The 72,089-nt window shown below is 41.1% G+C and overlaps 1 long non-coding RNA gene across 2 annotated transcripts; it reads left to right on the forward strand.

Annotated features, from left to right (window-relative positions):
- Positions 1-5,746: 5,746 nt before the first annotated feature.
- LOC102141547 (uncharacterized) lies at positions 5,747-45,980 on the forward strand. 2 transcript variants are annotated; one of them, XR_281350.5, is made up of 4 exons: positions 5,747-5,827; positions 36,693-36,864; positions 38,781-38,832; positions 43,009-45,980. It is a non-coding gene; the product is annotated as an uncharacterized lncRNA (long non-coding RNA). The 2 variants fall into 2 exon arrangements; XR_012418420.1 differs by lacking the exon at positions 38,781-38,832.
- Positions 45,981-72,089: the final 26,109 nt, after the last annotated feature.

Below are 72,089 nucleotides of genomic sequence, written 5' to 3' on the forward strand. Positions count from 1 at the left end.
CTCTTGTTATATTTTAGCAAAGAAACTGGCAAGATTTTGCCCTTGCCCTAGAGATTTGTGAAACTTTGAACTTGAGAGAGATGATTTAGGGTATCTGGTGGAACAAATTTCTAAGCAGCAAAGCATTCAAGAGGTGACTTGGGTGCTGTTAAAGACATTCAGTTTTGTAAGGGAAGCAGAGAATAAAAGTTCAGAAAATTTGCAGTCTAACAATGCAATAGAAAATAAAATCCCATTTTCTAAGAAGAAATTCAAGCCGGCTACAGAAATTTGCATAAGTAACACGGAACTGAAAGTTAATCCCCAAGACAATGGGGAAAATGTCTCCAGGGCATGTCAGAGGACTTCATAGCAGTCCCTTCCATCACAGGCCCAGAGGCTTAGGAGGAAAAAGTGGTTTTGTGGGCCAGGCCCAGGGTCCATGTGCTGTGCGCACCCCAAGGACTTGGTGCCCTGTCTCCCAGCCACTCCAGCCATGGCTGAAAGGAGCCAACTTAGAGCTTGGGCAGTGGATTCAGAGGGTGCAAGCCTCAAGCCTTGGCAGCTTCCACATGCTATTGAGCCTGCCAGTGCACAGAAGTCAAAAATTGGGGTTTGGGAATCTCCGCCTAGATTTCAAAGGATGTATGAAAACTTCTGGGTATCCAGGCAGAAGTTTGCTGCAGGGGTGGGTTCCTCATGGAGAACCTCTGTTAGGGCAGTGTGGAGGGAAATGTGGGGTCAGAGTCCCCACACAGAGTCCCTACGAGGACACCGCCTTGTGGACCTGGAAGAAGAGGGCCACTGTCTTCTAGATCCCAGAATAGTAGATCCACTGAGTGCTTGCACTGTGTGCCTGGAAAAGCCACAGACACTCAACACCAGCCCAAGAAAGCAGCCAGGAGGGAGGCTGTACCCTGCAAAGCCACAGGGGCAGAGCTGCCCAAGACCATGGAAACCCACCTCTTGCATCAGCGTGACCTGGAGGTGAGACATGGAATTAAAGGACATCACTTTGGAGCTCTAAGATTTGACTGCCCCACTGGATTTCAGATTTGCATGGGGCATGTAGCCCCTTGTTTTGACCAATATCTCCTATTTGGAACAGCTGTATTCCCCCAGTGCCTGTACCTCCATTGTATCTAGGAAGTAACTAACTTGCTTTTGATTTTACAGGCTCATAGGCAAAGGGATTTTCCTTGTCTCAGATAAGACAATGGACTGTGGACTTTTGCATTAATGCTGAAATGAGTTAAGTCTTTGGGTGACTATTGGGAAGGCATGATTGGTTTTGAAATGCGAGGACATGAGATTTGGCAGGGGGCGGGGTGGAATGTTATGGTTTGGCTGTGTCCCCACTCAAATCTCTTGTTGAATTTTCAAGTGTTGTGGGAGGGGACTGGTGGGAGGTAATTGAATCATGGGGCAGGTCTTTCCCATGCTGTTCTTGTGGTAGTGAATAAGTCTTACAAGATCTGATGGTTTTAAAAAGGGTAGTTTCTTTTCACAAGTTTCTTCTCTTGTCTGCTGCCATGCTTTCACCTTTCATCATGACTGTGAGGCCTTCCCAGCCACGTGCAACTGTAAGTTCAATAAATCTTTTTCTTGTGTTAATTGCCCAGTCTTGGGTATGTCTTGATCAACATCATGAAAACGGACCAACACAATGTCCAGAATGGTATTGCCTAGGTTGTGGTTCAGAGTTTTTATAGTTTTGGGTCTTACGTTTAAGTCTTTAATCCATCCTAAGTTGATTTTTGTATATGGTGTAAGGAAGGGGTCCAGTTTCAATCTTCTGCATATGATTAGTTAGTTATCCCAGCACCATTTATTGAATAGGGAATACTTTCCCCAATGCTTGTTTTCATCAGCTTTGTTGAAGATCAGATAGTTGTAGGTTTGTGGTCTTATTTCTGAGTTTTCTACTCTGTTCCATTGGTCTGTGTGTCTATTTTTGTACCAGTACTATGCTGTTTGCTTACTGTAGCCCTGTAGTATAGCTTGAAGTCAAGTAGGATGATGCCTCCATCTTTGTTCTTTCTGTTTAGGATTGCGTTGGCTATTTGGGCTGTGGTTTGGTTCCATATGAATTTTAAAATAGCACTTTCTATTTCTGTGGAGAATGTCATTGGTAGTTTCATAGAAATAGCATTGAATCTATAAATTGCTTTGTACAGTATGGCTATTTTAATGATATTGATTCTTTCTATCCATGAACATGGAGTGTTTTTCCATTTGTTTGTGTCACCTCTGATTTCTTTGAGCAGAGGTTTGTACTTCTCCTTGTAGAGATCCTTCACCTCCCTAGTTAGCTGTGTTCTTAGGTATTTTATTCTTTTTGTGGCATTTGGGAATGGGATTGTGCACCTGATTTGCCTCTCGGCTTGACTGTTGTTGGTGTATATGAGGGTGAGTAACTTTTTTATGTTGATTTTGTCCTGAGACTTTGCTGAAGTTGTTTATCAGCTTGAGGCGCTTTTGGGCAGAGACTGTGGGGTCTTCTAGGTATAGAATTATGCCATCTGCAAACAGGGATAATTTGACTTCCTCTCTTCCTATTTGGATGCCCTTTATTTTTTTCTCTTGTGTGATTGCTCTGACCAGGACATACAATACTATGTTGAATAGGTGTGGTAAGAGAGGACATCCTTGTCTTGTTCTGGTTTTCAGTGGAAATGCTTCCAGCTTTTGCCCATTCAGTATGATGTTGGGTGTGGGTTTGTCATAGATTGATTTTATTATTTTGAGGTATGTTCCTTCAATGCCTAGTTTATTGAGAGTTTTTAACATGAAGGGATGTTGAATTTTATCAAAAGACTTTTCTGCACCTACTGAGATAATCATGTGGTTTTTAGTTTTAGTTATGTTTATGTGATGATCACATTAATTGATTTGTGTATGTTGAACCAACCTTGCATCTCAGGAATAAACCCTACTTGATCATGGTGGATGTGTTTTTTGATGTCTTGCAAATCTTTCATTGGGTTTATTCCAATGTAATTTTTTTTTGATGATAATGTAAATAATATAGTTATTCTTGCTGCCATTTTCAAAATTGACACTTCTGGCCTAGAAATACACTTGATATTTTTACATTAAACTTAGATCCTGTGATCTTGACAACTTAACATATTTGTTCTGAGAGTTTATCAATTCTTTTAGATTTTCTACATATACAATATGCTGTCTTCAAATAAAAAATAGTTTTACTTCTTATTTTCCAATATTTTTAACTTTTATTTATTTTTTATGCCTTAATGTATTGGCTAGGACTTACAATACAACGTCGAATCGAAGAGGAAGGGATGACAAAGAGTAGCCTGGATATTTCTTTACTGTCCTCCCAGAAGGAGGGAGGTGGTCAGCTGGAACACACCCTTTCCTGCTGTGTATGGTCTGCTTGACCACTGTTTCTACACCTCCAGGCCATTTGCTCTCCAAAACAGTACCCTATAAGAATCTCCTTATCATCCTTAATATTTCAACTTAATTAACATCTTGCCATAGATTCCTTAATTGACAACCCTATCTAAGTAGCATCCCTCTCTATCCTGGTGCAATGCACCACACCCCCTCATACATTTCTAACCATAATTATTATTTTTATTTAGTTAGTTGTTTATTATCTGCATCTCACACAAAATTTAAGCTCCCCACAAGCAAGAACTTTGCTTGTCTTCTTTACTAATGTATCTGGGGAGCCTAGCAGAGAACCTGCTGTTTAAACAAATGTCTAGCAGATGAATAAATAGGCCTTTTACAAAATACTTGTCCTGCTCAGAGGAGAAATCATAGACACTCCCTTTGCTCCATACAGAGGAAGACAACGAGGAGAGGGGACACATTGCATAGCCCTGAGCACATTGCTGCCAATCCTCAGGTATGAAAAGTGTAAATTTATGTCACACGTTTCCTCTGAAATGTCGCAGGTGTCATATGAAGAACAGGAAAAAGGATATGTAATCTGCCTCAAGATCAGAGCAGGAGAGAAGAGAACTGGTTAGGTCATTATTAGCCAGGATTCTCTAGAGGGACAGAATTAATAGGATAGATGTATATCTAAAATGAAGTTTATTAAGGAGTATTAGCTCACATGATCACAAGGTAAGGTCCAACAATAGTTCGTCCGCAAGCTGAAGAGCAAGGAAGCCAGTCCGAGTCCCAAAGCTGAAGAACTTGGAGTTGGATGTTTGAGAGGAGGAAGCATCCAGCATGGGAAAAAGGTGTAGGCTCGGAAGCTAAGCCAGTCTAGTCTTGCCACGTTCTTCTGCCTATTTTTATTCTGGCCAAGGTGGCAGCTAATTAAAGGGTCCTCATCCAGATTGAGGGTGGGTCTGCCTTTCCCAGTCCACTGACTCAAATGTTAATCTTCTTCAGCAACACCCTCACAGACACACCCAGGAAAAATACTTTGCATCCTTCAATCCAAAGATGGCGCTCAACATTAACCGTCACAGTCATGAAGGGACTTGCGGGTCAAGATATCATAGGATTTTGAATGAGGGACTCATAGAATTACATCTGGGCTTGAGAAGGTTGTGTTCAGCGGCCACGTGGACCAATTGTAGAGAGTTGAGAGTGGAAGCAGCATACCAGTAAGAAGTCAATGCCTTGGTCCACTCAGTCCATTGGTCCAGGCTGTACTAAAATATCATAGCTTGGGGGGTTATCAACAACAGAAATTTACCTCTCACAGTTCTGGGGCTTAGGAAGTCTAAGATCAGGGTATTGGAAAACTTGGAATCTAGGGAGGGTCTGCTTTCTGTTTCATAGATGGTTGCCTTCTCACTCTCGTCCTGTGGTGGAAGGGGCAAGGCAGCTTTCTGAGGTCTCTTCTCTAAGGGCACTAATCATGACCTAGTCACCCCCCAAGGGCTCCATCTCCTAACATCATTACATTGGTGATTAGGTTTTAACATACGAATTTGAGGGCACATAAACATTTAGACGATAGCAGCCAACAACAAGAGTGAAAGGCAAGGAATAGTGATAGAGTGACAGTGGATGTGGAATCAAATGGAAATCATAAGAGAATCTGTGATCAGGTTAGCATGGGGGCCAAGAGAGCAGAGTAGAGTTAAAGATGTTGCTTAGTGTTAACAATTAAAAAGAAAACAAAAGTGCAAGGCTCAACTCGTCCTAATCTAACCTGCCCTCTTGACTTCCAGCACAATCTCCAAGCACAACTTGTTGGAAAATCAGGGCTGCCTTTTTGCAACTGTCCCTTGCTTCCTCACTGTTCGAAGTTCTCACAGAAGTCTAAATGAATCCCACATAATGCAAAGCAAAAGGAATAAATAGCTTACTTAAAACTCAGACCTTTTATTTTTTTAAGATTCAGGGAGTACATGTACAGGTTTGCCATGAGTGTATTGTGTGACGCTGATGTTTGGGCTTCTAATAATTTCAGCACCCAATTAGTAAACACAGAACCTGAGAGGTAAAAATTCAGATTTTTAAAAAATAAGATGTTACTTTTCTTTCTTTCTATCATCTTAGGAAAAGAGAAAACCTCAGTGGCTTTCTTTTTTCTTCACCACATTTGGGTTTTCTTTGGGGAAAAAGCTCAGGATAAAACCAGATCTGCATTAAGCACCTGTTTCTCTGCAAAGTCACAGACAGCTCTCTGCTTTAGCAGCACTTTTTATTTTTTTTGGTTCCCTCTTCAAGAGCATTTGGATAATAAAAGAAAAGGCCATTACCCTACACACACACCCACTACCAGCTGCATTGAGAACACGAATGTGGATTCTGTCAAGTAGTTGGCAGAGGAAGCCCAGCTCCCAGCTCCAAGCAGCCACACCACAAATGGCGTCAACTTCAGGCTGTGTTTTGTGTCCTCTCTGAGGTGAGTAGTTTGTTTTCAAACCATGTAGATGATACTAGTATTCAGGTTGGTTTTTCAGTGCTGTCTGCAGGGACTGAAGTTTCAAAATGAGGCAAGAGGGACTGTCTGAGGGTAGAGGGGGCCATGCGGGATTTTCAGAATCCTGCTGCCTTGTCTGGCACCAGTGGGCACAGCAAGGCTGGAGCATGCGGTCTCCCTGCCGTGGATGCCCAAATAAAAGGATTCGGAGGGCAAAAAGTTGACTTCAAACTTTCCAACTTCATCAGCTTCCCATAGTATCTGGCAACCTCGAATCTTTTCCAGCTCATATTAAAATGACTCTGCTTCTTTAAAGAGATGTAAAAATGAAGATTGAGTGATGGAACATTACTCCTCAAAGAGGCTCAGATGAATTCCAGATGTACAGAAGAGTATAGTGGGGAATAGGGAGGAGATGTCTAGTGTCTTTCTCCCAGTTCTGCCATGGATTTGCTGTGTGATCTGGGGAAATCCATATAACCTCTCTGATTTTTTGTTTCCTTATCTATAAAATGTGGGGATATGTATAAATGATCTGTACCATCCCTTTCAGAAAAATACCAAAATAAAGACAAAACTGATTCTGTTATCTCTGCCATGCTGACATCTAGTTTCTACTTGAATGTTCCCAGTGACAAGGAACTTGCTACATTTTAAAATGACTCAGTTTGAGTGCTGGAGGTTTGTTTCTCGTATCTCTTCCTTTCTTTACTGTGTCAGTACAAAAGGAAATTCATTTCTGAAGGGACCATTTCTAGGATCAACACTAATATATTAAAGTTCTAAAAATACCATATCACTTTAGTAAGAGCTACCCAGCATTTATTTACTTGCTGCCAGATTCCTTGGAATTTTCTTAGCTTGACTCAAAATATTCATGCAAACCAAGCTAAAAAGGAAGAGAAGGCAAAGGAAAACACAGTAGTTCTCTTTTTAATTTTTAATTTTTTCTACCTGAGCAATGATAGTTTTTAAGGACAACATTTCTCACAGAACGGAAAAAAATGAGAGCTAAAATTGCTGGTTATCTTCATCCAACTCTTCTTTTGATCCAGCAGAGAAACTAAAGACAAGATAAGTGATGTGACCTACCCAAGGTCACACAGCTGAGATTAAGCCCACATTTCTGGACTCCTAATTCTCAACATATAAATCCATAGATGTTTTCCAAAGAGTGAACCACGAAACGGATTTTTTAAGCTACCAGAAGGTGGTCTTGGGGAGAAGGGGAAATGGGGAGTCAGGTTCTATGGTCAAACGTATTTGGGAAATGCTAGTTTGTTTTGTTTTGTTTTATAGCATGGATTCTCAGAAATTTAAGTATGCTATATTGTTGGGACACAGTCAGGAAAGCAGTAACCGCTGTAGATTTCTAGCAGAAAAATATTTAATGCAGGCGATTGGGAGCTTACAACTTTATTGGAAGGCCTGAAGTTGCAAAGATCAGGTAAAGCCACCATTAGATCCAAAGAGCACCACAGTTAGGAAGTTGCTGTCGCTATCACTAGTGTCTCCAGACCTGAGGTAACTAATATTCAGGGGAATGTCTTGCATGAAAACATTGCATCTAACAAATCTCAGAGGTGCTCCAGCCGCTTGCTGGAGAAACAACAGTAGATCTCTCCCTTTTGCCTTTTATTTTTCATGTAAGTGCTTCTCCATTGGCAGCATCTAGTCTGAACTCTGTTCCCTCTGGAATCTCAGTAATGCAGTTATCAGGCTTCTAGCCCCTAGAATGCAGTAGAGATCACAGAAGAGAGTGGTCTATTTTGTTTATTGTTGTTTTTGGAAATGATGTCCTCACCCAATTTGAGGTCCCCACTGGAAGCCTGTCAGTTCCCTTTCTTGAGCAACTGATTAAGCCCACACTCAAACCATTTTCCTTACTGGGCTCTCATACTGAAAACCGCTATGCACTCACCCAAATAGCCTGGGGCCAGAACTCAGACAATTAGGGACAGTCTCTATGCACTGGAGTCCACAAAATTATTCAAATTAGCCAATTCACAGGAAGCCTGTTGAAACCCTGCTTGCCATACACCAGACATAAATTTCTCTCTGCATCTCCAGTTTGCTGTTATCCTATCCCCGGGTGCAACTCCCTGTGTGGCCCTGCGTGGCAGCCTTCTCTCCTTCAGAGATGTAAGTAACTAAGAGTTCTGCCCCTCATTTAGCTGAATATCTTTGTTTTGTGCCCACCATTAAAGAATTTTTGGATTTTATAAAGCAGGGGGCGGGAATGGAACAGAGTTACTACAATCAGTCTAGTGCATCTAATAATGAGCATTGAAGCCGTCCAGTGGAGATACGGTATTTAGTGTTTCCGAAACTTCTTTAACCACATGTCTTCATTTTCAGAGGCAACACTTACTGATATATGTCAGAAAGTATCAAGGTTTCATGAAACTCATTTTGGGCATTATTGTTTAAATTATAATTTCAAGGGTTCATATACTTTGAAGGCCCTCTGACCCAGAAGGAAGCAGGACTGGTGATGTAGTGGCCTGAGCTATACTATCAGGGCATTCATGATCACCACAGGATTATAGTGTAATCCATAGTACAGTTGCCATTGTACTATGGATTATACTGTACATAAAGATTATTATTCTGCCTAGATAGTCCCAGCTGGTAGATTTGTACAGGACTTACCGAACTCATATTTCTGTAATCAAAGCCAACTTCTTCTTTGTTTCCTATCCAAATCCTAGTTGATTATCAATATCCAACTCAAGTCCTTTCTCTTCAACAGGAAATTCAATGATTAGCTCAGCTTTCTCTCATCTCTTCATTCTCTGAAATCTTGACACGCTGTCAGCACTTGTCACAAATCTGCCTGTGACATCTCTTGTACTACTTCCTTGCTCTATTTAACAGCTCTTCTCTTATCCCCAGCTGCATTGTAATCTTCTCAAAGGAAGCTTGGATGCTGCTGGGCACCTCCTTAAACGTTTAGAGCAATGCTAAGCACATAATGGGTACACAGATAATTGTGGGCCAGATAAATTAATTAATAAATAAATTAATTTGGCCACTTCAGTTTCTAATACAAGGATTTTCTGTTATTGTTTTGTGTTGTTTTAGAATTTTAGTTGAAGCGGAACCTAGCTTGCATGTGGGTATATTTGTTCATGCAGATGAGAGCAAAAGCAGAGTTCCATAAAAACTACTATTATCAAGTGGTAGAAGTGATTTTCCTTACGTAACATTTCTTAGCTATTTTGGTGTTCTTAAACCATGAAGAGCAATGTGACACTTACAAAGTCCTAAGTGACTTTCTTCCTTCCAAGAATTATTTCAGGCTTGGGTTCCCAGCAATTCAGAGGCAATTTCTATTTCTGCCATGTTCATACTTTGCATCTTTATAGCCTTTAAATTTTTTAAAATGTATATGGTCTATTTATCTTCCAACAATGATTCTTATGATCTGGGTAGAGCTAACACAATATTATTGTCCTTATTTAACCATTGAAGAAACTGAGGGGCAGAGATCCCATCTAATAGGTGGCAAAATCTGGACTTGAAACAAAATCTGCCTCCCAATTTATAGCTCTTTCTAATGTGTTCCAAAGTAAAGAGAAGTGTAAGAATGTATGTATGCGTATATGTATGTTATATATGCATGAAATGCATGTATGCATTGTTTTATTAATCAGATAAAGGAAGGAATTTAAATTTTGAAATACTCAATTTTTTCTCCTCATAAGTTTTCCAGTAGAAAGATAACCATACACGCAATTCCCAAACTGATTTTTATCCCCACATACAAAAATAATAAAATAAAAAGGTCTCTCCACTATGTCCCCAAAATCACCTCTAGAAATTTTACAGCTTGCAGGCTGCCTTGGACTACTCATTTGCCATAACAAAATACCATAGACGGAGTAACTTAAATAATAGAAATGTATTGTTTCACAGTTCTAGATGCTAGAAGAACAAGATCAAGGTGACAGCATAGTTGGTTTCTGGTGAGGCCTCTCTTTCTGGTTTATAGTTGGCTGCCTTTTTCTGTGTCCTCACGTGGTGGGAGGTAAGGGTTGAGGGAGAGAGAGCCAGCTCTCTGGTGTCTCTTCTTATAAGGACAGTAATCCTAACACAGTCACAAAGGGATTATGACCAACACACTCATGACCTCATCTAAACTTAATTATCTCCCCAGGGCCCTGTCACCAAATACCATCACACTGGGGATTAGTGTTTCAACATACAAATTTTGGGGAGACACAAGTCAGCCCATAGCATTCTAGCTCTGCCTTTTTTTTTTTTTTTTTTTTTTTGTGACAGAGTCTCACTCTGTTTCCAGACTGGAGTGCAGTAGCGTTATCTCGGCTCACTGCAACCTCCACCTACCAGGTTCAAGCGATTCTCCTGCCTCAGCCTCCTGAATAGCTGGGACTACAGACGTGCACCACCAAGCCAAGCTAATTTTTCTGTTTTTAGTAGAGATGAGGTTTCACCATGTTGAAAGGGATGGTCTCGATCTCTTGAACTCGTGATCCACCCGCCTCGGTCTCCCAAAGTGCTGGGATTACAGGTGTGAGCTACTGTGACCAGCCTTCCATTTTGACAACCCCATACCAGCATTAACTCTAAAATCTAAAGTTTAAAGTCTTATTTAAATATCACATAAATCAGATGGGGGTGAGACTCAAGATACAATTCATCCTGAGGCCAAATTCCTCTCCAGCTGTGAACCTGTGAAACCTGACAAGTTACGTGCTTTTGAAATGTGATCATGGGACAGGCATAGGATAAACTTTCACATTCAAAAAGAAAGGTAGCAGAAGTTCCCAACCAAATCCAAAACGTAGCATGTCAAATTCCATTAGATCTTAAGGCTCAAGAATAATTCTCTTTGGCTCCATGTCTCACCTTCCAGGCTCACTGGCATGTCAATGCCACCCCATAGCTCTAGGTGGGGGTCCTGTCTCCTCAGCTCTGTCCCCAAGGTTCCAGGTGGAGGGCCTCTGCCTGTTGAAATGGAGGTGGTAGCCCTGATTATCTCTAAATTGCCTTCAGGGTTATTTTCCACTCCTCTTGAAGAGTAGGGCATGTTCACGGGCAAATAACTCAAATAACTCTATGACCCTGTCCTGTCAAAGCCCCAAAGTCCTGCAGCCTTCCTTCATTACATCTCCATCCCCACGTTGGCAATGTTTCTGCATGTATCACACCATAAGCTCTTCACTAAGTAGTTGCTCAGCCACACACTCAGTATGGTTAAGCATGGCTTATGTGGCTCCTTAGAGTAAGCTTTTTCATTTTTCCAGTCCATTGCAGGCACAGAGTTATATTTTTAGAAGTGGAAGTTATATTTAGAAGTCCTGTGCCACTTGCTAATGCAGAGAAAAGAATCCTGGAAAGTTGTTTTATCCACCACCACCCCTTGTCAAAACCATTCTTCAGACTCATTCCTTTCATGGGCACCAGAATGTAAAAATAAAAATTTAATCATGTTTCCCTGCCATTGACTCTCCAGCAGCAAGACAAAGCCCAGACCTGCCATTTAAGAAACTCCCTTGTTTGTGTCTCTCCAACCTCATCTACCACTTTCAATTTCTGAACTGAATTTCATACCACATACAGTCAGTTCTCATTATTTGCTGTATTTATGTTCTATAAAGTCACTGTGAACAGTGAATTAGTAAATACTGAACCACTGTTCCTAAGGGGAGATATAAGATTAGGTTCCTAAGAGCCTCTGGTCGCATTTTTATCAACCAATTGACACATCCTTGTTTTATTTGTGTTTCTGTTTAAAAACCCCTTTTTAAATGTATGTTGTGGATTCATTAACATTGGACTCACAGCCAATGGTACTAGAACTCATGCCTGATCAAAGTCTATCTATCACATGTATTTCCCTGTAAGTCATGTCACAGCCTTTTTGCACCTGGGAATATTGGACAGCATGGCCTATGCTTGGGATCTGTTTTAAACAGCAGATTCACCAACAAAAACTACAAAACTGTGGAAAATGTGGCACTACATGGACCATGAGATGGATACTTGTTTACAGTATGAGAGCTCAAATGAGGAGACAGAGCACCATCTCTGCTGGGAACAGCCATGTCAGGTGACTAAAATTTTTGCTGCTCTGTACATGTCTTTAAATGATGGTGGAAGTGTGGCATGCATTGATTTGGGGGTTACAAATGAATTTTGGCAAATAGGTGAATTTGCAAATACAGAGTGCACTAATAATGAGGACCCACTGAGCTTGCAATCACCTGCTCTAGTTCACAGTGCTCTGCCTGTGTGTCTGTTTACATCCACATGAGGGTGAAAATGCCTGAAGGTGAGGAAGTACACTCTGTAGATCCACAAGTGGAAGGCACTTGTTAAATGTCTGCTGAAATGAACCAAACTTCACATGTGTTGTATTCTTACAGTATGCCAGCCAGGATTCCATCAAGCCAATTGAGGTATAACAGGCTCTGGTCCTTTGGACATATATGATGAAGCCCTTAAACAGTATGTGGAGTTCTCATATCAGATCTAATGACTAGAATGACTGAGAATCTCTTCTGACCAGCTTGTTCTCAGTACTCATGACTTAAGAGGGGAGTAGAGGAGCAAGTTGTTTACCTAGCATGGTACAGGACACTATGTGGGTTCCTCAGACAGTGAGAGCTTCCTCAGAGATGACTGGCCCAGCTAGTTGCCTCTAATGTTTAAAATTCTCTTGTTAGAACCTTATTTCTTTAGGTTAAGCATTTTCAGACAAGTATAAAGGAGGGAAATTAACATTTCTGAGGGTGTAGTATGTGTAAGAACTTTGCATATTTACTGTCTCTAATCCATATAACAATCCTATAGAGGAGATAGAAATATCCCCTTTAGAGGTAGCAAAGAGGCAGTAAAGTCAAGGGACATGCAGAAAGACACTATGTGGTGGTCTGGCCAACATTTGTAGCCAGGTTTGTTTCATCACTAGCTAGTTATTTTCACTACCCCATGCTACCTTTTAAAATACGTGTAAGCACAAATACTTCTCAGCAGGGGATCACACAGCCATTAACATTCACATGTTGTTTCTACCAGTTATTCAACAAATATTGGTAGAGAACTTCTAGTGTGCAAAGAAATATGCTGGGACTAGAAGAAATGCACAGTTGAATCCGGCATGGCTCCTAGATACACAGAACATGTGCATAAACATTTAGAATGTGAGTGGAAATTATACACGTCATAGAAGAAATATCAAAGAGGTCTGTCTCAGCTGGGAGAGTAAGAAAGGCTCCATGGAGAAGGGGGCCCGTGCTTGATATTGAGGGAAGAGTGATGTCAGCATGGGAACAGCACAGGCATAGGCCAAGGTGTGAGAAAGTGTGGGTTAAAAACTGATGCTCAAGGGAGCTGAATGTAAAAGTAAGTAGGGCACTGTAAGGCAAGATGAAGGAGGATCATTATAAAAATGACTTCACTGCCAGGGCCAGACCTTTGCACTGTAATCATTAGGCAGCAGAAGGGCACTCTCAGTGCCTGAGGAAGGGCATGGAGTGATTTGTGAGGTGGCAGTGTGTACTAGTTTGCCAGGGTTCTATAACTATCTATCACAGACTGGGGAGCTTAAACAACAGAATTTTATTTCTTGCAGTTCTGGAGGCCGGAAGTCCGAGATCTAGGTGGTGGGAGGCCTGCTTTCTGTCAGGCCTCTCTCCTTGGCTTGTAGACAGCCGCCTTCTCCCTGCATCTTCACATGGCCTTCTCTCTGTGTGTCTGTGTACTGATTTCCTCTCCTTACAAGGACACCCATCATTTTGTATTAAGGCCCACTGTAATGACCTCATTTTAACTTAGGTACCTCTTTAAAGACCCTATCTCTAAGTACAGTCACATTGTGATGTACTGGAAGTTAGGACTTCAGTGTATGAAATTTGGCCCATAACACAGGTATGAAGGATCATGAGAAGGAGAAAGTGGGGAGGCCGGTTAGGAGACATCACAGCAATTGCGAGCAGATGGTGATAATGGAAGAGATAAGGAGGCACACAGTGGACCTTAGTCTGATAGCTTTCCCCTCTGCAAGGAAGACAGCAGCAACAACTGGAATTAACTTGGGAAGCCTTCCTCAGCCCATAGAGACATCCCCAAAGCTATCACTTCTCACTGCCTCCTGGAAGCAGGAGGGTTGCTTCTGATTCTCAACCCACACAGGACAAAATGTCTCATTGCTCTAGTCTCAGAGTGTTTATATTACATCTTCCCATGACTAGAATCTGAATCAGGGCCAGGGCATTCCTGAGTGACAGCTCCCATGAACTAATTATTAATGTTCCTGGCACAAAGTCTGGGTGGGCATTTATTCCTGTTCCCCAAGCCTGTGATGAATGGAGCTTTGCGCAGGCTGCATAATTTCTTGATTTCTCCACAAGTCTGTGCCTTCTGCTGGCATTTTAAGGAATGTATTTTTATGGAGTTTGGAGCTATTCAGTAATTTTCCAGGAGGGCACATTGCCCAGGCCAGATGGACAGATTTTTTTTTTCTGGTTCTAGTTAGTGAATGCCTGTCTGATAAGATCTTATCCCATCCTACTTGAAAGGTGATGCACAATTTGCTTGTGAAGTGGGTGGTGAAAAACGACTCTATCGGAAGCTTCTTATGGGTGGCTGGGGAGGGCCACTCTTATGTACCTAAAGCTTCCCTGGTCTGGAAGGAAAGTCTAGTCAAGGGACTATGCAACGATACATGCAAACAATGCCAAAGAAGGGCATTTTTGTCTTAAGAGGTACCTATGTTACAACACAGGATATGATGGGACAGGATGTTATGAAGTCACTCTATCTAAGCAGAGCATTATTCAGTTACTACACTGAGATCCCAGTGTTTCTCTCTGAATTCATTTGTCTTCAGAAAGAGAAGCCTGATGCAGTGAAGTATGATAAAGAAGAATCAACTTTGACTTTCCCAAGAGAGTCACATAGACTTTCAGTTATACTGTATTGTTGGGTCACTTATATTCTATTGTATTCTGCAGTTATTGGACCAGAGCCTCCTTGCACGCTGAGTCCTCAGCAAGGTGGTGTAAACACCAAATAAGGTGGGTTGGGGACAGCATGTGTAGTTCCTGGCACAAGTGCTGGCACATGGCAGATACTCCTTGTAAGAGACACTTTGACTCTGTTGTATGGGATCCCCTTTCTTTTTATTTTTATTTTTTTTTTTTTTGACTGACCTTCTAAAGGGAACTGAGGCCAGAAAATACTTCCAGAAAACGGTACCTTTCCTCATGAAGTGGTAATGACGCCATCAATACATAGAAACAGCTGGGGTTTTTTTCTATGTCTTTTCAGTTTTTAGACAAAAACTTGAATAATAATTTTATATTGAATAATACAAATTTGAATAATACTTTTTTATCAGCTTCTAAAACTTCCACTTCCTGCTTGAGGGCACATCTGTGTCAATGGTAAGGTGCTTCCTCTCCGATTCCCTCTCCTGCTGCTTCTCCTTCTCTCCCTACAGGCGAGGAGCCCCTGACATCACTTTATTCTGTCAGGTCTTTTGCTGTATATCCTTACTCCTTCTTGCCTCTTCCACCTGCTGCTGCTACTGACATAAAACTCTAAAAGCCCAATCATTTTCTCATTCTCACTGCAGGCAAATATCTTGACTTTTACCAGAAACAACACAAAAATTTCCCAAAAAGAAGAAATTTTTCTTCCCATTTAACCTATAAGAAAATGATGTCACCTGATGGCTGAGTGACTTGTCTTAAATATAGCCCTAGAAACCATGACTTGTATTGTTTTTCAAAAAAATCTTACTGAGGTGAAGAATTTAGACAAGGAGGTTTAACCAACAACGAATCAACCCAAACAAAGAAATGTTAGCACAAACCACAAAAGGAAAAAAATAAAAAATAAATTGGACTTCATCCAAATTTAAAAGCTCTGCTCTATATGGAATATATAAAGAGGTCTCAACATTCGATAATAAAAAAATGACAGAATAAGAAATGGGCAAAATATTTGAATAGATACTTCAACAGAGAAGATATACTTCCCTGGCAGTCTCAGGAATGAAAAAAAAAAAAATAAAAAGGCAAATACACCCATGAAAAGAGAGCTAACATAATTTGTCTAAAATAACAGGGGGGACACTCACCCTAGCTTTCAGTGTTCTGGTGAGGCCGAGGAGAAACTCCCATATAGTGCTGGTATTTGACTATGCAAATACCCTGCTTCTCATCATACTTTTACCCATTAATTTTATCACCCATCAAAGATTCTTGCTTCTCAATAATTGTCACTGTGGTGTTTACTTAAAACTAGTTTTCTATTTTTATCACTTCTACGTTTTGAAGACAAATGAATTCAGAGAGAAACACTGGGTTCTCAATGTAGTAACTGAATAATGCTCTGCTTAGATAGAGTGGCTTCATAACATCCTGTCCCATCACATCCTATGTTATAACATAGGTACATCTTAAGACAAAAATGCCCTTCTTTGGCTTTGTTTGCATGGATCATTGCAGAGTCCCTTGACTCTGCTTCCCTTCCAGACCAGGGAGGTTTTAGGTACACAAGGGTGGCCCTCCCCAGCTCACTTGGGAAAGAGGTTTGGCAACATCTTCTGATGTCTACCATATACTTACCGTATGACCTAGCCTTTCTATTCGTAGCTATGTTCTCATGAGAAATGAAGACATAAGTCTACATGCAAAAAAAAAAAAAAAAAAAAAAGGGGGGGGGGTGGTTCATGAATGCTTGTGGCAGCTTTAGTTGTCATCCTCAGAACTGGAAACAAACTAATGTCCAGTGTCTGGTGAATGGAGAAACCATAGTAAATCCATAAAATGGAATATTACTCAACAATAAAAAGGACAAAAGTACTGATAGAAACAGCAATATGGATGGATTTCACAAGAATTATGGTAAGTTAAAAAAAGTCAAATTCTAAAGGCTCCGTATTTTACAATTCAAGTTATACGACATTCAGAAAAAGGCAAAACTAAACTAATAGAGAACAGATCAGGGGTTTCCAGGGCTGAAGGTGGAGGTAAGGGTGAATGACCGTAAAGAAGATAAGGAAGCTTTTTCAGGATGGTGCAAAATTTCTATATCTTAATGTGGTAATGATTACCTGACAGTATACATTCATCAACATTCATAGAACTACACACCACAAAAGTGAATTTTTCTCTGTATGAATTATACCTTAATAAATATGTTGCAATGTTCAATGTAAAAAAGAGGGTTGTGACAAATACTCTATTTTACATTCATTCATTCTTCATCTAACCCTTCCCAGGGAGGTCCTGTAAGTCAGACATTGGCAGATAGCTCAGGAATCTAGAGATAATGTGATCTTTACTCACAGTGTGGTGGGACTCGTAAAAGAAAATGTGGCTGTTTTGTGATAGCATATTCTTTGCTGTGACAGAGAGAGCACACAGAAGTGCTAAGGTTGTGGAGGAAGAAGCACAGGAAAGCTCCCTGCTAAGGATTTACAGGAGCTGAGGCCTGAAGAACAATTAGACGGTGAGGGGGAAGGCATTCTGGTGTAAGGAACAGCAGGAGAAAAAACACAGGGGCAGCAAAGAGCCAAGGGGAGTGGATCCTCTCCTCCTCCCTCAGCAGCTGCTGTGGGGGGGATCAAACGGCCAGACAGAGCTTGTCTGACCAGCACTGACCCCCTAGAAGAACAGAAGGAAGGCTGGTCCCCTGACCTGGTGCCCTCACAGCATAGACATTTAGAAAAATTCTTGCTAAATTCTGCCTCACAGTTGAATTCCAGTGATGAACATAGAAAACGTAGAAGTGATAAAAATAGAAAACTACTTTTAAGTAAACGCCACAGTGACAATTATTGAGAAGCAAGAATCTTTGATGGGTGATAAAATTAATGGGTAAAAGTATGATGAGAAGCAGGGTATTTGCATAGTCAAAAAGTATCTTTTTAAAACATTTTAGCACAGGGAAACAGGAACGACAGTGCAGGAACCTCACAAACGCCACGTTAATCAAGGGATCAAAATGAGTCATACCAGAAGTTAGACAGGTTGTTACCAGGTGCCCTCAACGTGATGCACTGAAAGGGCACAGTGGCCCTTCCGTGGTATCCCTGCCACAAATGCTAACTTAGATCAGACTGCTATAACAAATTGCCATAGATGGAGTGGCTTAAATAACAAGTATTCATTTCTCACAGTTACGGAGGGCTGCAAAGTCCAAGACCAAGGTGCCAGCCGATCTGATGTCTGGTGAGGACCTACTTCCTGGTTTGCACATGGCTGTCTTCCTGTTGTGTCCCTTCATGGTAGACAGAAGACAGATAGATGGAGGAAGCAAACTCCCATGTCTCTTTTTTTTTGAGACGGGGTTTTACTCTGTTGCCCAGGCTAGAGTGCAGTGGTGTGATCTCCGCCCACTGTAACCTCCGCCTCCCGGGCTCAAGCGATTCTCCTGCCTCAGCCTCCCAAGTAGCTGGGATTACAAGCGTGCACCACCATGCCTGGCTAGTTTTTGTATTTTTGGTAAAGACTGGGTAAAGACTGTTGGCCAGGCTGTTCTCAAACTCCTGACCTCAGGTGATCCTCCTGCCTAGGCCTCTGAAAGTGCTGGAATTACAGGCGTGAGCCACCGTGCCCAGCAATCTCTTCTTATTAGGGCACTAGTTCCATTCTTGAGACTCCACCCTCATCACCTAATTACTTCCCAAAAGGTCCGGCCTCCTAACACCATCATATTGGAAGTCAGGATTTCAACATGTGAATTTGGGGGAGACACAAACATTCAGTCCATAACAAATGCATAGCCTCACACTGATTCTGAGAGAAACATCAGACAAACCCAGATTAAAGGGTGTTCCACAAAACAACTGATTCGTATACTTCAAAAGTTCCCAGGCCATGAAATAAAAAGAAAAACTGTCACAGATTAGAAGAGACCAAGGAGGCACAATTAACTAATTACAATGTGGGATCCTGGATTAGATCCTGGACCACAATAAGGACATTAATGGGAAAACAGGCAGAATTCAAATAACATCTGTAGATTAGTGAATAGTAGTGCACTGATGTTAATTTCTTAACTTTGATAATTGTGCCAAATTACATAAGGTGTTAGCCTTAAGGAAATCTGGGTGAAGGATATTCGGGAGCTCTCTGTAGTATATTTGCAAATTTTCTATAAGTCTAAACTTAGTTTTTCAAATACTTAGAAAGTGTTATCTGAAAAGGTGCAAGCTACTGTTAGAACTTTATACACCTGTGCACAAGGACATTCCTTCTACTGCTAGCTGTTTTTATTTATTCAAGTCTTTCCTCAGACTGAACAAAGTGCAGTTAAGAGCTTCTGTAACTAGGAGCAACAAAGTTATCTCGTAGGACAGAAACATGTTCTTACCTTATCTTTTTGTCTTTAAACAGCATAGGATTATATATTTAACAAACATCTCATCCATTCCCAGTTCTCAGGGGTCTCAAATCTGAACTCTCTCCTAGCATATGAGAACTTGCGCTATTGCACAACATTCCACGTGCCATCAACAGTATGCAATTCTCACAAGTCTTAGTGCAGTCCCACATGCTGCAGAATAGAAGATGCCTGTGGTTTGCTTGAAAGTTGAAGGTTATTCTTCTCAGTCAAGGGTTTTTAACTGCAAATAAGGAACCTGCTGCTTGAGTCAGGACTCTGTACAACGGCCAATAGTCTGGTGCTACTGTCAATGCTGGCCTGCACAGGGTCAGTCTTCCATAAAAATGATAAGCCAGGATTTTTCATGTGTATCTGAGCTCTATTTAGCTCCTTCAGACACTGTGGTTCTGTTTTCTGTTTGAAGAAGTGAAGGTCAAGCAGAAAGAACACATTTTTCTTGATAACCTTTAGGTAGAAAGCTCAAGTGGGTTTTAAGATCTGATGGAACTTGAAGAGAATAGAATGCATCTCTTCTAACACCAGTTGCCAATGTAAGGGGTTGTCAGCCTTTAGGCAGAGCAGCATTCATTTGCCTTTTCTGACTGCCTCAGTTTCCTAGGGATGATGAACTCTCCTCCACTCTGTGCACCCTTGCTGGGATGGCAAACCCTATTGCTTGCACAGGCATGCCAATAGTTAACGGTGAGTTTGAAGGCTTCTTCTGCTAGACCCTTCCTTTTGCTGTCCTGGTGCATCCACGTGCATAGCTCATGTTCTGATGTTGGTAGAGAGGTTGCTTCATTCTCAGACTTTGAAACTTGAATTGAGAGATGCAAGGAGGAAAGAAACTGCTGCAGCTCAATTCCTTGAGTGTTGCGGCCCTGGGAGGCTGTGGAGATGCTCCTGTGACGAGGCACTCTAATTCCCTGGGTCTCACCTCTTTCGAACTCAGTTCTTCAACTTTCTTCATCCTGGGAGCTGGGCCACACCCTGACAATACATGTTCCTTTAAAAAGCTAGCCAGAGTTGCTATCTGTTATTTGCCACCAGACAGTTAAAGAGAGCTGGTTGAATCCTTCACAATAATGAGAAGACCCTTAAGTGGCTCCCAACTCAAAGAAAAGGATCCTCAGTACCATGAAGTTTTAGAACCTGTAGTTGTATTCTCAGATTTTTGGAAATACAAGACACAGACGTCAACCTTTTAAGCTTTTTAATCACTGAAATAGCTTCTGAGAAGGAAGAGAATCCTTGAAACATATAATTACTTACAAAGTATCTCAAACTAGAATTAACTCATTTCAAAGAATCATTTGAAAATGACTGCAATATGCACTTCTTGCCAGTTTATTTATATGTACATGATGTTTACTAATATAAGTGATCAGAGTTCATGAATTTCTCTTGACTGCAAGTATAATTTTGTATCTTGGGACTTAAAAACAATAAAGAGTTAATGAAACACAACCCTAAATGACAGAGGCTTCTGAATGGGAAGTGGCTACAAACATTTTTAAAGACCTGCCCTGTTTCTTAAAAGTTAAACACACACTGTGATATGATCCAGACAGTTCACTTCTAGGTATTTACTCAAGAAAAATGAAAGCGTATGTCCATATAATGTCTTGTACAATATATTTATAGCAGCTTGATTTGTAGTAATGTAAAGCTGGAAGCAACCCAAATGTCCATTCACAGGTGACTGAACAGATAAATTATAGTATATTCCTACAGTGGACTACCACTCAGCAATAAAAAAGGAGGCAGGTATAGGGGCCAAGGGAAAACTTCCCCTTTGCCCTCTGGAGGGTTGCTGGAACATCAACATACAGATGGCAGATTAATAGGAGGAACTGCATACAAATTTATTAACATGCATGAGGAGAACTATGGAGTATTTACCCCAGCCCCCTAAATGAGTTGAAGAAGCTTATATACCATTTTCATAAGGGAGGGAGGATATGAGGAATGCAGACAGTTCTCTTGTGGGACAGTATTAGGGAGAAAGAATGAACCAGGGAGACAGAAATTACGTGTAAACGATTCTCTTTTGAATTTGAATGAACCTGAGAGGCAAGCATTATCTTGTGGAACAAAATATATAAGATCTCAAAGAAAGTCAAGATGGTTGAGCTTTTATACCATCTTGAGGTTACAGAAAGAGAAGGGCTTGGATGGTGGCAAGCGGGTCATGGGAGTGGGAGAAGAGGAGACGTGGCTAGCAAAGGTGGTCTTGTTATGTAGATGAAACCTCGCAGGTGGCAGCCCTCAGAGAGAATAGATGGTAAAGGTTTCTTTCAGACTTTAAAGGTGTCAGCCTCTGAGTTCATCTTTCCTACATTGGACAAGGGAGGACCTCAGAGAAAGCTTGGCTGCACCAGTGCAGATTTTCTCTACAGATGCAAATCTCCCCCACAAAAGACAGCTTTTCAGGAATAGCCATCATGAAATACATCAGAGAAGCATATTCTGGGGTGTTAATGAGAAAACAAACTCTGGAAAATATTTTAAAGAGATTTATTTTGAGCCAATATGAGTGACCACAGCCCAGAGAAAACACAAATCCAAGAAACCTTGACTAAGTGGTCTTAAGGCAGTCAGGTTATAGTTTGGTTTTTTACATTTTAGGAAGAGAGGAATTGTAGGTAAAACTATAAATAAATACATGGAAAGCATTCATTGGTTTGGCCCACAAATATGGGACATCTCAAAGCTTACAAGTCATGTTAGTGGTGGCAGGTAGTCCAGTTATTGGTGGCGAATTCATACAGGTCTTCAGCAACCTCAATCCTTGTCTCTTCAGAAGAAAGAATTCGACTGAGGGGCATAAGGCAGAAAAAGAGACCAAGGCAAGTTTTAGGGCAGGAATGAACATTTATTAAAAAGTTTTACAGCAGGAATGAAAAGAAAGTAAAGCACAATTAGAAGAGGGCCACGTGGGTACCTTGGAGGAGGGCAAGTGTGGGGTTTGACCTTTTGACTTGGGGTTTTATATGTTGGCACACTTTCAGGGTCTTGTGTCCCTTCTCCCCTGATTCTTCCCTTGGAGTGGGTTGTCTGCATGTGCACTTGGGTGTTGTCTGCTTGCTAGCACTTGGGTGTTGCTAGCACTTGTTGCTAGCACTTGGGTGTTGCTAGCACTTGGGTGCACTGTGTGTTTCCCAGAGTTGTATGCATGCTTACTAGAGATGTTCTTCCCTTACCAGCTGTATTTCCTTAGAAGGTCATATACCAGTTACACTCTGCCATTTTGCCTCCTAATGTGCATGGGTGAGCCCACTCACCCAAATCCTGAGATCTTATCAGGAAGCTGCTGATCACCAGTTTCAGGGTTTTCTTTATCTACAAGGAGACTGTCTTTCCCTGGCACTGACTGTGACCAATTATTATTTTAGAGACAGTAAACAACTGCCTGACCATCACCTGATGATTGCCTGACATTCCTGGTTGGGGACAGGGGTGCTCTCCTGCCCTGCTTACGTCTGCCTACCTGCTATAACAGTCATGGGTGGATTTTAGGAAATCTTTAGTTAGCAGTTGGTTGAAAGAGTTGTGCTTTGTCTAAAGACTTGAAGTCAATACAAAGGAATGCTTATGTTAAGACAAGGGGTCCTGCTGTCATGTGATGCTATACCATAGTCAAGTTGGCTATTAAGCTACATTATTTTGGGTTAATTTTAAAAAGTTTAACAGATTTTTTGGTTTGTAGGGTGTGACTTAATCCTGGCCTTACATTGCCTTAGGTCTTTTACAACTTGGTATCTTACTGCCACAAAGAGTCCATTCTGTCAGTCTTGTGATCTCTACTGTAACATTAATGCCGGTCAGTTGTGTGTAAATTCCAAAAGAGAGGGAGTATAATGAAGTGTGTTCAACCTTCCTTTCGGTCGTGACTGGGAATTCCATTTTTAAGGTTTTTCTGGGCTCCTCTTGGCAAAGAGAGGGTCTCTTCAGCTGGTTGCAGGTGGGGCTTAGGATTTTGTGAAATATTTTGGTTTCCTTCACATGCAGGAACATGAATAAATCTCGAAATAATTATGCCGAGTGACAAAAGCCAAACAAAAGAAGAATACATACTGTATATACTCCTTTTATATATATAGCATTCTGGAAGATGCAAACTAATCTATGGTAACTACAGCTGATCAATGCTTACTGGGGAGGGGGAAAGAGATGACAAAGGGATGTGAGGAAACTTGTGGGTGACAGATTTTTTCAATATCTTGATCGTAGTGATGTTTTCACAGATATATTAATATGTCAGACTATTCAAAGTTATTCCCTTTAAATATGTACAACTTATTGTATGCCAATTATTCCTCAGTAAAGCTATTGTGAGAATCTAGGCACTCGCCTGCCAGATTTGGTGCTAGATAATCTGGCAGGAATATGCAATATACAATGCTAGCACTCAGAGAGATCTGAGCCCATCTACTTCTGGGGTGGGAAGGGGGCAATTTTTTTTTTATAAAGAGTAAATATTTCTGGCTTTGTGGGCCATATGATTTCTGTTACAATACTCATCTCTGTTGACATGGTACAGATAATATGTAAATAAGCAAGAGTGGCTGTGTCCCAATAAAACTTTATTTATGAAAACAGGAAGTGGGCTAGATTTGGTCCATGGGCTTTAGTTTGCTGACTGTAATGTAGTTGAACACATTTATTATACAGAAACTAGGAGATGAATGCTATGTGGACAACAGCAACTTGTAAAAATCAGAAGTTATATACTTCAATATTTTTTATCAACCTTTAGTTATAAAAATATAAGTTAAAACTATATTAGGACATATGCCAAAATATCACTCCATAGATTGATAATGGCAATGGTAAATGCATCTTTATGGTAGAGAATTCCATAAGCCACCACCTTAACCAATAACAGCATTTATTAGTGAGACCATCTGATTTTATATGCCTCCTGATATAATGCAAAATGAATTAGGCAGCATCATTTATGAAGAATTATTACCAACAATGTTTAATATCTTTACAATTTAATCAAGCCTTTGGATTTTCTTTCTAGCCTGTAAGACATACAAGGGAAATAGGAACAAATTAAATATCTTGAAGAAACAATGAGAGAAATCTAGAATAAGAGACATGCCACAAGATAGCTGGCTTGATCTCTTAAAGAAGTAAATGCTATGGGGAAAAAAACATGTGAGGAAGATCACGCTAGATTAAACATTTGTTGACTTCTGGTTTGAAAAAATATTTCTAGAAAGGATATTTTAGGTAGTATTTTGGTTTCAATGTGTCTCCCAAATTTCATGTGTTAGAAATTTAATCCCCAGATTCACATATTAATAGTATTTGGAAGCAGGGCCTTTGAGAGTTAATTAGGGTTAGATAAAGTCATCTGGATGGGACCCCCATGATGAGACTGGTGGCTTTATAAGAAGAGGACAAGAGATCTGAGCTGGCACACTCTTGCCCTCTCTCCATGTGATACCCTTCACCATGTCATGATATAGCAAGAAAACCCTCACCAGGTGCTAGTGCCACGCTGTCTTGGACTTCCCAGTCTCCAGAAATGTGGGCTAAATAAACTTCTTTTCTTTGTAAATGATCCAGTCTGTGATACTATGTTATAGCAACATAAAACAGACTAAGACACCTAAAAATGGAGAAATGTGACTATAGTCTAGTTATCTAATCAGGATAATATTAATATTACCTCGTTTAGATAATATTATTAAAATTATTCTGGATTTTCTTAGGTAGGATAATAATATTGTGGTTTTATAGAAGAAAACTCTTATTTTAGAAAACAAATGACAAAATATTAGAGAAAATGTTTCATGATGTCAGCTACTAAAAAAAAAAAAAATTCACACATAAAAAGAAATAGGGGCCAGGCATGGTGGTTCATGCCTGTAATCCCAACACTTTGGGAGGATGAGATGGGCAGATCATGAGGTCAGGAGATCGAGACCATCCCGGCCAACACGGTGAAAGCCAATCTCTACTAAAAATAAAAAAATTAGTCGGGCATGGTGGCAGGTGCCTATAGTCCCAGCTACTCGGGAGGCTGAGGGAGGAGAATGGCATAAACCCAGGAGGTAGAGCTTGCAGTGAGTCGAGACTGTGCCACTGCACTCCAGCCTGGGCAACAGGGTGAGACTCTGTCTCAAAAAAAAAAAAAAAAAAAAAGATGGAAATAGGTTAATAATTGCTGTGTCCAGGTGGTGGGGTTATATGTGTTCATTGTACTTCTCTTTTGACTTTCTGTATATTTAAATTTTTTTATAAGAAAAAGTTGAGAAAATTGTTTTATTTGATGATATGCCTTAGGAGGAGAATATTCTTAAATTCTCTTATTTCAACTCCCACTTATGACTGAGGACATGAGTTGTTTGGTTTTCTGTTCCTGTGTTAGTTTGTTGAGGGTGATGGCTTCTGGCTTTATCCATGACCATGCAAAAGACATGATCTTATTAATTTTTGTGGTTGCATAGTATTCCATGTACCCCATTTTCTTTATCCAGTCTATCATTAAGGGACATTTGGATTGCTTCCAGTGCTGCAATAAGCATAAGTATGCATGTGTCTTTATAGCAGAATGATTTTTATTCCTTCGGGTGTATAACCAGCAATGGGATTGCTGGGTCAAATGGTATTTCTAGTTCTAGATCCTTGAGGAATTGCCATGCCACATTGTCTTCCACAATGGTTAAACTAATTTATTTATTTTTTTTTAATTTATTTATTATTATTATACTTTAAGTTGTAGGGTACATGTGCATAACATGCAGGTTTGTTACATATGTATACTTGTGCCATGTTGGTGTGCTGCACCCATCAACTCGTCATTTACATCAGGTATAACTCCCAATGCAATCCCTCCCCCCTCCCCCCTCCCCATGATAGGCCCCTGTGTGTGATGTTCCCCTTCCTGAGTCCAAGTGATCTCATTGTTCAGTTCCCACCTATGAGTGAGAACATGCGGTGTTTGGTTTTCTGTTCTTGTGATAGTTTGCTAAGAATGATGGTTTCCAGCTGCATCCATGTCCCTACAAAGGACACAAACTCATCCTTTTTGATGGCTGCATAGTATTCCATGGTGTATATGTGCCACATTTTCTTAATCCAATCTGTCACTGATGGACATTTGGGTTGATTCCAAGTCTTTGCTATTGTGAATAGTGCTGCAATAAACATGCGTGTGCATGTGTCTTTATAGCAGCATAATTTATAATCCTTTGGGTATATACCCAGTAATGGGATGGCTGGGTCATATGGTACATCTAGTTCTAGATCCTTGAGGAATCGCCATACTGTTTTCCATAATGGTTGAACTAGTTTACAATCCCACCAACAGTTTAAAAGTGTTCCTATTTCTCCACATCCTCTCCAGCACCTGTTGTTTCCTGACTTTTTAATGATCGCCATTCTAACTGGTGTGAGATGGTATCTCATTGTGGTTTTGATTTGCATTTCTCTGACGGCCAGTGATGATGAGCATTTTTTCATGTGTCTGTTGGCTGTATGAATGTCTTCTTTTGAGAAATGTCTGTTCATATCCTTTGCCCACTTTTTGATGGGGTTGTTTGTTTTTTTCTTGTAAATTTGTTTGAGTTCTTTGTAGGTTCTGGATATTAGCCCTTTTTCAGATGAGTAGATTGCAAAAATTTTCTCCCATTCCGTAGGTTGCCTGTTCACTCTGATGGTAGTTTCTTTTGCTGTGCAGAAGCTCTTTAGTTTAATGAGATCCCATTTGTCAATTTTGGCTTTTGCTGCCGTTGCTTTTGGTGTTTTAGACATGAAGTCTTTGCCCATGCCTATGTCCTGAATGGTACTACCTAGGTTTTCCTCTAGGATTTTTATGGTATTAGGTCTAACATTTAAGTCTCTAATCCATCTTGAATTAATTTTCGTATAAGGAGTAAGGAAAGGATCCAGTTTCAGCTTTCTACTTATGGCTAGCCAATTTTCCCAGCACCATTTATTAAATAGGGAATCCTTTCCCCATTTCTTGTTTCTCTCAGGTTTGTCAAAGATCAGATGGCTGTAGATGTGTGGTGTTATTTCTGAGGACTCTGTTCTGTTCCATTGGTCTCTATCTCTGTTTTGGTACCAGTACCATGCTGTTTTGGTTACTGTAGCCTTGTAGTATAGTTTGAAGTCAGGTAGCATGATGCCTCCAGCTTTGTTCTTTTGACTTAGGATTGTCTTGGAGATGCGGGCTCTTTTTTGGTTCCATATGAACTTTAAAGCAGTTTTTTCCAATTCTGTGAAGAAACTCATTGGTAGCTTGATGGGGATGGCATTGAATCTATAAATTACCTTGGGCAGTATGGCCATTTTCACGATATTGATTCTTCCTATCCATGAGCATGGTATGTTCTTCCATTTGTTTGTGTCCTCTTTTATTTCACTGAGCAGTGGTTTGTAGTTCTCCTTGAAGAGGTCCTTTACATCCCTTGTAAGTTGGATTCCTAGGTATTTTATTCTCTTTGAAGCAATTGTGAATGGAAGTTCATTCCTGATTTGGCTCTGTTTGTCTGTTACTGATGTATAAGAATGCTTGTGATTTTTGCACATTAATTTTGTATCCTGAGACTTTGCTGAAGTTGCTTATCAGCTTAAGGAGATTTTGGGCTGAGACAATGGGGTTTTCTAAATGTACAATCATGTCATCTGCAAACAGGGACAGTTTGACTTCTTCTTTTCCTAACTGAATACCCTTGATTTCTTTCTCTTGCCTAATTGCCCTAGCCAGAACTTCCAGCACTATGTTGAATAGGAGTGGTGAGAGAGGGCATCCCTGTCTTGTGCCAGTTTTCAAAGGGAATTTTTCCAGTTTTTGCCCATTCAGTATGATATTGGCTGTGGGTTTGTCATAAATAGCTCTTATTATTTTGAGGTACGTTCCATCAATACCGAATTTATTGAGCATTTTTAGCATGAAGGGCTGTTGAATTTTGTCAAAAGCCTTTTCTGCATCTATTGAGATAATCATGTGGTTCTTGTCTTTGGTTCTGTTTATATGCTGGATTATGTTTATTGATTTGCGAATGTTGAACCAGCCTTGCATCCCAGGGATGAAGCCCACTTGATCATGGTGGATAAGCTTTTTGATGTGTTGCTGAATCCGGTTTGCCAGTATTTTATTCAGGATTTTTGCATCGATGTTCATCAGGGATATTGGTCTAAAATTCTCTTTTTTTGTTGTGTCTCTGCCAGGCTTTGGTATCAGGATGATGTTGGCCTCATAAAATGAGTTAGGGAGGATTCCCTCTTTTTCTATTGATTGGAATAGTTTCAGAAGGAATGGTGCCAACTCCTCCTTGTACCTCTGGTAGAATTCAGCTGTGAATCCATCTGGTCCTGGACTTTTTTTGGTTGGTAGGCTATTAATTATTGCCTCAATTTCAGAGCCTACTATTGGTCTATTCAGGGATTCAACTTCTTCCTGGTTTAGTCTTGGAAGAGTGTAAGTGTCCAGGAAATTATCCATTTCTTCTAGATTTTCCAGTTTATTTGCATAGAGGTGTTTATAGTATTCTCTGATGGTAGTTTGTATTTCTGTGGGGTCGGTGTTGATATCCCCTTTATCATTTTTTATTGCGTCTATTTGATTCTTTTCTCTTTTCTTCTTTATTAGTCTTGCTAGTGGTCTGTCAATTTTGTTGATCTTTTCAAAAAACCAACTCCTGGATTCATTGATTTTTTGGAGAGTTTTTTGTGTCTCTATCTCCTTCAGTTCTGCTCTGATCTTAGTTATTTCTTGCCTTCTGCTAGCTTTCGAATGTGTTTGCTCTTGCTTCTCTAGTTCTTTTAATTGCGATGTTAGAGTGTCAATTTTAGATCTTTCCTGCTTTCTCTTGTGGGCATTTAGGGCTATAAATTTCCCTCTACACACTGCTTTAAATGTGTCCCAGAGATTCTGGTATGTTGTATCTTTGTTCTCATTGGTTTCAAAGAACATCTTTATTTCTGCCTTCATTTCATTATGTACCCAGTAGTCATTCAGGAGCAGGTTGTTCAGTTTCCATGTAGTTGAGCGGTTTTGATTGAGTTTCTTAGTCCTGAGTTCTAGTTTGATTGCACTGTGGTCCGAGAGACAGTTTGTTATAATTTCTGTTCTTGTACATTTGCTGAGGAGTGCTTTACTTCCAATTACGTGGTCGATTTTGGAGTAAGTACGATGTGGTGCTGAGAAGAATGTATATTCTGTTGATTTGGGGTGGAGAGTTCTATAGATGTCTATTAGGTCTGCTTGCTGCAGAGATGAGTTCAATTCCTGGATATCCTTGTTAACTTTCTGTCTCGTTGATCTGTCTAATGTTGACAGTGGAGTGTTGAAGTCTCCCATTATTATTGTATGGGAGTCTAAGTCTCTTTGTAAGTCTCTAAGGACTTGCTTGATGAATCTGGGTGCTCCTGTATTGGGTGCATATATATTTAGGATAGTTAGCTCTTCCTGTTGAACTGATCCCTTTACCATTATGTAATGGCCTTCTTTGTCTCTTTTGATCTTTGATGGTTTAAAGTCTGTTTTATCAGAGACTAGTATTGCAACCCCCGCTTTTTTTTGTTCTCCATTTGCTTGGTAAATCTTCCTCCATCCCTTTATTTTGAGCCTATGTATGTCTCTGCGTGTGAGATGGGTCTCCTGAATACAGCAGACTGATGGGTCTTGACTCTTGATCCAGTTTGCCAGTCTGTGTCTTTTAATTGGAGCATTTAGTCCATTTACATTTAAGGTTAAGATTGTTATGTGTGAATTGATCCTGCCATTATGATATTAAATGATTATTTTGCTCGTTAGTTGATGCAGTTTCTTCCTAGCCTCGATGGTCTTTACATTTTGGCATGTTTTTGCAATGGCTGGTACCGGTTGTTCCTTTCCATGTTTAGTGCTTCCTTCAGGGTCTCTTGTAAGGCAGGCCTAGTGGTGACAAAATCTCTAAGCATTTGCTTATCTGTAAAGGATTTTATTTCTCCTTCACTTATGAAACTTAGTTTGGCTGGATATGAAATTCTGGGTTTAAAATTCTTTTCTTTAAGAATGTTGAATATTGGCCCCCACTCTCTTCTGGCTTGGAGAGTTTCTGCCGAGAGATCTGCTGTTAGTCTGATGGGCTTCCCTTTGTGGGTAACCCGACCTTTCTCTCTGGCTGCCTTTAAGACTTTTTCCTTCATTTCAACTTTGGTGAATCTGGCAATTATGTGTCTTGGAGTTGCTCTTCTCGAGGAGTATCTTTGTGGCGTTCTTTGTATTTCCTGGATTTGAATGTTGGCCTGCCCTACTAGGTTGGGGAAGTTCTCCTGGATGATATCCTGAAGAGTGTTTTCCAACTTGGTTCCATTTTCCCCCTCACTTTCAGGCACCCCAATCAGACGTAGATTTGGTCTTTTTACATAATCCCATACTTCTTGCAGGCTTTGTTCATTTCTTTTTCTTCTTTGTTCTTTTGGTTTCTCTTCTCGCTTCATTTCATTCATTTGATCCTCAATCGCAGATACTCTTTCTTCCAGTTGATCGAGTCGGTTACTGAGGCTTGTGCATTTGTCACGTATTTCTTGTGTCATGGTTTTCATCTCTTTCATTTCGTTTATGACCCTCTCTGCATTAATTACTCTAGCCATCAATTCTTCCACTTTTTTTTCAAGATTTTTAGTTTCTTTGCGCTGGGTATGTAATTCCTCCTTTAGCTCTGAGAAATTTGATGGACTGAAGCCTTCTTCTCTCATCTCGTCAAAGTCATTCTCTGTCCAGCTTTGATCCATTGCTGGCGATGAGCTGCGCTCCTTTGCCGGGGGAGATGCGCTCTTATTTTTTGAATTTCCAGCTTTTCTGCCCTGCTTTTTCCCCATCTTTGTGGTTTTATCTGCCTCTGGTCTTGATGATGGTGATGTACTGATGGGGTTTTGCTGTAGGTGTCCTTCCTGTTTGATAGTTTTCCTTCTAACAGTCAGGACCCTCAGCTGTAGGTCTGCTGGAGATTGCTTGAGGTCCACTCCAGACCCTGTTTGCCTGGGTATCAGCAGCAGAGGCTGCAGAAGATAGAATATTTCTGAACAGCGAGTGTACCTGTCTGATTCTTGCTTTGGAAGCTTCCTCTCAGGGGTGTACTCCACCCTGTGAGGTGTGGGGTGTCAGACTGCCCCTAGTGGGGGATGTCTCCCAGTTAGGCTACTCAGGGGTCAGGGACCCACTTGAGCAGGGAGTCTGTCCCTTCTCAGATCTCAACCTCTGTGTTGGGAGATCCACTGCTCTCTTCAAAGCTGTCAGATAGAGTCGTTTGCGTCTGCAGAGGTTTCGGCTGTGTTTGTTATTGCCCTGTCCCCAGAGGTGGAGTCTACAGAGACAGGCAGGTTTCCTTGAGCTGCTGTGAGCTCCACCCAGTTCGAGCTTCCCAGCAGCTTTGTTTACCTACTTAAGCCTCAGCAATGGCGGGTGCCCCTCCCCCAGCCTCGCTGCTGCCTTGCCGGTAGATCACAGACTGCTGTGCTAGCAATGAGGGAGGCTCCGTGGGTGTGGGACCCTCCTGGCCAGGTGTGGGATATGATCTCCTGGTGTGCCTGTTTGCTTAAAGCACAGTATTGGGGTGGGAGTTACCCGATTTTCCAGGTGTTGTATGTCTCAGTTCCCCTGGCTAGGAAAAGGGATTCCCTTCCCCCTTGCGCTTCCCAGGTGAGGCAATGCCTCGCACTGCTTCAGCTCTCGCTGGTCGCTGGCACTCCCCAGTGAGATGAACCCAGTACCTCAGTTGAAAATGCAGAAATCACCGGTCTTCTGTGTCGCTCATGCTGGGAGTTGGAGACTGGAGCTGTTCCTATTCGGCCATCTTGCTCCGCCCCCTCGGTTAAACTAATTTATATTCCCACCAACAGTGTAAAAACATGCCTATTTCTCCACAGCCTCACCAGCATCTATTGTTTCTTGACTTGTTAATAAACACCCTTCTGACTGGCATGAGATAGTATCTCATTGTAGCTTTGATTTGCATTTCTCTAACAATCAGCGATGTTAAGCTTTTTTCATATATTTCTTGGCTGCATAAATGTCTTCTTTTGAGAAGTGTCTGTTCATATCCTTTGCCTAGTTTTTTCTGTTCATATCCTTTGCCCAGTTTTTTTTTCCTTGTAAATTTCTTTAAGTTCTTTGTAGATTCTGCATGTTAGACCTTTGTCATATGGATAGATTGCAAAATTTTTCTCCCATTCTGTACATTGCCTGTTTATTCTGATGATAGTTTATTTTGCTGTGCAGAAACTCTTTAGTTTAATTAGATCCCATTTGTCAATTTTGGCTTTTGGTGCAATTGCTTTTGGCATTCGTGTTGTGAAGTTTTTGCCCATGCCTATGTCCTCAGTGGTATTGCCTAGGTTTTCTTCTAGGGTTTTTAAGGTTTTAGGTCTTATATTTAAGTCTTTAATCCATCTTGAGTTAATTTTTGTATAAGCTATAAAGGGGGGGGGGTCCAGTTTCAGTTTTCTGCATATGGCTAGCCAGTTTTCCGAACACCATTTATTAAATAAGGAATCCCCTCCCCATTGCTTGTTTTTGTCAGGTTTGTCAAAGATCAGATGGTTTTAGATGTGTGGCATTATTTCTGAGGCCTCTGTTCTGTTCCATTGGTCAATATACCTGTTTTGATACCAGTACCATGCTCTTTTGGTTACTGTAGACTTATAGTATAATTTGAAGTCAGGTAGCATGATGCCTCCAGTTTTGTTCTTTTTCTTAGGATTGTCTTGGCTGTATGGGCTCTTTTTTGGTTCCATATGAAATTTAAAGTAGTTTTTTCTAATTAAATGAAGAAAGTCAATGGTAGCTTGATGGAGATCGCATTGAATCTATAAATTACTTTAGGCAGTATGGCCATTTTCATGATATTGATTCTTCCTATCCATGAGCATGGAATGTTTTTTCCATTTGTTTGTGTACCCTCTTATTTCCTTTAGCAGTGGTTTGTAGTTTTCCTTGAAGAGGTCCTTCAACATCCCTTGTAAATTGTATTCCTAGGTACTTTATCCTCTTTGTAGCAATTGTGAATGGCAGTTCATTCATGATTTGGCTCTCTGTTTGTCTATGGTGTATAGGAATGCTTGTGATTTTTGCACATTAATTTTGTATCCTGAGATTTTGCTGAAGTTGCTTATCAGCTTAAGGAGATTTGGGGCTGAGACGATGGGGTTTTCTAAATATACAATCATGTCATCTGCAAACAGAAACAATTTGATTTCCTCTCTTCCTATTCGAATACGCTTTATTTCTTTCTCTTGCCTGATTGCCCTGGCCAGAACTTCCAATACTATGTCAAATAGGAGTGGTGAGAGAGGGCATCCTGCCTTGTGCCAGTTTTCAAAGGGAATGCTTCCAGCTTTTGCCCATTCAGTATGATATTGTCTGTGGGTTTGTCATAGATATACCTCTTATTATTTTGAGATACGTTCCATCAATACCTAGTTTATTTAGAGTTTTTAACATTAATGGATGTTGAATTTTATCGAAGGCCTTTTCCGCATCTATTGAAATAATCATGTAGTTTTTGTCTTTGGTTCTGTTGATATGATAGATTATGTTTATTGATTTGTGTGTGTTGAAGCAGCCTTGCATCCCAGGGATGAAGCGGACTTGATAGTGGTGGATAAGTTTTCTGATGTGCTGCTGGATTCAGTTTGCCAGTGTTATTGAGAATTTTTGCATCAATGTTCATCAGGGATATTTGCCTGAAGTTTTTTTTGTTGTTGTTGTATCACTGCCAGGTTTTGGTGTCAGGATGATGCTGGCTTCATAAAATGAGTTAGAGAGGGATCCTTCCTTTTTAATTGTTTGTAATAGCTTCAGAAGGAATGGAACCAGCTCCTCTTTGTACCTCTGGTAGAATTCAGCTGTGAATTCATCCAGTCTTGGGCTTTTTTTGGTTGGTAGACAATTGATTACTGCCTCAACTTCAGAACTTGTTATTGGTCTATTCAGGAATTTCACTTCTTCCGGGTTTAGTCTTGGGAGGGTGTATGTGTCCAGTAATTTATCCATTTCATCTAGATTTTCCAGTTTATTTACATTGAAGTGTTTATAGTATTCTCTGATGGTAGTTTGCACTTCTCTAGGCTCAGTGGTGCTATCCTCTTTATCATTTTTTTATTGTGTCTCTTTCATTCTTCTCTCTTTTCTTCATTATTAGTCTAGCTGGTGGTCTATCTATTTTGTTAATTTTTTCCAAAAACAGCTTTGGGTTTCACTTATTTTTTGGAGGGTTTTTCTGTCTCTATCTCCTTCAATTCTGCTCTGATCTTAGTTATTTCTTGTGTTCCACTAGCTTTTGGATTTGTTTACTCTTGCTTCTCTAGCTCTTTTAATTGTGATGTTAGGGTGTCGATTTGAGATCTTTCTAGCTTTCTGATGTGGACATTTAGTGCTATAGATTTCCATCTTAACATTGCTTTAGCTGTTTCCCAGAGATTCTGGTACATTGTCTCTTTGTTCTTATTGGTTTCAGAGAACTTATTGATTTCTGCCTTGATTTTGTTATTTACCCAGGAGTCATTCAGGAGCAGGTTGTTCAATTTCCAAGTAATTGTGTGGTTTTGAGTGAGTTTCTTAATCCTGTTCTAATTTGATTGCACTGCGGTCTGAAAGACTGTTATGATTTCAGTTCTTTTGCATTTGCTGAGGAATGTTTTACTTCCAATTTTGTGGTTGATTTTAGAATAAGTGCCATGTGGCACTGAGAAGAATGTATACTCTGTTGATTTGGGTGGAGAGTTCTGTAGATGTCTGTTGGGTCCACTTGATCAAGAGCTGAGTTCAAGTCCTGAATATCCTTGTTAATTTTCTGACTCATTAATCTGTCTCATATTGACAGTGGGGTGCTAACATCTTCCACTATTATTGTGTGGGAATCTAAGTCTCTTTGTAAGTCCCTAAGAACTTGTTTTATGAATCTGGGTGCTCCTGTATTGGGTGCATATATATTTAGGATAGTTAGGTCTTCTTGTTGAATTGATCCCTTTATCATTATGTAGTGCCCTTCGTCTCTTTTGATCTTTGTTGGTTTAATGTCTGTTTTGTCAGAGACTAGCATTGCAACCCCTGATTTCTTTTGCTTTCCATTTGCTTGGTAAATTTTTCTCCATCCATTTGTTTTGAATCTATGTGTGTCTTTGCATAGGAAATGGGTCTCCTGAATACATCACACCAAAGGTTCTTGACTCTTTATCTAATTTGCCAGTCTGTATCTTTTAATTGGGGCATTTAGCCCATTTTCATTTAAGGTTAGTATTGTTATGTGTAAATTTGATCCTGTCATCATGATGCTATGTAGTTATTTTGCACACTAGTTGATGCAGTTTCTTCATAGTGTCATTGGTCTTTATATTTTGGTGTGTTTCTGCAGCAGCTGGTACTGGCTTTTCCTTTCCATATTTAGTGCTTCCTTTAGGAGCTCTTGCAAGGCAGGCTTGGTGGCGATGAAATCCCTCAGCATTTGCTTTTCTGGAAAGGATATTATTTCTTCTTCGCTTATGAAGCTTAGTTTGGCTGGATATGAAATTCTGTGTTGAAAATTCTTTTCTTTAAGAATGTTGAATATTGGCCCCTACCTCTTCTGGCTTGTAGGGTTTCTACAGAGATGTCTGCTGTTATTCTAATGGTCTTCCCTTTGTCGGTGATCTGGCCTTTCTCTCCAGCTGCCCTTAACATTTTTTCCTTCATTTTGACCTTGGAGAATCTGATGATTATGTATCTCGGGGTTGATCTTCTTATGAAGTATTTTAGTGGTATTCTCTGTATTTCCTGAATTTGAATGTTGGCCTGTCTTGCTAGGTTGGAGAAGTTCTTCTGGATAATATCCTGAAGTGTGTTTTCCAGCTTGTTTCCATTCTCCCCGTCTCCTTCAGGTACTCCAATCAATTGTAGATTCAGTATTTTTATATAGTTTCGTATTTCTTGAAGGCTTCATTTGTTCCTTTTCATTTTTTTCCTCCATTCTTGTCTGCATGCCTTATTTCAGCAAGACGGTCTTCAAACTCTGATATCCTTTTTTCTGCTAGGTCAATTCGGCTATTGGTACTTGTATATGCTTCAGAAAGTTAACATGCTATGTTCTTCAGCTCCATCAGATCATTTATGTTCCTCTCTAAACTGGTTATTCTAGTTAGCAGCTCCTCTAACTTTTCATCAAGGTTCTTAGCTTCTTTGCATTGGATTAGAGCATGCTCCTTTAGCTCAGCAGAGTTTGCTATTAATCATCTTCCGAAGCCTACTTCTGTCAATTCATCCATCTCATCCTCTGTCCAGTTCTGTACCTTCCCTTGAGAGACACTGCGATCATTTGGAGGAGAAAGGAGCTCTGGCCTTTTGAGTTTTCAGCATTTTTTTCATTGATGCTTTCTCATTTTCATGAGTTTGTCTAGTTTTGATCTTTGAAACTGCTGACCCTTGGATGGGGTTTTGTGGGAACTTTTGTTGTTGTTGATGCTTTTGTTGCTTTCTGTTTGTTTTTCTTTCAATGGTCAGGTCCCTTTTCTGAAGGGCTGGTGCTGTTTGCTGGGGGTTTACTTCAGGCCCTATTCATTTGGTTCGCTCCTGTGCCTGGAGATGTCACTCAAGGAGGCTACAGAACTACAAAGGTGGATGCCTGCTCTTTCCTCTGGGATCTCTGACCTCCAGGGGCACCAACCTGATGCCGGTAAGTATAGGGTGTCTGACAACCCCTACTGGGTGGCACGGGGAACAGGACTCATTTAACAAAGCACTTTGACTGTCCCTTGGTGGAGAGGGTGTGCTTTGCTAGGGGAAACCCACTCATCTGGGCTGCCCAGATTCTTCAGAACTAGCAGGAGGAAAGACTGAGTCTTCTGGTCTGCAGAGACTGCAACCACCCGTCCCACTAGGGCTTCAGGCCCAGGGAGATCAGAGTTCTGTCCCTGAGCCTCTGGCTGCAGTTGTTGGAGTTCCTGCAGGGAGGCCCTGCCCAGTGAGAAGGGATGGGTCAGGGTCAGGCCTGGAGAGGCACTCTGGCGTCTGCCACAGCTGGTGTGCTGGGTTATAGGGGACACCTCTTAGGACCAAGCCGTTTCCAGCCTCCCTGGCCCCAGCAGAGGAAAAGTACAGCCTGGAGCTGTAGAGATGGATGACGCCCTTCCTTTGCCTAGGGAGCTTAGTGTGTCAGGCAGCTCTCCGTCCCAGTGCTGGCTGCCGCCCTTCCCCCAAGGAGCTCAAATGGCTTAGACAGCAGGCAGCTGCAGCTGTGGTGCTGGTTGTCCCTTCCCGCAGAAACTTAGCAGGCTTAAGCAGATTCTAGCTGAAAGGGTGTTAAGAATCTGCATGGCTCCAGGGTTGGGACTCCAGGCCCCAGTGGCATGGGTTCATGAGTGGCATCTTCTGATACATGGGTTGCATAGTTCCGTGGAAAAACCACGGTTTCCCTGGCTGGGTAGCATGCTCACTCACCACCTCCCTTGGCTGGGGGATTCCCCTGCCCTGTGTGGCTCTCAGGTGGGCAGCTGCACCACACTGCTCTTCCTTCCTCTGCGCAGGTAATGCCAGTAGTCTAGTCTGCTCTGATGAGAGAAGCTGGTTACCTCAGTTGCTGGTGCAAGATTCACATGCTATTACGGTTTTTTTCAATGGGAGCCTTTGATCGCCACTGCTTCTAGTCGGCCATTTTGGCCCCGCCCCCAACTAAGAGCTTTTTAACATTAAACTCTCTATCATATATTTTCAAATAGGCAATTAAAAGAAGAAAAATAATTTTTCAAAAGGAAAACAGTTGTCGCAGACCTTTAGTTAAGACGCGCATTTGAATGACCAGGGAAATTCTAAAAGACATTTATTGTGGCTTTAATATTTGATACAAGGACAGAATTCTTTTTAAAAACCCCTTATATTCCATAATTGTGGCACCTTCGTAGACTAGAAAAATAACTATAAAATCTCCAGGCGCAGAAAAAAGAATAAATTCTAGTGTTTTCAAATATCCCATGCAAGACATGATACAATGTTTGAAGAAGAAAAATGATCTCCCAGCATTTGGGAAGTAGAAAGGTGGTGGGTGGAACCAGCCACAGTCATGACTCAGGTGGCCTTGACTGCCTCTTAGAATTTCGGGATATTTGTGCTCTGTGCCTAATGACCACAGTGTCTTAGGCTGCATACCTTTTACCTGTTTTTTCACTGTGTGTCAACTAATTTTTGAGTAAGAAACAAGATAAATCTCTGTAAATTGTATCTGTTAGACCCTGACTCTAGGAAAGAAGCACCCCCTTCACAATCCCCTTCACAATCACAGTTCCTGAGCATAGCACTTATATCTGCATGAGGGCTTTCTGTAGCCCTGAGAGTCCAAGTGTGGGGCTCCCTGGGAATGCTGGAGAGCTAATGCTCCCTAGGAACAGCTTCTAACCAATAACTGGCAGGAGTCAGTAGGTTAATACCCCAGATCGTTTGTCACTTGGTTGGACAGCTCTCAGGCATGTTCTATACTGTCTCCCAGAGGTCACCAGCAGAACTGATTCCTGGTTGCCCACAGCAATAATCTACTGAATACAAACTCTTCCCTGGCCTCCTTCTCTTTCCTGTCTCATTCCTCCCCTCTCTTACCAGTGCTGCCTGGGATCACCTGCTAAATAAGCTACTTGAATTCCCTTTTATGTAGGTAAGTATTGTTTTTGGAGATCAACCCGAGATAAGACTTGCAGGCTCCAGAACTCCTGATAACATAGGCACCTACATGGGCCAAATACACAGCCCTTTCATATGATGCAGGTACCACCAGGTTAAATTTGGATTAAAGTGATGTATTAGTCCATTCTCACACACTATAAAGATACTACCCAAGACTGGGTAATTTATAAAGGAAAGAGGTTTAGTTGACTCAATTTACATGGCTGGGGAGGCCTCAGGAAACCCACAATCATGGTGCAAGGGGGAACAAGGACCTTCCCCACATGGCAGCAGGAGAGAGAGAAAAACGAAGGAGGAATTTCCAAACACTTATTAAACCATCAGATCTCATGAGAACTCACTCACTATCATGAGAACAGCATGGGAGAATCTGTCCCCCATGCCCAATCCAATCACCTCCCTTCCTTGACACATGGGGAGTACAGGTCTCTTCCTAGACATGTGGGAATTACAATTCAAGATGAAATTTGGGTGGGGACACAGAGCCAAATCATATCAAGTGAAAATCCACATTTAGCCTCTATTAACAGGAGTGAGCCTATTATCCCAGCACTTTGGGAGGCCAGGGCTGAAGGATCACCTAAGTCTAGGAGTTTGAGGCCAACCTGGCCAACATAGTGAGACTGTATCTACAAAAAATAATGAAGAAGAAGAAGAAGAAGAAGAAGAAGAAGAAGAAGAAGAAGAAGAAGAAGAAGAAGAAGAAGAAGAAGAAGAAGAAGGAGGAGGAGGAGGAGGAGGAGGAGGAGGAGGAGGAGGAGGAGGAGGAGAATAATAATTATTAGCTGGGTGTGGTGGTGTGGACCTGTAGTCCCACCTGCTTTGGAGGATCACTTGAGCCTAGGAGTTCAAGGCTGTAATGAGCTACATTTGTGCCACTGTACTCCAGGCTGGGTGAGAGAGGAAGACCCTCTCTCTATTAAAAAGAAAATAACAAAAGACTAGTTTGGTTCTGTTCCTACCTAATCACTGTTTTCTTGTTGAGCTTTCTTACCTTCATCTGAATTAACATGTGCTTTACTGATGTCTTTCAATTAAATTGTTTTTTTTTTTTCTGTAACTTTGAATTTAGGGTGACTATTTACTGTTCATAGAGGATTTTTTTAGATATAAACTGCACAGGAATTTATGGTGAGTAAAGTAAAATATAGCCTGAACCCCCATGCCCTGGGCCTTTCATATGTGCATATTCACATAGCAAGTAGCAAGAGTAAGCACAGAGCAATCAAACACCATAGCAAGCACAAAACCAATGGCTGACTTAGAAAGAACCCTTGGATTTTTATGCTCTGGGTTTCACTCAATTCACAGTGATGTTTTTTAGCCCTTAGTGATATAACCAAATTAACACATGCCTACAGTGTCCATTAGAAACCACTGGTGGGACCAAGGCAAGAGAGAAGGAAGGAAGGAAGGAAGGAAGGAAGGAAGGAAGGAAGGAAGGAAGGAAGGAAGGAAGGAAGGAAGGAAGGAAGGAAGGAAGTCAGGAAGGCAGGGAGGGAGGGAAGGAGGGAGGGAAGGAGGAAGGGAGGGAGGGAAGGAGGGAGGGAAGGAGGGACGGAAGGAGGGAGGGAGGGAGGGAAAGGGAAGGGAAAGAGGAAAAATCCAAAGAATGCAAAGAAAAGCAAGTCTTGGGAAGTAAATAAGTTGCATGTATTCACTTACAGAATCCTTGCTACATCTGTATAAAATTATTATTATTATCATCCTATTTTATAGATGAGGAAACCAAGGCACAAAAAAGTTTTTTTTAAATGGTCCAAGCTGTAAGACCTAATAAGAAGCAAAGCCTGGATTTGGACCAAAGCAGCCTGACTACAAAGCTACATTGTGCACACCCTGAAGGTGGAAAAGAGCAGTTTCCAAGTCTATGTTAAGCTAAGCCCAGAAATCTTAGTTACTTAGTCACCCCTTTATGTGGGTCAAGGTCAGGTAAAATTTTCTTTCTACTTTCATGAAGAAAGTTTGGAAAGGAAATTAAGGGTGCCAGTGTCAGAAAACTAGGGGTAAACTGTTACTTTGGTTATCATGGAGAGTTAAGAAATTCTAAATTACATGAAGTCACCAAGTCCTGAAAATATTCAAGCAGTCCTAGGAAGGATACTCAGTGCGATGGAGAGCTAAGGACTCCTCCTAACAGCCATGGAGAGGCCATGATGGAAGCAGATTCTCCAGCCCCTGTTAAACCTTCCAATGATTACACCCCCAGGTGACAGTTTGACTGCAACCTCCTGAGACCATGAGCCAGAACTGTGCATTTAAGCCACTCCCAAATTTCTGATTCACGGAGACTGTGAGGCAATAAATATTTATTGTTTTAAGCCACTAACAGTGTGGTAATCTCCTGTGCAGCATTAGTTAACTAATATAGATTTTGGTGCTGAGAGTGGAGTTTGAACCTGTGTTAATTTACTATTGTTGGCATAGCAAAGTACCGCAGAGTAGGTGGTTTAAAGAAAGATTTATTTTCTCACAATTCTGGAGACTAGGAACCTGAGATCAAGGTGTCAGCAGATCGGTTTCCTCTGAAGCCTCCCTCCTTGGCTTGCAGATGGCCGCCCACCCCCTGTGCCTTCCCAAGATCTGCCTTCTGTGTGTCTGTATCATAATCTCCTCTTGTTGTAAGGTCACCAGTCATATTGAATTAGTGTTGTCAAATGCCAGGGGTTTGGCCTAGGTCCGGTTGCTCACCACAACGAAAGTCGATCACTGAGAAAATAAGCGTTGCCAAGGAAGAAAGGCTTTATTGCAGGTGACATCAGCCAGGAGGTGGGGGACAAGTCTCAAATCTGTTTCTCCAACCAATTAAAGTTAAGGGTTTATAGAGGAGTCGGTCAACAGACAGCAGGTGCTCAGACAAGTGACCTGGCGTCTTACTGTCTGGATGCAGTGATCTAGGAAGTTTCAGCTTTTTGATACTATCTGGGATGAAAATTGGATTGGTTTCTCTAGGGCCCACCCTAATTACTTCATCTTAACTTAGTAATCTTTTTAAAGACTGATTCTCCAAGTACAATCATATTCTGAAGTACACAGAGTCAGGATTTCAACATGTGAATTCTGGAGGAACAAAATCTAACCCCTAACAGAACCCATTCCATCTCTGCCACTTACTAAATGTCAGGTTTTAAGAAGTTTTGTGATTTTCTCTATAAAATGTAAATGATAGTACCCAACTCGGAGGACTGTTTTGAACATTTATATTTAAGTCACTCAATACTGCGTCTCGCACATAATAGGTGAGCTATAAGTATTTGCTGACACTGACACTCAACGAAACAGCACTCTGTCAACCCATTTTAAAGCATCTGATTGTCAAGCCCACTGCAAACCTTGTTAAACCAATCTCTTCCTTTTAAACCAGACTAGTGAAATTTTACTGTGCATTTTTCCATGTGTTTAATTGCACAGAGGAAGCATTAATGGAAATAAACCTTAGAGGTAGAAAATAATTAGAAAATTTTTGCCAAGAAAAAAATGTTGTTGCTTTAATTTAAACTTTAATTTAGCTCTCTGGAAAGGGCTTTTGCTTTCTCTTATTTGAATTTTATTTTAATAATTCACAGGCAGTGCTGTTGACATGCTCTCATGACCAACGTCAAATTTAATTTATTTTCACCAGCCCAAAGCGCAGATGCCTGCTATTATCATGGCTGCTGCTGTGCTCAACTGGTTCTTGCAATAGATGAACATAGAAATAAATTGTCTGCAGAGGGTTTTCTGTGCCATGTTTTATACCCTACTGTGACTCAAGAGATGATAACTTTTATAAAAATTTTGTACAATTTATATAGTTAATTAAAATAGAACTGAGCTGGGCACAGGGGCTTGCACCTGTAATCCCAGCACTATGGGAGGCGGAGGCAGGAGAATCACTTGAGCCCTGGAGTTCAAGACCAGCCTGGGCAACATAGTGAGATCCATCTGTACAAAAAATTTAAAAATATTAACTGGGTGTGGTGGCATACACCTGTAGTCCCAGCTATTTGGGAGCTGAAGTGGGAATATTGCTTGAGCCCAGGAGTTTGAGGCTGCAGTGACCCATGATTGTGCCACAGCACTCCAGCCTGGGTGACAGAGTGAGACTTGATCTCAAAATAAAAATAAAAAAAAAAAAAAACTAGATGCTTATCTCTCTCACTTCTAGGTTCCTGACTTCTTAGGTGTGACCACAATTGAAGTGACCTGACCCGAGTGTCCATCTCTTCCACAAGGAATCCATATGAAGAAGTAACTGCTCTCAGGAACAACGTTTATAAGGAAGACTGACACACACACACACATAAAAAGCTTGCTAATTATTTTTTAAAGGATTACAACACAAGTCTCGTGGTATTTTTTTCTTACACATTCTGTACCATATAAAATGAAGGGAGAGAAAGTGCCCAGTGTGGAGTTCTGTGGTTTCTCCTGCATCCCACTAGGCTACCTGGGAGCATCACAGAGAGCATAATCTTGAGTTAGCAGAAATGGGGAGAACTAGGCAAATTTAGTGTTGTGGAGAGGAAATAATGTAAAGAGCTCCCATCTTCCTTCACTTGAGAGCATGGGGCTGGGTTGTGGGACAATGTGAGGGAAGACGGAAGAGTAGTAAAAGCTTGGAGCAGCTGCTTTGCAAAATGGAATGATAGGGAGCATTGAGGACAAGAGAAATGATTGCTGAGCAGCGTGGTGGCCCTGGTGAGGTTGGAGGCTTATTTTTAGAAGGCTGCCAAGCAGTTGAGGACGGGAGATTTTCCTCGACAACTTGGTGTAGAATTGGGCCCACATTAAAGGAGACAGGGCAGAAGCAGAGAGCACAGTGAGGGAGCAAGAATGGCCAGAGTTGAAGATCCTGGTTGCAGAGCCTTGACCCTCCCTCCTGTGTGGCACTTGGTGAAGTCAGGGATGGTTTTAGTAGAGAACATGTGCTAACTTTTCTCATCCCCCAGGTGTGAGAACCGTTATGCCATGAACAACAGCATCACACATTGGCTGAGCCAAGCCTTCCTGACTGGGCATCAGTGGTTTTCTAAGCTAGTATCACTGCTACTTTGCCTCATGCATACAAATCTAAGTTCAAAACCTATCTTTCTTGTTCAGTGACTCCATTTTTAGCTACTTGATCCACATACTTGAGAGCTTGAGGAATGGAGAATCTTGAGGTCAAAGAAGGCTAAAGCAACCATGTGGAGCAGGCATCCTCCACCTCCTCTTTTCTCCACCAATCACAATAACATGCTAGGATAAAGAAAGAAAGAAACTAGAAAGTGGTCTAATACAACCTTGAGTGAGGTACTCTTTGAGCCTCAGTTTTCTTTCCTACAGAATACAAACTTTAGTTAATAGCAATCGTCTATTCCTAGAGAGGGTGATTATTCAATGGCATATCAAGCACTTGGCACTATTGCAGCACACTTAGTTGGTGCTCAATAAATGGTTGCTATGTATTAGGTAATGACCAGACAATGTGCGCTATATACCATTTTGTGCAATTTATGTTGTCTTTGCCTGTGTTCTGCAAAAGCAGATTCTGAGACAACAGCTTATCAATATAGCTGAAAACTCCTGTATTAGGGAGTACAATTCCAGGGAAGCAGAAGTGAGGGAAAAGAGTAGGGCAGAGAAGACAACAGAGCAAGTATGAGTTAGGGCACTGTAGAGATAGCTGCTGCTTCATAATAAAACTAACTGTAATATTTCATGGATCCTGCTTCTGAAAGGCCTTAAGGGCTACTGAGTCTCAAGACAGTCTGTTGGCAGGGTGGCAATGGAAGAGGAGGAGAATTTATCCACTAGCTTTCATCTCCCACTGATCAAAAGTCTACCCCATCAGGCATTAACTTTTCTGCACCTTGCCATGCACCCCTGTGAGTGTCAGGCAGGTCTTGATGTATCTTAAGCCTCAGTGGCAAGATGGAAGACAGCCCTGAATTGAAGACAAGGGGATCAAGCTGTGGGCTTGAGACAAGGCACTGCCAGGCAGCTCCTGCACAATGTCTGCTGTGGCCCTGCAGTGATGAGAATCTACCTAAAGTTGGTCTCCAGAGTGAAAGCCAGGAAGCAAGAGTCCTGGAGACAGGTGAGCCTGGGATGATCTGAAGAGAAGCTAAAAGTTCCTTTCACACCTGGGCTTTGAGAACCTCTTTTGAATATATTGAATTATATATTTCCACTTAAATATCTGGGAAATGAAGATATAGCTCCAACCTTCGGGAGTTCCTAACATTCAAGCTTTCTTTTACTTAGCAGGTGACCTAAAGTGTATCAAAAAGCTATTGGTAAAAAAAAAATCAAGATTTAAGTACTAGAGGGATATTTAACAAATCAAATATTTTGTAAGAAAAAATCTCTGTACTATGAATAATTGCCCTTTAACCATTCTATTGTGATATGTTGGATTTTCTACTGAGAAAATGCTCTTGCACAATATCTTTCTTTTTTAGACTACTTTGATTCAGTTGGCTATTAGATTCTGTTGCATTGGGAATTCTTAGCATTTTCTGCTTGAAATCTGAAGCCTATTTGTTACACAATATGTCTGACTCACATATCCAGCCTCAAACTACTTGAGAGAAGAGGAAGTTCCTTATATGGTTGTACTCCTCCACGGCATCCCTAGAGGATAACAAACTCTCAATATTTGTTGAGTAGGAAACAGCCTAAATGCCAGGCATTAGATGAATGTTAAATAAATGATGGGGCAACCATACAATGGAATTTCACATAGCACAGTTCTAAAAAAATAAGAAGTTTTTTCTAATACAGTTATAAGAAGAAGGAAGACAGTTATTTTAGGTAAAATAAACACATTGCAGAAAAATATGTATAAAAATCCTATTTTGATTGCATGTTTATACACACATGTAGGTGGATATGCATATTTAGAAATCTAGAAGGTAAGATTACACAATAAACTGACAAAGGCTATTATCTCCAGGGATGAGATTGGTAGAAGGGGAAAGAATTTTCTCCTTTCACTTGTACTGTTTGTGTTTTTTACAACAAATATTTGTTACTTGTGTAATCTAAAAATGAACAAGTAAAAGAAATAATGCCTTGAATTAATCATGTGTATTTGATGATGCAGTAGAAAAACAGGCAACTGGATACAAATAAATACTTAGTTTTGACACTGAATTAGTTCAGGTACCATCTCTCATTTCATTCTGCATGGAAAAATTGCTACTTCCATTTTTTTTTAAATCCCTATGAGAGCCATTGGAACCTCTGCATTCTCAACTTCCCCCAAAATAACAGTGTTCTTGGCTGACTTGCTTGGCTATATATCATTGTATTTACAGCATCATCCTTTCTTTCGCCGAGAGTTCTGTTTACAATTCTAATGAAGAGATAAAAACCTTGTAACCAATATAGGTCACTCAGCTATGCATAACCGGGCTGGTTGTCTTTGCTTTTTTTAATTCTCAGATTTTCACTTCCTAAATCTGCTCTAAATGGTAATATTTTTGTGCACTGCAAACATGTAATAATATAGTATTCAGATGCTCTTGCATAAATGGTCTCTACATCCTAATCAATCCCACATAGCAAAGTATGATAAATACATGTTTAAAGTCCTTAGAAGTGGATAAGGTATTTCAGGCTGTGTTCATTTCTCGAATCTTTTTGTGACTTCTCTCATGATGCTTAGAGAATTACCCAAAAAGGAGAGAACCCAGCTTTTCCCAGGAAGGGCACAGAAATGGGATAAAACATAGCTGGTTCCTGGATTTGCATTACCAACCTTGTCACTCGGACCCTCCGACGTTTCCTAAGCACCACCAAAGAACCATCTTTGGATCTCATATCACCATTCTTCATTCCCCCTTATTTATCACTCCTTTTCACCTCACAATCTTCATTCCCAAACCACCAATTACATATAAAGAGTAAATGTGTTCGAATGTCAGAACATTTATCTTAGGTATCAGAGAATCCTTTGGAAAAATTTAGGAAATTCATGACATCAAGGAAGGCTACATGGGTCCTGTAGAAAGAAGAGAAGGATTAAAGACAGCCCTCTGCTAGCAAAATGCCAAAGAGCCTAAGATCTGATTTAGGAGGAACATTTTGGTATACTAAACACGACCGAACAACACACAGCCCATAAAAAATCCCAAGCAATAAAAGCCGACAACAATTTGAAGGAACCAATATTTATTACCATAGAACCACTATGTCCTCAGACTTTTGACACTCACAACTTTGCTTTTCTAAAGGAAACAATAATGCAAAGAGTGTGGTCATAACCAATGAGCAGACTAACCCTTTAGTTAGAGAAGACCTATAAACCTACATGGAAAAAAATTGTTATTTTTTGCCATCTTCTGAATGAGATTTAACATTTATTTTGATAATTAATTTGGCAACAAATGGCAATTATCTTATTAGAATCCATGACTTTGGAGCCAGTACAGATATTTTTATATCACATCACAGTTGTTGCAGGGGTCTTGAAACACTGTTCACATTTACCACTATTCAAAATTATGGTAGTTGATTGATTTGCCACTAGACCTCATTAATTAATATGTAAATAAGAAATCAACATATTACAATGCCATAAATTTTATATTTTGATACTTGTATTTTAGTATAATTGGCTTCCTTTGCAATTCTGCATGTTTTACTTTTACTGTAAAAATACGATTCTGAAAAGGGATCGACAGACTTCAATGGACTTCAGAGGCATGAGAAAACCAGTTAAGACCAGAAAAACCAGCCAACTAAGTTTGGCCAAAATTGTTCACCCATGCCACAGTAATCTTAATACTGTTGTTTTGAGCCATTAACTTTGGGGGTGTTTGATTAAATCACAAAAAATAACTGATACATGTCGCTACTACTATTTATTTAATATTTTTTCTCTAAATCAACTTTTTCCTTTAAATAAATCATTGCTTAAACAGTCTTTATTGCACCACAGCAAATAGAAAAACATTTTTATTTGACTCAGATAGAAGCAAACTAAAAACAAATACGAGGAAAACATTAAGCATTGCTACTAAATTTTGGCTAGATAGATAAATGTTGTCTGGGAAGGCTCTTTATTAAATAAAAAAAGAGATGACTAAGTGCTGGAGAGTGACAAAGATACATTGCCTCCCAAGGGAGACCTTCACCTTGATAAAGAAGGACCAAGAAAGAAGTGTGTGATTCAACTTTATTTCATCTCCTGCTCCTTTTCCTCTTATAAGCAGGAATCTCAGTGGGTGGTCTTGGCCCACATTTTGGAAAGCATTGATGTCATCAGACTTGCAGAAAAATGGTATCTTTATGTAGATGTATTAATTCATCCTCACACTGCTATAAAGAACTGCCTGAGTCTGGGTAATTTATAAAGAAAAGAGGTTTAATTGACGTACAGTTTCTCATGGCTGGGGAGGCCTCAGAAAACTTACAATCATGGTGGGAGGAGAAGCTGGCATGTCTTACGTGGCAACAGGCAAGAAAGAGTGTGTGAAGGAGGAACTGTCAAACACATATAAAACCATCAGGTCTCCTGAGAACTCACTCACTATGATGAGAACAGCACGGGGGAAACCGCTCCCATGATCCAATTACCTCCTACCAAGTCCTTCCCTCAACACGTGGGGATTACAGGGATTACAATTCAAGATGAGATTTTGGTGGGGACACAGAGCCAGACCATATCAGTAGATGAGTGCTTTATATCATAATATGAAAATGAAATGGCATATATCTGAGAATGCTTGGGCCACACTGTAGACATTCACCCAGACTATGACTGTGAGGGCTCTGGAATACTGCAAACTGACAAGTTTGATAACATGGATAGGAACACTGAGGCCCAATGAGATTAGACATTGACCAGGGCCATTCAGGGAATCAGAGGCAAAGCCTCAGGTGTAAAAAAATAATTTTGAATAATTTCACTCCTGTCACCAGAGGACAGAGAACATAGCTTTCAAAATTATATAGACATTCAGATCTCATGTGTTAAATTAGGGAGCTGGTATAAAAGACCCAGAATCCACCCCACCCTAAGTTCTACCTTTCTATGAACCCGTGAGTTTCAATGCTGTAGCACAAATAACCCAAATAATTCACTAAGGAATAATAAAGGAAGAGGGTAAGGAATTAAAGAACATTGACTTACACATGGAGAAAATTATTTGGTTTTCACTCTTCCATCCCTCTGCTTTGGTCAAGGTGAAGTGTTTTGCATTAAGCCCAGCACATATAACAATAAATGCCATCTATGGTTAATATTGAAAATGATAATATTAAATAGCAGAGCAGGTTAAGAACTTGGACTCAGAATGTGAATTTTGTTCCCCCGCCCATCCTAAATTTCCTAGCCTGACAGCTGAATTTACTTCTCTTTGCCTCAATTTCTTCAACTGTAAAATGTGCATTAAAAAGTATTTGCATCAAAGGAAGATTAAAGGCGGTAATACATGAAAGTATTTAGAATGCTGTCTAGTACCTAGTAAATATACTGCACAGCAATAACAAGATTGCATAAGTAATCAACAAACTTTAACCCACGATGATAATAATAATGATAATTACATAAATCAATGTATCAACAGCAAACCATTGTTTAGAAAGAGACTTTGAGTAAACTTCTCCCTCTAAAACAAATTCTCACTATTCTTTTATCTGTCAAACATGGAACCATGACATTGTCTTTTGGATTCATATTATGATTAATTCCAGAAACATATGTCCAGAGAATACATGGTTTTTGCTACTGCTCATCATTTTTACTTTGTGACAACATTTTAATCCATGATGATGGATATGATCCACCAGTGCAGATAAAATGTATATGAGAATTTTGAGAGTGTGAAAATATTTAAGATTTTCCTCACCCTCACCACACTTCTCTCCCTGTTACTCAGCTCCTTTTCCCTTCTATATCCCTATGATAATCTGCAATGTATCTATGTTCTAGCTCCAAGAGCAACCCTGGCATTTGAATAATATTCATGCATGCCATGCTATTTTGGTAAAATTCATTTTCCAAAAACAGCATTATAAGAAAGTGAGGCCAAAAAGAACTCACTGTTCTCTCTCACACTGGCACACTGAGGTGTCTGCTTAACCTGCCTGTGGGCTCAGGTATTTCAAACCATGGTACATTTTTTTCTCTTTTGCTCTAAATGGCATCACAACGTTAGCCTGTTGCCAAGTCGGACTTAAATTAAACTAAGGTATGCAAAAAGATGATACTGTTTCTCTAGTTCCTAGTGTGACATTAGGTAGGTTAATGGGTTGCTATGGTGATCATTTTTAGCAACAAAAATGAATAATGGTAAAGAGAACATGTTTTAGAGTCAGATTTTTTTAAAGTTCAAAATCACATTATGTCACTTGTTATATGTTTGGCTGACTGAGCAATTTACTTGGCCTTTCCTGGTACATGTTCTCATGGGTAAAATGATCCAAATAATACCTATCTTGGGAAATTATTATCCTAATTAGTTCTCAGAATAACTCTGTAGTGTAGGTATCACTAGGACCATTTTATAGACAAGTCATATACTTTGCCCAAAGTCACAAGGCTAGTTAATGGCACAGCTGAGAGACCCAAATCATGATTTCTGGGGGCTAACTAGGTTCAGCTAGGTGGTTTTCACATAAGGGTACTCATGCAGCTGCAGTCAGATGTTAATCGAGCTAAAGTCATCTCAAAGGCTTCCTTACACACATGCCTGATTTTGATGCTGGCTCTTGGCTGGGACTTCAGTCTGGCACTATCAGCCAAAGTAGCCACATGTGATCTCATCATGTGGCCTGGGCCTCCTCATAGCATAGTGGCAAGTTTCCAAACCTCACAAGCAAAGCAGCATCACTTTCTGTTCATTGAAAGGAAGTCACTAAAGCTGGTCTATATTCAAACACCTTGTATTCAACATGACAGTAGATTAATAGCTTCAAAGTGCTGATGGAAAATATGTGAATCCTAGAATTATATATGTAGCTAAACTGATATCAAATCGTAGTTTTCTTTTTTAAACAGATCCAATTTAGGATGTTTAAAATTGCTCATGTAATTTTTTCAGTAAAACATCAGTATTTCTTAGTTTATTGTTTTTTTGTTGTTGTTGTTAGCAGGTTTTGTGACTTAGCATGAAATATGTTTTATCAACACAGGAAGGTAGAAAATAAAGAACAACAAAGAGAATAGAGGTATAAAATAATAAAGATAAAAGCAGAAAGCAGTAAGATACAAAGCATAACAAAAATGCAACATAGTTAAGATAACTAAATATGTATATTTTGAAGACTACTCAAACACTATGAACCTTTGGCAAGTATGAGCCTAGAAATGACACAAGGGGCAACTAGAAGACAACTCTGAAAGGCAGGAAGGCAAAGGAGTCTGATTAGGAGCTCCAGAACTGGGGGAAGAACACTGACGCAAGACATCTTAGGACCATCCCCACAACAGCAGAAGGCAACCCAACTTAGCAACAGAAGGAGATTGAGGTGGTCTCATTCCTCCCCCAGGACACCTTGGAGCACTGTTGACAACACCAGATGAGCCTGAGAGCATGTGCGAGGGTGATTGACAGGGAGCCCTGCTAAAGGTAAGTGGGTAAATGAAGTGCTGCCTTTCCCCACTGAACCTGAGACTTATTTCCCTTACTGGGAGACATCAAGATGGCTGGGCAGCCCAGGAAAGAGAGACACCACTGTAACAAGCACTTGACCCAGGATACCTATTTGTCCTCATGGGCCTGACACTCTCTTTCCCCACCTAGAGACACTGGGCAGCCAGTCGCCACCAGTGAGAAGATTCAAAACCAACACCCAGCTCAGGAAGCACGCATCATCATCAATGTCAACAGATACTTTATTGCCCCATTTACAGCATAGGTGACCTGGCCTAGGGAATCTCCTTCACCCCATCAAGTGGCACTACTAGGGATTACTAGTGTCGCCTTTTGGGAAGCCCCCAAATTACCAAACCACACAGACCAAAATAACACCATACAGTGTCTGAAAATTAAATTGTCATTGAAACCAACCGCCCATAAAGGTAAACCAGGACCTGCACACCAAACCTAAACAGAGTGTCTGCACACATTCAGACTGCTTGCTGTGGTTTGGATATGGTTTGTTTGGCCTTGCCAAGTCTCCTCTTGAAATCTGGTCCCCAATGTTGGAAGTAGGGCCTGGTGGCAGGTGTTTGGTTCCTGAAGACAGATCCTTTAGGAATGACTTGGTGCCATTCTTATGGTAATCAGTGAGTTCTTTCTCTATTAACTCTGAGGGAACTGATTGTGATTGTTAAAAGAGCCTGACACCTCCTCCCCCTTCTGGTGCTTCCTTCCTCTTGACAAAAAGAAAAAAAAAAAAAAAGTCAAGATAGATTTCTTAAAATGGGTTTGAACAGCCCAAAGGAAAACAATAAAAAACAAAGAAAGGAATGAAAAAGAGGTGAAACAAATGGAAAACAGGAAAACGCATAATAAAATTGTTATGGGATCTTTGGGGTGTCGATTTTCTAGCCAGAAACCTCTGTGGCCAGCAGCGCCTTTGCCCAAGTTCTTGTCCTGCATCCAGGAAGAATAAGGTACACAGACAAGTGAAGGGTAAACACGACAAGCATGAGCTTCACTAAGTGTTACGACAGCTCGGAGGACCCGCAGTGGGTAGTGGGTAGCTCTTCTCCATAGCCAGGTTGTCCTATGGAGTGTTCAGCTCTCAGCAGACAGGAGGCCCTGGAGAGGATTGCTTCTCTCTGCAACTGGTAGTTCCCATGTCTCTGCAGGTCTCTGAAGCTCTCAGCAGAGAGGGTAACTCCTTTCTGTAGCTGGTTGTCCAGAGGTCTCTTCATCCTCTCCATCCTCTACCCTGCTGTGCCTGAGCCTGGGGCTTTTATGAACCCCAGAAGGGAGAAAGTGTGTGCTGATTGGTACATGGGCAGCCATGGGTATGGCTGGAAGAGGCACCACAGTCCCCACTCCCATCTGCAGGCCTGGGAGCCCAGCCCTCAGCCTTCAGGCCTGAAGGTGAGGCCTTACTGGGACCCACCCCCTTCTGCCCAGGAGCCTGTCTGTCTCCCACAGCCATCCATGGTGCCCAGGCTGCTGGCACCAAAGGGCATGTGCAGGACAGCACCCAACCACCCTTGGCTTCCCCTCCTGCGCTTCTAAGCACCCAAAGTCCAGAGGGGGCTGAGGTGGCAGGGGGTTGGCATGTCAATACCGCCCCAAGCCTGAGCATGCCTGGCCAAGCCGTGACAGCACCTGAGCTTGGCCTTAACCCTGCTCAGAGATCAGAGCAGGTGCCAGGAGCCAGGAGAAGCCAGGCAGTGGGAGCAGGCACCTCCATGTCTGCAGTGGTGTGGGGTGCCTTCCCAGGCCCCTCAAGCATGCAGAAATGCCTAGGTCTGCAGCCCTGGTCTGGGCAGCTGCAGCCGTACCCCAGGAGGCAGGGCTCCTGCCTGCTCTGTGGAGCTGGAGGCCCAAATCCGTAGCCATGACTTGGGGGGCAGCAATGCCTCCCAGGAGGGTGGGGACCCTGCCTCCTCCCAACTCCCAAGAGTAGAGGGGTGCTGGGTTGCAGCCACAGCTTGGGTAGTTGCAGTTATACCTGGGGAGCTCTTGCCCCACCAACTTGGAAGGGGCAGGGCTCCCGTTTTTCCCTGGCTCTCACTGCTTCCGTGGAGCACTGCACCCCTGGCCATGCCCCCTCACAGCCTGGGATGGGGGCCCAAGTCCTCACTGGGCCTCGGCCAGCATCTGGGGACAGGGGCGATGTTGCCACGAGCTCCTCCTGTGGCCCTGAAGCTCAGGGGTGCCTCCTAGAATGGCAGAAGTGGGTGGGAGCAGACAAAATGGCAGACTTAAGTCCTAACATTTCAATAACCACACAAAGGTTCTCTACCTAGTAGTGGATCTGGTTTGATGAGGCAGACACTCACACAAGTCAGGCAAAGTGGATTGGATTTATTAGTCACAGATAGGCAGCAAGGGTCAACTGGAGCCTAGGATCCACTACAAGCAGGTCCTCCATGGCCCAGGAAAGCTGCCCAGGGCAGATGGAGTCTTGCCTGCATTTGCTCCACATCGCACTGCAGCTGAGGGACCCAAACCTGCTGTGCCCTGGCTTTACATTCCTTGGGTGACACTTGGCGTCCTGATCTCAAGCCTTGCAGGACACCTTGTTCTAGGAGTTAGGACACAGTCTGGGTTGTTCCAGATACGATCTCCTTATCTCAAGATAACTCATTCTTAATATAGTCTACCTGAGGATTGCAAGCAAAAGTGGAAGAGCTGGGTCAGCCAACATCATCCAGGGACCTGTCCTCCTGCAATTGCCTTAAATATAAAGTGTCTAAATAAACTGCTTAAAAGGCAGAGATAGGCAAAACAGATAAACAAAATGACCAACTTTATGCTGTTGATAAGGAACTGACTTCAAAATCAACAGCATAGATAAGTTAAAAGTAAAGGATGAAGAAAGGTGTGTATGCAAACATCAATCAACAAAAATGAGGTCAGCCTCCATGTATTACCATAGCTATTTTTTTAGAACATAAGATTGATAAGATTGTGTGAAATAAAATTGAATTGGAAAATCATACATAAATTTGAATCCAAATATAATAACATGTATGTAAAACAGCACTCATATTTATTCAGGTACATTTTTACATGTTCAAGTGAACAGAAAAAGATTGGGGAGTTGATAATCCACACTGTTTTTTAACAATTGGTTGTTTTGGGGAGGGTTGAGGGGGTTGGGGATTGGGGAGGGCTGTGATGAAAGAGAAATGTTTTAACTTCATGTAAGGAGGATATATTCACATATTTCTCAGGTGATTTTTTTTTTGTAATGAACACCTGGCAACGGCAGTTTGAATGAGTGGTAACACTTTCTCTTACTGCAGTCTGCAGCGTCATCGTTGCCTACATTAATATCCTCTTGAGCTAAGGTCAGCAAATGCCAGATCTGTATAAACACAAAAGATCTTTAAGAGTTTAATGAATGAATAATGAGATTTGCTGAGTGGCATCTAAAGAAATGAAAAAGTTGGTTATCCGGTGGCTCAAGCCTGTAATCCCAGCACTTTGGGAGGCCGAGACAGGCGGATCACGAGGTCAGGAGATCGAGACCATCCTGGCTAACACAGTGAAACCCCGTTTCTACTAAAAAATACAAAAAAATAGCCGGGCGAGGTGGCGGGCGCCTGTAGTCCCAGCTACTCGGGAGGCTGAGGCAGGAGAATGGCGCAAACCCGGGAGGTGGAGCTTGCAGTGAGCTGAGATCCAGCCACTGCACTCCAGCCTGGGCGACGGAGCCAGATTCCGTCTCAAAAAAAAAAAAAAAAAAAAAAAGGTTGGTTATCGACTTTGGGGAAAACCCCCAGCCATGAGAACTGCATACCCATTCACTGAGCAGATATTTATTCTAAATCTAGCTGCATTCCTGGAGCTGGAGCATCAATAGTGAACAAAACCCAGTCCCTGCCATATGGAGAGAACTTTTTAAGGGAAGGAGGCAGTAAATAGCTACATAGACAAAGAAATCACATCTTATGCAGTAATATTTGCTCTGAAGAAAACTAAGGCAAGGTGAGAACAGGAGAAGCCTTATTTGATGTGGTGATTGAAGAAGGCCTTTCTGGGTAGGTAACATCCAAGCCATGTTTTAGGAATGGAAGCGGACCACTCAGGGATGTGGGGGAGAGTTTTGAGGCAGAGGGAATAGCACATGCAAAGTTCCTGAGGTGGAATGCTCCTCGGTGTGTTTGAGAAGCAGCGAGGGCCCCATGGCTGAAGAAGCTGTTGGGGCCATGCAAGGGAAGGAGGTGGGATCAGAGGAGTAGATGAGGGCTACATCACCCAGGGATTTGGGGGCCATGTGAGAACGTCAGAGTTTATTTTGAGATGAGAAGCCACTGGGGGATTTTGGGTGGAGGAGCAACATGATCTGGTTCGCGTCAATCTAGAATGGTGAAAAGGGTTTCCTATCGAAAGAATTTGAGGGAAATACAGACTGGACTCTACCATTTCTCCTCAGTTTCAGCAGCCTTTCTAAACCCCTACCATTAATTTATCCAGTTATCCTACAGTTGATCCCCACAATACTAAGTCACCAGAAAACCTTTCCAAGAGATACATGCTTTCTCAGTTCTCCAAAATTACAAAGTATTTCTAACTTCTCAACCTCTGGCAAATTCCCAGCAACCCAACATGAATCCAAACCTATTGGGAAACTTGAAGAAACAATTGAACCAAATAATAGAGTGATAATAATAACTCTCATTATTGAACACCTACTACATTTCAGACATTGAACCAAGTCCTTTATGTTTTATTTAGTACTTATAATCCTAACAGCACACTGAAGTGAGTATTACCATTGTCTTCTTACATTTAGCAAACTGAACCTAAAACAGATAAATGTGATAAGATCACATAAGTAATAAAACCTGCACTTAAAGTTTATTCTGAGACAATATCTCATATCACACTCACTCATAAGCCGCCTGCCACCCCAGTCTTCACTCTACTGAATATGCCAAGGGCTTGGCCTCCAGCAGGGGCCTGGGCTCTTGCTATACTCAGCTGGCTACTCAGCATTCAGGGAAGCCATTCCTAATTGTCCACTGCAAAGCTCCCCGCTCTTCCCAGCCACTCTGAATTCCATCACTTTACTTTCTTCACAGCACACACCACACCCTTACATCATCTTGCCATTCATTTCCTAATTTCTGCCTTCCTCCACTAGAACGTAAATGCTGCAAATCCAACACATAGTACACAGTCTATAAATATTCATTGACTGAGTGAATGAATGACTGTGCCTGGGTCTATCCGACATCAAATCCATGCTTTTCTCACCATATCGAGTTGCCTCCTGGCTTACAGTCTACAAACATTCCCTTTGTCATCTATTGTGGCTAAAAGCAGCAGTAACTGTGTGTGTGGATACACAAACACACACACACACACACACACACACGCAGAGAGAGAGAGAGGTCTCTCTCATTCTCTAGCCCAGGATGGAGTGCAGTGGTAGGATCAGAGCTCACTGCAGCCTTGAACTCCTGGGCTCCAGTGATCTTCCTACCTCAGCCTCCCAAGTAACTAGGACTACAGATGTTCACCACCATGTCTGGTTAAGTTTTTTAAAAATTTTAAATATTTTAGAAAAAAATAACCAGGCCTGGTGGCATACACCTGTAGTCCCAGCTACTCAGGATGCTGAGGCAGGAGAATCACTTGAACCTGGAAGGCGGAGGTTGCAGTGAGCTGAGATCACACCACTGCACTCCAGCCTGGGCGACAGAGCAAGACTCTGTCTCAAAAAAAAAAAAAAAACTTAATATTTTGTACAGATGGGGGTCGCACTTTGTTGCCCAGACTGGTCTCAAACTTCTGGCCTCAAGTGATCCTTCTGCCTCAGCCTCTCAAAGCACTGGGATGACAGGCAACAAAAATGTTTTTTGGTGAAGTTTAAGCCAAAATGGCATCATACTGCTTTACTATATATTTAAATGTCCATGTCTATAGAGAACAAGAGTCTAAGAGCACGGGAACCGAATAATTGGCAGAATTGGCATTATTGAGGAGCTTTGATTTTTCCAATTGCAAGGAGCACCCTATCCCCTTACTGAAGATTCATTTACGGTCTTCTAGTCTCCTTATTACATTAGTTCCCTGATGGATAGATTGACTACATCTTTCTTTCAGTCCACTTTAAAGTCGCAAGCTGGATTAGGAGACTCAGAGGTCTCCCCATTATGGAGCTGCCACACGAGGGACCTCCCACTTCTCACCCTGCTTTGTTGCCAATCTTTTTCATCCATGGCATCAGATGGATGGCCTTATTCAGCCTTCTTTTTTGTCACTTGCTGCTTTGGGGGTAACTCACATACTCACTGTCCTCTCTGCAGCATCTCCCTCCTTTACCTGCAACCCTTTGTCTCCTAAATATTGCCTTCCCTTAGCTTTGCTGAGCTACTCATCCCTTCCCCAAATCCAACTTAGTCTTGTTTGGAAACAGAGAGATAGGAGCTTCCTGCTTTCCCTCCCTGCACTGTACGCATGAAGCCCTGACAAATCCCAGGGTAGGAAAATATGTGCTGGGTTTCAGAACCACACTGGAAAGAGTTTGTTTGATGTTTTATTTTTGGTATTTTGAATGCATCTATTGATTTGGAGGAGTGACATTCCATTGGGTGCTCTGACTCCTGCAGAAACCATCTTTCAACTTGGCATTGATTGATTTCTTTGCCTCGCTGAAGTCTGTCACATATAAGCTTTAAATATAAATTGAGTGTCATAACACTAGGTATTTGGTATGCTTACCAAGTGCCATGTTCTGTGTTTATTTACTTCTCACAGCAACCTCGTAAAATACGATTTATTATTCTGATTTCATACTTGAGAACACGAACCAAGAAAAATTACACAACCTGTCTGTGATGTCTCCAAGTCTCCTTCTTTCTCCAAATCATATAAAAATGAACAAAGTAAATTTATAAAAGCCAGTCTCCAGGCTCCTGGCCTTTCTCCCACCTCGCCCTCCCTCTCCAGCCACATTACCCCAATTTGGAACTATCCCAGTTCCCAAATCCTTATTAAAAATTCACATTTCAGATGGGTATCACATTGCAACTTCTTTTGCATAACAAAAAGGGAGTTCGAATAGCCAAGTGGAATACAAATGAAGAAGGCAGCTCTCTAGTTATCAGATGGAAGCTTTTTAAATGCATTTTTCAAAATTTTTAATTATGAAACATTTCAAGCATGCAGACTACCTCTGCTCTGTGAACATACACACACCATTACCATGACCAGACCATCACCACCAGAGGTAACTACTATCTGGAAAATAATACATCTATTTCCTACACAAGGTTTTGTGCTTTCTAATATACATACATACACACATACATACACACACACGTGCAGCAACCACATATAAAACCACAACTGCGTGTGTATTATATATATATAATTGCATAATATACTGCTATATAGGCATAAGCAGTATAAGAAGCCTTCATTTTTGTCACTTGCCCCTTTGGGGGTAGCTCACATATATAGGCATAAGCAGTATATCATGCTACTTTGCATATACAATACACAGACACACACACACACCCCCCACTTGTGTGTGTGTTTATATATATATACATATATATGTGTGTGTGTGTGTGTGTATATATATTTTTTGAGACAGAGTCTCACTCTGTCACCCAGGCTGGAGGGCAGTGGCACAATCTCAGCTCACTGCAAGCTCCACCTCCCGGGTTCATGCCATTCTCCTGACTCAGCCTCCTGAGTAGCTGGGACTGCAGGTTCCTGCTACCACCACGCCCAGCTAATTTTTTGCATTTTTAGTACAGATGGGGTTTCACCATGTTAGCCAGGATGGTCTCAATCTCCTGACCTCGTGATCCGCCCGCCTCGGCCTCCCAAAGTGTTGGGATTACAGGCGTGAGCCACCTCGCCCGGCCATGTATATATGTATTTTACATATACAAAAGATATATTGTATATATAAAGTAGCATGATGTACAACTTACGCCTATATAGCAGTATATCATGCTACTTTGTATACACAATTATGTTTATGTAATATATAGAGATATATGTGCATTAGCAATATATATTATTTTGTGTTTGAAATTTTACATACATTGTATCACACCATATTTATGTATCCTGTTGCACCTGTCTTTCTTTTCATTTTATTTATTTATTTTTTTTGAGGCAGGTTCTCACTCTGTCTTCCAGGCTGGAGTGCGGTGTTGCAATATTTGCTCACTGCAGTCTCAGACTCCTGGGCTCAAGCGATTCAAGTGACTCTTCCACCTCAGCCTTCTGAGTAGCTGGGACTACAGGCACATGCCATCATGCCTGGCTATTTTTTTTTTTAAAGTCAGACAGGATCTGACTTTTTTGGTCAGACTGGTCTCAAACTGCTGGCCTAAGTGATCCTCCTGCCTCGGACTCCCAAGGTGCTAGAATTATGGTGTGAGCCACTGCACCTGGCCCCTGTTGCAACTTTCTTTTGCTTTTTTTTTTTACACATTATGTTTTTGAGACTTATTTTATTGTACATATAGCTCTACTTATTCATTCACTTTACTTTCGTATGGGCATAGTGATAACTGCCATTTATAAAGTGCTTCCTGTATATCAGGCACTATTTAAACATTTAAGTGTATTCCTTTATTTAATCCTTGAAACACTGTTACATGGAAAGCGTGCACATTTACAGGTGGAGGAAGCTGGGGAGTGCAATGGGGAAGTGATTTCCCCAAGATCATAGAGCTAGTAATTGTCTCCTCTGGAGTCTGACTCCAGAGCCCAAGACCTAATTAGTAGGCAGGCCATCCTGTCCGTTCCACAAGCTATTTGTCCATTCATTCCCCTATGTAGACTCACTTGGCATTGAGGTGGACTTTCAGAGGAGGAAGAAAACAGCAGTTAGCTCTCCTGAGTTCTCCACTGTCACCTCCACCACTCCACACACACCTAAAATACCTAAAAGGGTTGCTTGAGTGAAAAGCTATGGGCAACTCAAGCTGTAAAACAAAAGCTGAAAGCTGACAGCTATAGTCAGCCCTCAAAATTTTTTCTTTGTTAATCTGAAATTGTGTGTAGGGTGGATGCTCGAATCAGGGGCCCACCAGGTATCAGGGCAGTTGGGGCCCCACTGTCCAGGAGCTGGCATTTTGGTCATAGAGCTCACAGAATGATCAGGGTGGCACAAATAGGGGGTGTGTGATGCACGGTGTGCCTGCCACAGAGGAGGGCAAAATGAAGAGAGAAGTTGAATTACATCACCGACTTTCCACTTGCAGCCTCTGTCTCTGCTGTTTCAGTGTCTTTACTGAATTGCAAGCTTCTTCTTGAGGGCAGGAGCTATGTCCATGCCAGCTCATCCTTGGCATTTTATGCACGTAGAGGTCACTTGATTAATCCTGATAAGTTTCCATAGTGTCTTGGCAATGTGGGGTAACAGGTAACAGAAATTCAGTTTGGAAAGTTTAAGGACAGAGGAAAATTTATTAACTCATGAAATGAAGGAAAACCTGAACAACATAAGTAACTGTACAGGCAGAAACACAGCTGGGCATTAGGAAAATCAGGAACCATTAACTTAAAGTCTCGCCTCTGCTCTTCTCTATAGTTTTCATCATTGCCTCTTGATAAAATAAGAGCCTCCCTCCAAACAGGATTAATTATAGAACTCACTTCCTTGGGTGGTTTTGAGGATTAAATGAGTTAACACATATAAAGCCACTAGCATTGTGTTTCCTACATAGTAAGTGCTCCATAGAGGTTCACAATGTATGCTATTATTGTTATAAATGAAACAATTTGTATAATGATGATGCCTGGTGACCAATTTTGTGCTTTATGTATTTTATATTGTTTTTGTGTTTATTTATTTATCTGTCTCCCTACATCTACCAGATTCTAACTGCCTACCATGAAAGAAGACACATCATTTTCTCTATTCAGTGCCATAGCCTCAGAGTGCAGGACAGTGCCTGACACAGAAGAGCCCTCAGCTTCAGAAAGTAGAGCAAGATAGTCTCATCCTTCTTGTTAAAAAGTCCAAAAATCACAGAGAAGGGTCTTATTGGCCCAACCTGGGTCAGGTGACCACTCTTAGACCAATCAACTGAGGCCAGAAGGACAGAGGTATGCTGTATAAAACACCTGCTTCTCATTAGCTGTAATGAGAGAAGGAAGAGGAGCTGGAGCCAGACAATCCAATCAACATCCACTATGATTCATGAGAATCCTTTTAAACACCAAATTAGAAACTGGTCGTTTATCTATAGTGACCATCTTAAGCTTTCAAAATACCCACAATAAACTTGTAATCTCAAAGTTGAGGCATCCTTATGTCACTTGTGAAATTGTTATATACAGTTTTGGGAGACAAAAAATAACATTGAAGAATAAATACATAAAATTTAGTTTGCAATAAAAATACACCTGAGGAAAACTGTTTTGCCAATCCAGATCTCACATCAGTCCCCCCATGTCTTCCAGCTCTCTGTCGTTGTAGTGATTCATTCCCCTACCTCCCCCATGGGCCTGGGATGGCTTTTTTGAGACAGGGTTGACATGGTCTCACTCTGTCACCCAGGCTAGAGTACAGTGGCACAACCATAGCTCACTGCAGCCTCAGCCTCCTGGGCTTAAGCAATCTTCCTGCCTCAGCCTCCCATGTAGCTAGGACTACAGACACACACCATCATGCCCAGCTAAGTTTTTAAAATTTCAATTTAATTCAATTTAATTTAATTTAATTTAATTTAATTTTTGAGACAGGGTCTCACTCTGTCATCCATGCTGGAGTGCAGTGGCTGTATCACAGCTCCCTGCAGCCTTGACCTTCTGGGCTCAAGTGATCCTCCCACCTCAATCTCCCGAGTAGCTGAGAGTACAGGCTCATGCCACCAAGCCCAGCTAATTTTCTTTTACTTTTTTTTTTTTTTTTTTTGTAGAGGCGAGGTCTCACCATGTTGCCTAGCCTGATCTCGAGCTCTTTGGCTCAACGGACCCACCCGACTGGGCCTCCCAAAGTGCTGGGATTACAGGAGTGAGCCACTGCACCTGGCCTGGAATGACTTTAAGAGATGGTTCCACATCTCCTTTTGTGTACGTCTTCCCTGGTACCCAGGGTAGAATGCATCACAATAGTGGCTCAGTACATAATTAGCTAAGGAAGAACAGAGTGGAAATGGATTAATTGTCACCAAGTGGCTTGTCCCACCTGGGGAGCAAAAAAGTGGGGAGCAGGATGCCAGGCAGTTGGATTATACTGTCCCTAAAATAAGAGGACCCCCAAAAACCTCTCTACCTGTTTGGGGTACCCTGTAGATGTTTCTCACAAGAGAAATCCCTTGGCCTTTCAGGTTGAAAATGTTCTCAACATACTGGCCAGCATTATACCCTCTCCCTTTACTGTCCTTTCTGGATGTATTTGAGGATAGGAGAGTGTGGTTCTCAAACTCAGCTTCATTTCAGTATCAACAGAGGACTTTTAGAAAATATAGGTTCTTGAGCTTTCCCCCAGACCTATTTAATCCAAACCTCAGGTACAGGGGGCCTTAGAATCCTGTTTCTCAATAGCTCCATGGTTGACTCTGTGCAACAGGGGTTCAGAAATGGTCCTTGACTAGGAATCAAGATGTCATGTTCTAGTCTCATTCTGTCACTCACCTTATTTTTCCTCTTGGTGCCTCATCTCTTCTATCATAAAACGAAGAGTCAAATGAGCTACCTCAAAGATTTCTTTGATGACAGTAAATAATCCAGCCTATGTATAGATTTTCCAGGATAGAGAGCAGGCAAATTCTTCTGCTATTGCCTAAAGATCGCAGATCCACCCTGAGGCAGGGAGATAAAAAGGCACTAAATTTAGTGCTATCAGAACAGAGATTCAGCTATGAGGTCTTCAGAAGCCATAGCTGACTTTCATGCACCGAAAGGACATGCTGCTCCACTGGACGTGAGCCTGCAGATGTTACAACCTCTTTGTGTTGGTCTCAGCCCTGGAAGGCACATCAGGAAGCTCTCTGGGGACTGTCATTTGTTTTGTGGTTTCCTTTACTTATCTCTGTATCTTGCTTTTCTTTACTAATATTCCTGAATTCATGGCAACTCTCTCTATTGATGGTACAAAACCCTTGTCTCGGTTTATTAAATCTCCTCTTGTCCTACTTCTCCAGTTTCATCTCCCTATCCCACCTCATAGACAAACATCCCAATGGGTTGGCATTCATCCTTTTGTTTGTATGTGTTCTTGTAAAATGCAAGAAATGTTTTTATGTTTATATAAATGGAGTTGTGCTTGTAAGTCTCATTTTACACAGCATTATATTTGTAAGCTCCTTGTGTTGCAGGAGGCACCTCCAAGCCTCTGCTCCCAGAAGCCGGCATGATTGTGTTTTCAATCCGTCCCATGATGGTGGGCATGTGGAAGATCTCTAAACCACTGCCCCACCAGCACCACAGACAATGCTGCAGGGACATATTTCCTGTTTCCTGTGGACCTTGGGGAGAGTTTATTTGGGAACTACGACCCAGAGTGGAATTGCTGAGTTATATGACAGGAATGTACTTCCTATTTCAGAGTCCTGACAGATTGCCCTTCAGAAGTGCAGTCCCCTTATAGCACATGCCATCCCTGCTTTCCTCATCAGTGAAAATATCACTCCCACCCCCACAAAGTGCAGGAAATTCCACCAATAGAAATCCCTTCAGGTCATAAAGTCTTTTAGGCTTTCAAGGGTTCTTCTAACAAAACTCAAATATCCCTCTGTATAAAACACAAGACATATTTTTCTTCTCTTTGGATTTTTATGAAGATCACATAAATAACTCATCAGAAGTGCCAAGCCCAAGTGTCTGGCACATTCATGGGGCTCAATACATTTTGATTTCTTTCTTTCAATACAGGAACTGCCAAAAAACCAGTTATTAACAACACCTGGGAAGGGAGAGGAACTAAGAGAGGGTGAGGAGTAGCTGCCTACAGGGCATAGCTGCTGGAGGAAGGAGGAGTCTGGAATAGCAGAGTCATCCTCACCCTCAGGAGTGTCCCCTGGGCCAGACCCCACCTGAAACCCCAGGTCACCATGAGTGCAATGAGAATCACTTGGAGGGCTTGTGACAATGCAGGAGGCTGCACCTACAAAGAGTTTCTGATTCAGGAGGTCTGGAGTCTGGATGGGCCTGAGAATCTGCCTTTCTAACAAGTTCCAAAGTGATGCTGCTGCTACAGCTGCCACTGGTGGGGGACCATGCTGCACTGCCTAAATCTCCTTCATTTAACTCGGAAACTCTGTTTATGTCTTCTCTGGATTTTCCTTAGAAATAATTCACTCTGACAGGACAGACAGAATATAATTTCAGGCATCCAGAGTGAGGCAGATGCAAACCTCAATGATAGGATGAACAAGCCAGGATATACCCTGGATAAGATTTCATTTGATAGATTCTTTTATATGAAACCTTGGCAAATGGATTTGTACTTTTAGATTTTAGGCTGGATGGGGAAATTCATTTCCCTTGCATCTGCTGAGCCTATAATCTCCTTTTTGTGTCTGTATTCCTATAGGAATATTTTCTATCAAGATATTCCCACTTAGGAAGACCCAAGGTGCCCAAATATCTGGGCTTCCCATTTAATGCAGCTATTTTGGGCAGTAACCTGGAGCTTTTGGCCCTCTCAGTCTCATCCCTAAAGCAGGTGGAACTGAAGGGAACTTCTCTCCAACCTCCTCTGCTTACAGAAGTAAAGTCTTTTGTCCCTGCATTGAGAAGGAATCCACGTGGCAGTATGGAGAGTTCCAGGACTAAAGTCTAAGAGGACTTGAGTTTGAATTCAACTTCTGCCACTGCCCATGAACCTGACAACCAGACCTGGGACACACGTCAAACCTTAATTTCTACTTCCACAGAATGGACATCAAGATAACTGCTGTCAAGTTGAAAAAAACAAATAAACAAATGAAAAACGTGGACCTAGTAAGGAGAGATTTTATCCAAAGGATTATTGCAGCTTGGGGTGGAGAGTGTTACCTCCTTGTTATTGCAATATGGAGAACCCTGTGAACATAAGGTCTGCAAGCCTCTCAAGAGTTAGGCAAAGAGGATTTCTTTTTATAGAGCAGTAAATCAGGCTAAAAAGAACCCAGTGTGGGGAAGTGGGATGATAGGGAGGCAAGATCGGAGGGTAAATCAGAGAATATTCTACCCTGAAGCCAGTCTATTTTCAACAGAGACCCTTAGGGAGAGATTGTACTGGCTCAGGCTGAGGGCAGGCCAAAGTCGAGGGAACTGAGGAATGGAGAGGGGCTTAATCAAAGTTTGATTAAGATGCATTTTGTTCTGATCAATCAGTGAAGACAAGCAGTTCAGCTAATCACTTTTGAGGTAAAGAAAGGGAGTTGGAAGGGTCTGTGTCTGACCTTGTCACAGGTAAACAAGGGAGCATCCGGGAAGCTCTTCTAAATCTTATGGGGAAGGGTTCTTTGCAGAAAGTCTTTTCTGAACACAAAAAGGCAAGGCGATTTCTTAACCTTCAGGTAAAACTCAACATTGGCACTGCCTGCCTCTCTCCTAGGACTGACAAGAAAATAAAAGCGGGTAGCTCTGTGTGAAATCACTTTACAAAAGGCCCACCAGTGGAAGATTCTATAGGGCCTGGACCAGTACAAGAGCCTGGAGCTCCTAACTTCTAGCTTGTCTGGATTCCCAAGTACAGTCCTCTTCTCCCTTCACATAGAGAAGCTCAACCTCCGTCTTTCTTATGGATTGATGTTCCGGGTAAGATTTCCATGATAAAGTTCTGTATAACTGAACTGAAAGGAAGAGATTGAAAATCATGGAAGCACAACTGCCACTTTCCAACTCTGGCATTCAATGATTTTCTAAAAGATACTTGAGAGGGAACTCTGTAATCCACAATAGGGAGGTGATGTAATCAGGATGCCGTCAAATGATAAATCCATGACATCAAATTTTATAGCTCCTTCAGGCAAATTCTTTGGATTGCTAGTGCCAGCCACTGCTTTACAGGGTCAAAGTGGCAGTGGTGGCTTGAAATATCAACTCACAGATAGCCCATCCCACCAGTTTTCAGACCTGGGAGTCCAGGCTGATGCTGCTACTTTCCAAGGCTGGACCATCTACAGGTCTCTCAGCAGCCTCCCTGCCCTGGGGGTTGTTTTTGAGGTACCCACCATGTCCCTCCTTGTCCCAGACATTCCCAGAATAGAGTCCTTGGGCCCTGCAGACCACCCTCTAATTTCTTCTTCACCATCTGTTTTGTCTATTTCTTTCTTTCTTCTTGCTTCTTGACAGAAGTTTCTCCTGGAAACGAAAGTGCTCTATCCTCAGTTTCTGTCATTCTGGCAGAAACAGGATTAAAATACTAATTTGAGTCATGGTAAAACAAATCAAATATATTTATTATACACTTGAGTTTGGAAAGTAGGATTCATATCTCTTATGCTGCTTTTCTTAATTTTATATTTATCATTTCTTTTGGTTTCCTAATATAACTGGACCCTTGAGAATATGCTTAAAATGTACAGTCTTTCTCTGCAGCTGCCCTGCATGAACATTAGCTGGATTCACTGTGGTATATTTTATCGCCAATTGAGGCTAATAAATAAAACGTGTCATTTTCACTCCATAACCCAGAATTACTCAACTATGTCCTTGTCAAAATAACCTATGTTGAACAAGCCCTGGTTTAAAAAATGGTTATTTTTTCTCCCCTAATCAAGAAGAATGTTACTTCCTAGAGCATTGGGTAGAAGCCATATGATCAGAAGCAACTCCGAGAAGCACTTACCCTCATTTCATGCAGTGGCTTGTGTTGCTCTCAAATTCCCACTCCCAGAGCCTGATCATCTCCCTGTGATCAAGTCAGAATTTTTATAAATCTCAGGAGATTCAGAGCTCAAGGAGAATGAAGTAACCTTGAGGAGTCACAGATTGAAATGGAGGTTAGTGTGAGTTACTAGTGATTCAATTTGATAACATTTGACAGTAGGTATCATAAAGTCGTGTTGCCAACATATTATATTCATTTTTTTAACTTTTATTTTAAGTTCAGGGGTACAAGTCCAGGCTTGTTACATAGGCAAATGTGTGTCGTGGAGGTTTGTTGTGCAGATTATTTCATCACCCAGGTAATAAGCCTAGTACTCATTTGTTATTTTTCTTCATCCTCTCCCTCCTCTTACCCTCCATTCCCTGATAGGCCCCAGTGTGTGTTATTCTCCTCTATGTGTTCATGTGTTCTCATCATTTAGCTCCCACTTATAAGTGAGAGCATGAGGGATTTGGTTTTGTGTTCCTGTGTTAGTTTGCTAAGGATAATGGCCTCAAGCTCCATCCATGTCTGTGCAAAAGACATGATCTCATTCTTTCTTATGGCTTCATAGTATTCCATGGTGTATATGTACCACATTTTCTTTATTCAGTCTATCATTGATGGGCATTTAGGTTGATTCAATGTATTTGCTATTGTGAATAGTGCTGCAATGAACATACACATGCATAATTCCTTGTAATAGAACAATTTATATTCCTTTGGGTATATTCCCGGGAATGGGATTGCTGGGTTGAATGGTATTTCTGTTGTTAGGTCTATGAGAAATTGTCACACTGTCTTCCATAATAGTTGAACTAATTCAGACTCCCAGCAACAGTGTATAAGCATTCCTTTTTCCCCAACAACCTCACCAGCATCTGTTATATTTTGATTTTTTTTTTTTTTTTTTTTTTTGAGACAGAGTCTTACTCTGTCACCCAGGCTGGAGTGCAATGGCACAATCTCGGCTCACTGCAACCTCTGCCTCCGGTTCAAGCAATTCTCTTGCCTCAGCCTCTGGAGTAGCTGGGGTTACAGGTGCTTGCCACTATACTTGGCTAATTTTTGTATTTTTAGTAGAGATGGTGTTTCACCATGTTTGTCAGGCTGGTCTTGAACTCCTGAGCTCAGGCAATCCACCTGCCTCGGCCTCCCAAAGTGCTGGGATTACAGGTGTGAACCATTGCGCCCGGCCTTTTTTGATTTTTTTAATAACAACCATTCTGACTGGTGTGAGATGGTATTTCATTGTGGTTTTGACGGGCATTTCTCTAATAATCATTGATGTTGACCTTCCTTTCATATGATTGTTGGCCACATGTATGTCTTCTTTTGAGAAGTGTCTGTTCATGCCCTTTGCCCACCTTTTAATGAAGTTGATTTTTTCTTGTAAATGTGTTAAAGTTCCTCATAGATCCTGAATATTAGACCTTTGTCAGATGCGTAGTTTGCAAAAATGTCCTCCCATTCTGTAGGTTGTGTGTTTACTCTGTTGATAGTTCCTTTTGCTGTACAGAAGCTCTTTAGTTTAATTAGATCCCATTTGTCAGTTTTTGCTTTTGTTGCAATTGCTTTTGGCATCTTTGTCATAAAATATTTGTCCATGCCTATGTCCTGAATGATATTGCCTAGGTTTTCCTCTAGGGTTTTCACAGTTTTGGGTTTAACATTTAAGTCATTAATTCATCTTGAGGTAATTTTTGTGTATGGTGTAAGGAAAGGGTCCAGTTTCAATTTTTTGCATATGGCTAGCCCATTCTTCCAACACCATATATTGAATAGGGAGTCCTTTCCCCATTGCTTGTTTTTGTCAGGTTTGTTGAAGATCAAATAGTTGTAGATGTGTGGTGTGATTTCTGAGAACTCTATTCTGTTCCATTGGTCTACGTGTCTGTTCTTTAACCAGTATCATGCTGTTTTGGTTACTGTAGCCCTGTAGTATAGTTTGAAGATGGGTAGGGTGATGCCTCCAGCTTTGTTCCTTTTTGCTTAGGATTGCCTTGACTATCTGGGCTCTTTCTTAGTTCCAGGTAAATTTTAAAATAGTTTTTTCTCTAATTCTAAGAAGAATGTCAATAGCAGTTTAATGGGAATAGCATTGAATTTATAAATTGCTTTGGGCAGTATGGCCATTTTAACAATATTGATTCTTTCTATCCATAGGCATGGAATGTTCTTCCATTTGTTTGTGTCATCTCTGATTTCTTTGAGCAGTGGTTTGTAGTTCTTTTTGTACAGATCTTTCACCTCCCTTGGTAGCTGTAGTCCTAGGTATTTTATTCTTTTTGTGGCAATTATAAATGGGAGTTCGTTAATGATTTGACTCTCGGCTTGACTGTTGTTGGCATGTAGGAATGCTAGTGGTTTTCATATATTGATTTTGTATCCTGAGACTTTGTTGAAGTTGCTTATCAGCTTAAGAAGCTTTTGGGATAAGACAATTGGGTTTTCTAAATATAGGATCATGTACTCTGCAAACAGATATAGTTTGACTTCTTTTCCTATGAAGGCCCTTTATTTATTTCTCTTTTCTTATTGCCCTGGTCAGAATTTCCAATACTATGTTGAATAGGAGTGGTGAGAGACGCCATTCTTGTCTTGTGCTAGTTTTCAGGGGGAATTCTTCCAGCTATTGCCCATTCAGTATGATGTTGGCTGTGGGTTTGTCACATGTAACTCTTATTATTTTGAGGTATGTACCTTCAATACCTAGTTTATTGAGAGTTTTTAGCATGAAGGGATGTTAAATTTTATCAAAAGTTGTCTCCATATCTACCAAAATAATTGTGGTTTTTGTCTTTAGTTCTGTTTATGTGATGAATCACATTTGTTGATTTGTGTATGTTGAACCAACCTTGCTTCCTGGGGATGAAGGCTACTTCATCGTGGTGAATAAGCTTTTTGATGTGCTGCTAGATTTGGTTTGCCAGTATTTTATTGAGGATTTTTGCATTGATGTTTATCAGGTAGTGACCCGAAGTTTTCTTTTTGTTGTTATATCTCTGTCAGGTTTTGGTATTAGGATGATGTTGGCCTCATAGAATGAGCTAAGGAGGAGTCCCCCTCCTTTCAATTTTTTGAAATGGTTTCAATAGGAATGGTATCACCTTTTCTTTGTACAGCTAGTAGAATTCAGCTATGAATCTTCTGGTCCTAGGCTATTTTTTTGGGGGGAGGCTATTTATTACTGCCTCAATTTCAGAACTCACTATTACCCTATTCAGGGATTCCATTTCTTCCTGGCTCAGTCTTGGGAGAGTGTGTGTGTCCATGAATTTGTCCATTTCTTCTAGATTTTCTAATTTATGTGCATAGAGATGTTTATAATGTTTTGTGATGGTTGTTTGTATCTCTGTGGGGTCAGTGGTAATGTTCCCCTCATCATTTCTGATTGTGTTTATTTGAATCTTCTCTTTTCTTATTTGTCTATTTTATTAATTTTTTCCAAAAAATCAGCTCATGAATTACTTGATCTTCTGGATAGTTATTGTGTCTTTATCTCCTTCAGTTCAGCTCTGCTTTTGGTTATTTCTTGTCTTCTGCTAGCTTTGGGATTTTTTTTGCTCTTGGTTCTCTGGTTCATTTAGTTGTGACATTAGGTTGTTAACTTGAGATCTTTCTAACTTTTTGATTTGGGCATTTAGTGCTATAAATTGCCCTCTTAACACTACCTTAGCTGTGTCACACAGATTCGTTACATTGTATCTTTGTTCTCATTAGTTTCAAAGAACTTCTTGGTTTTTGCTTAATTTCATTATTTACCCAAAAGTCATTCAAGAGTATGTTAATAAATTTTCATGCAATTGTATGGTTTTGAGTGAATTTCTTAGTCTTGAGTTCTAATTTGCTTGTGCTATGGTCTAAGAGACTGTTACTATTTCAGTTCTTTTGCGTATGCTGAGGAGTATTTTACTTCCAATTATGTGATTGATTTTAGAGTAGGTGCTATGTGGCAATGAGAAAAATGTATATTCTGTTGGTTTGAGGTGAAGATTTCTGTAGATATCTATCAGATCCATTTTATCCAGAGCCGACTTCAGGTCCTTAACATCTTTGTTAATTTTCTGTCTCAGTGACCTGTCTAATATTGTCAGTGGGGCATTAAAACTTCCCACTATTATTGTGTGGGAGTCTAAGTCTCTTTGTAGGTCTCTAAGAGCTTGCTTTATGAATCTGGGAGCTCCTGTGTTGGATGCATATATACTTAGGATAGTTAGTTCTTCTTGTTGAATTGAACCCTTTACCATTATGAAATGTCCTTTGTCTTTTTTTTATCTTTGTTGGTTTAAAGTCTGTTTTGTCAGAAACTAGGATGGCAATCCCTGCTTTTTTCTGCTTTCTATTTGCTTGGTAAATTTTCCTCCATACCTTTATTTTGAGCCTACACATGTCATTGCATGTGAGATGGGTCTCTTGAAGACAACATACCAATGGGTCTTGTTTTTTTATTCAGCTTACTACTCTATGTCTTTTATTTGGGGGCATTTAGCTCATTTACATTTAAGGTTAGTGTTGTTATGGGTTGATTTGATCCTGTTGTTGTGATGCTAGCTAGTTATTTTGCAGACTTGTTTATGTGGTTGCTTTATTCTGTCACTGGTCTGTGTACTCCAGTGTGTTTTTGTAGTGACTGTTAACATTTTTTTCTTTCCATCTATAGTGCCTCTCAAGAGCCATTGTAAGGCAGGTCTGGTGGCAACAAATTCCCTCAGCATTTGCTTGTCTGAAAAAGATCTTATTTCTCCTTCACTTTTGAAGTTTAGTTTAGCAAGATATGAAATTCTGTGTTGGAATTTTTTTCTTTAGGAATGTTAAATATTGGCCACCAATTGTTTCTGGCTGGTAGGGTTTCTGTTGAGAGGTCTGCTGTTAGTCTGATGGGCTTCCCTTTGT

This window comes from Macaca fascicularis, chromosome 10, assembly GCF_037993035.2.
Source record: "Macaca fascicularis isolate 582-1 chromosome 10, T2T-MFA8v1.1".
In the NCBI taxonomy this organism is placed as follows: domain Eukaryota; kingdom Metazoa; phylum Chordata; class Mammalia; order Primates; family Cercopithecidae; genus Macaca; species Macaca fascicularis.